This window comes from Callospermophilus lateralis, chromosome 12, assembly GCF_048772815.1.
Source record: "Callospermophilus lateralis isolate mCalLat2 chromosome 12, mCalLat2.hap1, whole genome shotgun sequence".
Taxonomy (NCBI): Eukaryota; Metazoa; Chordata; class Mammalia; order Rodentia; family Sciuridae; genus Callospermophilus; species Callospermophilus lateralis.
Window position 1 is genome coordinate 111,166,331 of NC_135316.1, and position 61,095 is coordinate 111,227,425.

Below are 61,095 nucleotides of genomic sequence, written 5' to 3' on the forward strand. Positions count from 1 at the left end.
GAGGGGCAAGGTCTGGAGGAGGAGTGACTGGGCCACAGCCTTAACCTGATCTGAGGATCGATCCCCGAGGGGGTCACTGAGTGGTGGCCGGAGGCAGGTGGGGTGTGGCTGGAGGGGCTGGCATGGGGTGTGTACATGGGGCATACACTTTGTATCCGGAGTCTCTCTGCGGCCCCTGATCACCAGGTGAGCTGCTTCCCTAGGCCACACCCCTCCTCCATGACGATCCGCCTCACCTCTAGCCCTGAGGGATGGGGCCGGCCTTCTACGGATTGAGACCACCAACCCTCCAATAAACTCTCCCTCCTCTGGAGTTGTGCTGGTTGGGTCTTTTAGTCACAGTGGCAAAAAAGCTAAAGCAAAACAGAAGCTGGAGAGCAGCTGGCTCAGCAGAACACCCCCAGTTCTGCCTGGTTCAGCCAGCACCAGTCACACAGTTGCTCTGGGTGGAGGAGCAACTGGAAGCCATTGAGGGAGGAGCACTGCAGAGAGGCAGCTCAGGGAGGTCCAAGAGCACCCGGACAGGAGGCAGCGGTGCCTGGGAGGCACCAGGATGGAGGAGCCTCCGGGCCCCAGGAGTGCTCTGCTGTAACAGCCAGTGGCTCTGATTATCACTCCACTCCATGTCTTTGTCTCTAAGAGGAGCAACAAAAACTTGGCTATGATAAGCTTTAAAAGGGCCAAACTAGTGGGGCACAGTCGTGCATCCCTGAAATCTCAGCAACTCGGGAGGCTGAGGCACGAGGATGGCAAGTTCCAGACCAACCCCAGCAATGTAGACCATATCTCAATATAAAATATGAAAGGGCTGTGGTATTAAAAAATTAAAGAAAAAGGGCCAACCAGGGCACTCTTAGCAAGGATCAAGCCCAACTCCTTGGTGTGGTCCCTGCACGCAGGCCTGGACACCAGCGGTCCACACACGCTGCTGCACACTGCAGTCCCTCCACTGCTCAGTGCAGCCGTGTTCACCTCCAACCATCAGTCCCTGGCTGGGGGTGTCACTGCTGCTCAGTGAGCCACCTTGAGAGCTGACAAGCCTTAGCCTTCTCCTGCTGTGAGCAGAATGAAATCCAGGGGTGTTCACAGACGTTCCAACAGGTTACCACGAGATCATCATTTTGATCAGAAGTTGCAGGATGCCCATGGCCCCTGCTCCCAGTGGGAGGACTAGATTTCCACAGGCAACTCTGCAAGAGAGCAGGCCTGGGAACATGCAGAGTCGGGGAGAAAGCTATGGGTCAGCCCAGGACTCACCAGCAAGAGGCCACACCCGGCCACAGCCTGGGCTCACCACAGCTCAATGGCAGGGAGAGCAGCTCTGTGGAGCAGGAATCTGCAGGCTCATACCCCCCCTGTACCCGCTGTCATGGGTGACACTCAGCTGGAAGCCAGCTTAGACTCAGCAGACAGGTCAAGCTGTGGTCTGGACATGAGCCCCTGCCTCTCAAAAAATAAAACAAAAATAGAACAAAATAAAACAAAAACTACCTCCTGTGATAATGCAGGAAGGTCCAGAGGTGAAATCAGACTGTGAGCTACGTGAGCCGTGACCCATCAGTACAGTGACCCTTTTGGGGGACTCATAATTTGGCCACTTGCAGCTCAGGAGGGGCTATGGCTGCTCTCGGGCTTCCTGCTACCAGAACCCAGGAAACAGCTCCTATCCCGGGGGCAGATCAGCCTATGGCATCTGAGCAGGCCCCCGCACAAGCTGTGAGAGCTGGAAAACAGTCAAACTAAACCCTGCTTCCAAAAAGACACCCTAAGTTAGCCAAGCATTTCAATCACATGAAAATTCAGATTTAATAAAAATAGACATATCTTAGAAGATAACAACTCAAAATATCCTTTTTTATAGAAAGAGCTACAAAAAGTCACAAAGATGGCCTCTGTGACAACACTGGGGAAGCAGAGCAAGCTGCGGGCCCCAGGCCTCCCTCAGGTGCCCCAACACTGCCACCGCTCACAGAGCGCCACGGGGTTCAGGATGCTCAGGGTGTGGGCAAACTGGTCTTAGCACCCTGGGAAGGCACCCAGAAGGTTCCAGCTGCAGAGAATGGTGCAGCCCAGAGCTGACTGCAGCCCAAGACAGCTGCAGATGAGAGCCACTCTCTGCCCAGAGGGTCCTGCAAGCCTCAGCACACGGTCGACAGTGGAGGGAATGGGTTTTGCTTGCTGACAACTAGCTTCTGATGCTGATGGGATATGTAGCCTTTAATGTGACCCTGGAGGAGAGAAAAGAGGACCTGGTTTGCACTTCCGAACCCAAATCACAGCCCAGACGCCGGGCATGAGCAGTCTGCAACAGTCCTGGCGCAGCTCAGCTGATGGGGGCAAGTACCACCCACCCTCCTGCCCAAGGGCCCTGTGGGTGGTATTTCTACGTCAAAATACCTTCGCAAAGGCAAAAGGCTGCTCACTAAATTCGCCACCACCACATGAAGGCTCTGAATTCCAGATCACCCTACTGGGAGCAGCTGCCTCCCAGAGTAAGGCCCACGCACCATGTATATCAGGTTGGCCAGGATGCACTGCACCTCGTCGATGTCCACGTCCTCCACGTGCATGAACTTCAGGGCGACCAGGAAGGCCTCCAGAGACAGCTGGTGTGTTCTGAGCAGCAGATACCTGCAAGAGGGAAGACAGGACACTGCAGCTCCCGACAGGGGGGCTACTTCAAAGGCCAGGAGGAGGCCTGGGAGCCAGACAGAGAGGCATTTTGCAATGAACCAGGGTTCAGAAGGAATAAAACATGTTTCCACTTACTAACTATATATATTCTGAAACATAATCTACAAATAAGACTATGAAATATAACCTGACTTTCCTATTTGAAGCCTGTAATCCCAGTGGCTTGGGAGGCTGAGGCAGGAGGATCTCAAGTTCAAAACCAGCCTCAGCAAAAGTGAGGCACTAGGCAACTCAGTGAGACCCTGTCTCTTAGTAAAATACAAGATAGGTCTGAGGGAGTGGCTCAGGGATCAAGTGCCCTTGAGTTCAATCCCTGGTACTCCTTGGGGAAAAAAAAAACCTGCTAGTACAAACAGAACATTCACACACTCGGTAACTATCTCGCTGAGGCTGAGGTTCTTACTGTCAGTGGCTCTGACACCAGGATGTGCCTGCCCAGTGTCCTGCAGGCTCAGGTGATGCCATTTTTGACAGCCTACCCACAGCTGGAGGAAGGTCTGCCTTGTCTGAAGTCTGACCTCGAGAGCCTATGGCTACAGGCCCCAGAAGAGCAGACCTGGTATCTCCCCTGTGACACACCAGTCACCACGAGGCTGGCTGGCTGCCCTCCAGGGACAGGAGCAGTGGGTGCCATGCTGCCCACAGGGCAAGGCTCTGCCACCACTCCCGAGCCAGGGCCTGAGCTGGTGTGGCAGTGAGCCACAGGTGTGTCCCGCCCTACCACCTGCCCAGGTGTGCACCCTGCTCACACTTTCTTGAAGAGGTTCCGGTAGGTGATGATCTTCAGCTTCTCGAGGATGAGGAAGATGCCACAGCGGATGAAGAAGGTCTCGTGCCTCGCCAGCGCCTCGTTGAGCAGCAGCAGGTTGCCCTCGCTGGTGGGGCAGGCCGGGAGAGAGTGCGTCAACGCCACCCTCACGGGCAGTGTGCAACCTCTGCCCACTGGCTCCTGCAGGAAGCGTGGGGACCTACCTCACAGCTCGGGTCACGTCGGCAAACTGCATGAGGTGGTACTTCCTCAAGAGCTCCACCGTCGGCATGTGGCCCTGGGACAGAGAGTTAGCTCCCTACAGGCGCTGTCACTCCAGCAGCCTGTCCTCAGGGACAGCTTATCAAAGAATCGAGCTGAGACAACCGCAAGCCCAGTTCCCTAGAATCCCTGAAGCAGCTGAAGGAGGATCAATGGACACCAGGAAACGCACTGGACTTAGGAAGGACACACCCCTGCTCTCCACAGGAGGGCGAGAATGGCGAGGGGCGGGACAGCACACCTGCTGTCACCAGCAAGCCACCCTGGGCGATGCGCGCTTTGGCCACCAGCAGGCGCCACTTTCGTCCAGATGTGGAAGGAGGCTCCCCACTCCGGGCAGTGCCACCTGACTCCTCAGGCGGGGCTCTTCTGTTGAGACCCCCAGGCAGACTGCAAGTACACTCTGCTTTCTTGGTCAACCCTCTGCTGTGCATCCAGGCCCTCGGGGAGAAATGAAAACAGCACACACTTGTTTCATGTCTAGTGGGAACGCTGGGCTTGGTCACTGCTGGGAGATACACACAGGCAAAGCTCGGCTGGAAGGGCCTGGAAGTGCTGGCTCGGCCCACCTGGCACCCTTGCAAGCCCACGGGGCTGCAGAGGAACAGCCGCTCACCAACAGCATCTTCACGGGGAGCAGGTAGATCAGGATCATCCTCTTGTTCTTCTGGCTGGAGCGATGGCAGTGTTCAAAGGCGAACGACAGGTACTCCTCAGCTGTGGAGAGCAGCCAGGTCAGTCCGGCAGGCCAGGCTGCCGTGGCACAGCACCTCCAGCTCCCACCCCCTGCGATGCTTGAAGCAAGGCGAGAGTTCTCATTTCAGTGCCGCGAAGCCCGTGGCCCAGCACAGCCTGGCTACACTCCTTCCCCAGCCCTTCTTCTCAAGCATGTCCGGTGACTCCAGAGCCCCAGGAAGGCTGGGCAGGCCTGTGGCATGGAGGGTAGTGCAGGAAGGGACTGGTGGGAGCCAACTCGCCTGCGGTCTGGGAGCCACACAGTCAGCACTTCAACCCGGAAAGCCCGACATGGGAAGACAGAGGTCTGAGGCAGACGAGCCACCCACGGCCCAACAGATGCTAGCACCACCCCTGAAGCTCGCATGCAGCTCAGAGCCCACGCGTGCGCCTTCCTGAAGACGACAGGTGCGTGAGCCACTGTGCCGTGAGCTGGTGAGGTGCTGGTCCTGGGTTTCATGGAAGTCAGAGCTGAACAGCTAGACATTGGGATACAAAGAAGCCTCTTCCACTGGGCTCACCTGCTGACTGCACAGCACTGAGTCCTCAGTGGGACTCGTCCAGACTCCTCCCAGGCCTGCAGCTAAGGTGGCAGGACAGGACCTGGGGGCCTATGATCTGAATGTGGCTCAGGAACTGGGGAGCCAGGGGTCCAGACAGAAGCACATGGCCTGCCACAGCAGTCTTTCCTGGACAGCACCAAGTCCCTACCCAATGGCCCAGAGACCCTCAGAACCAGGAGGACCCATCTGACACAGATCCCCTCGCTGGGCGGCAGACCCTGGCCCAGGAGGTCTGCACTGAGCACCTCTGCCTCCACTCGTGAGCAACACGCCACGCCTGGCAAAAGACTGTCATGGCCAGGAGCTGAGCCCACAGGGAGCCCTACAGGGTTATGAAGCCTGCACATCCCACAGCCTGACATCAGACTCTGGCAACTGCCCCAGAAATGTGCTACTCTACCAATGCCCAAGACAACCAAGTCCAAATCCCCAGGGCACAGTAACGCATTTCTAACAATCCACTGATTTTCTGCTGCCATCCAGGGCACTTCAGATGTTTTGCACGAAACCTCTATTTTACTTAGAGCCAAAAACACCTCAAGAGGTATGAGCACCTGAAATTACAATTGATGAAATGTGTGGCCAACAACCAAGACGCTCTGAATACTCCCTCTTTCCATAAGCAATGTGGTCACAAGAAGCTGTGAGAATGGTCTCACGCTTCAGACACTTTGTCCAGTTAAACGCACCAAGAGCAGCAGGAACTCCCAGCAGTGACATGGGAGCCAAGACCTCGAGAGCCACCAGGCACAAGGCAGGCTGGCACAGGCCTCTGGGGCACCCAGAGCAGCTCTGCATCCCAAACCCAGTCTCTAGGACGCTTGGGTCTTTACAGAAGACGAAGGAGTTGGGGAGAAGCTTGAGGAACGCTTCATCTGTCAAGGTTCTAGACACAAGGGCCACCTGGCATTGCTATCAATGATCATTGCTGGCTCCTGAGTATCCAAAACTGCTACTCAATGAGCCTCAGAGGAGACCCACGTGGCTACCCTGGTAGAACCCAATGCAATGTGACTTAAAAGTGCCTTCCCTAATGCTCCCATTTTAAGGGGAAAACAGAGACAAGGGAAGACCCCAGGAAGCCCTTCCTCAGAAGCCCACCGTCTACTAAAATGTGGAAAACTGAAAAGCTCATCCACAGAAGCCCAGGATTGATCCACAGACCATGGTATGAGAGTGCTGCTGGCTGCCTGTGGCCTGCAGGATGCTGTGCCCTGGACTCTCGGGTGTGAGAGGAAGTGGTTGACAGTTCCAAAGTGTGCCTTGGGCACACAGAAGACATGGTGGGCAGAAGACAGGCCAAGGGGCCTGAAGGGGACGACACCACGGTGCTTCTGTCCAAGAAGGCACTGGGGCGCGAGTGCCATCACACGCAGCCTCTGTGAGATCTGGCCTGTGCCCAGGGACCCCTGATGCTGACTGGGCTGGGCTGCGGCCAGGTGGAGTACCGCCCTGGTGGCCTCTGCCTGCAGGGCACAACCTGCACGCACTAGAGTCAAAGGCAAAGAGAGAAAACTGGAGAAAGTCACACTCAGCTGCCTCAGAAAGGACGTCCCCAAGGACGGAGAGACTAGGAGCCTTCTCTGAAGCAACCCCTGGCAGCCAGGCTGTGCCACTGCCCACCAGGGAGAGCAGAGCACACCTTGCTTAAAGTCACTGTCGAACATGGCCTTGCGTCCAACGTAGTACTTGTATGTCACCCTCTGGGCAGTGCTGTAATCATCTCTCAGGTTGGAGCTGTCGATGGCTCTGATCAGGGGTTTACACAAATGGAGTTTGTTGATCTATAACAAATAACAATCCATCACAAATGTCTGTTTAGAACAACAGCCACAGCAGGCAGGTGGGAGAACCAACCGCCTCCTGGAAGCCCTGAGGCCATGGCCACAGGGAGCTGCAGCTGCTGCAGCTGCCAAGGGAGGAAGGGCACACTGGCAGGAGCTTCCAGGTCAGACCTATGACCCCTGGAGTGGAGGAACAAGGCCCAGCCACGTGCACCCCGAGGGCCCTCACTGGCTGGCTCTGGGCAGTAAGAAATGCTTTAGCCTCCAGCCCACTCACACCCACGCCTATCTCAGAGCTGCCACCGCCCTGGAGGGCCCAGCGCTGCCAGGAGGGCCTCTGGCTGGGAGTACAGGCCTCACGGGGCTGTCTTAAGTCAGACACTGGAGAAGCACCCCTTGCAGGTGGGAGGCACTCGGCAAGGGCTGGCCAGGAGGACCACAGGTGTGGCCCCTCCCTTCCCATGCATGATAGGTGGGCTGGCTGATCACAGACAGCGATAGCGGCCTAACGGGGAAGACGGAAGGGAGTTCACAGAGACTCCAGCAGAAGCCTACCTTAAAGTAGATCTTAAACAACTGGTTCACCAGGAACAGCATCCCCCACTTCTTAGAGTCCTCTATGCCAGCACGACTGTAGGAAGATGAAGTTCTTAACGTCACAGAGGAGACAGACACAAGTCACAGAACCAGCTGCCTGATGGCTAACAGCGGTTGCGTTCACCAGACATCTAACAGGTGATGCTAAAAAGGCAGGCCTGCAGCACCACGTCAGAGCTTCTGCAGGGAGCTTTTCTAAAGGTGAGAAGCATCTTCTCTTGTCACCAGGACAGAATGAACTCCTGAAGGCACAGGGGTCTCCTGAGAGGTGTCTCAGCTGGCACAAAAGTTCCCCTGGGTCCCTGAGCAGGGGCACCAGGAGGCACAGGAGCTGCCTGCGCAGCAGTGGAGGCAGCACTGGGGGCACGGCAGCCTGGCCTGGGAGGGGCGCAGAGGGCTGCACGGGCACCATGCAGACCTGCCCTGCACACCCACCTCAAGGGACAAGGAGAAACCCAAGCCCCCGAGGCAACTGCACCATGTGCCAAGAGACTGTGAAACACAAAGACAGATGGAGACAGATCAAAAGAGGGTGTGTTAGACAAGAGCAGAGAGTTCCTAGAAGGCTGGCGTCCCTGAGGGTCCTTCCAGTGTCGTGGGTGTTTCAACATTCAGCCGTGCACCATCTCTGTGCAGTGCTTCCCCTGCCACACAGCTTGTCCAGGGGGTGCCAGAGCGAGGCCTGGTGGCGGGCTGCCGGAAATGCCAACCCAAGAGCGAGGCGTGGGGCAGACAACAAGGTGCCGGGCCAGAAGACACGCTGCTCGTGGGCAGGGGAACAGGCTGCCCCAGGACCTATGTGCCCACCAGCAACGTTGAGCGTACAAGCACCATCGGCCTGTGGGACGGCACCTGGTGGGCTGCTACGACAGCTCTCCAGGGGCTCTGACCATGACAGGGCTGTGGCCTGCAAAAGAGGTATTTGCTCTTTGGGTTTCCCTCCAAGTGTGACAGGAGAGAAGGGCAACACCATCACTTCAAAACCGTGGCCAGGCAGCGAGCAGAGTGTCCTGCGATGGCACCTAGTCAATGGCCTCTGGCCGCTGCCATCTTCTGGATGCAGCCAGGAGGAACTGCAGGGCCACTTGGTGAATCTGAGGTGCCACTGGCTCTCTGAGGAAGCTGAGGTCCCCAGAGTCCCGCCCACCAGGGACACAGCCTCTCCTAGCCTGTACTTGCCATCTCTGACCAGAGCCCCTGAGGATGGAGTGGCAGCTCGCTGGCCATTTGCAGATCTTCTTTGGAAGATTTTTCTAATATTTTATCCTTTAAACCCGTTTCTTTTCACGGTTCACTGTAGCAGTTCTCTGTGTGTGCCAGACACTAGACCCTCAGTAGACATCTGCAGATCCCCATGTTAAGGTGGCTTTTCACTGTTGGGACAGTGTCCTCTACAGCACCAGTTCTGATCCACGCCAGGCCCATCCACGGGAGGCCCTTTAGCTGCTGAGCTCTGGGCGTCCCACCTGAGAACCAGCCTTGAGGACCCCCGAGTGCTCGTGCAGCTCCATGCGCAAGGGGCCCTGGTGGGAGGCGCAGCACCTCCATTCACCATCAACCCAGAGCTGCCTCAATACAGGGAACGAAGAGCAGGGTGCCATGAGGGTTGTGAGCAGGCCTTGCCAGGGGCCCCAGGTGAGAGTCGTGCGGCCAGCCAGGACTGCAGCACCTGGAGACAGGAAGGTCCCCTGCCACCCAGCTGCCCTGGAATGGGCTGGAGGCTGGGCTGGGGAGGATGAGGAGAGGGAAACTGAAAGCTGGAAGACCTTCTGGGAACTATTTTCTTTGTTTATGTAACAATTTCCAAGCCAGCGCAGGGGCCATGCCTGTGATCCCGGCTACCCAGGAGGCTGAGGCAGAAGGATCGCAAGGTTAAGGCCAGGACAAGCTGGGCAACTGAGTGAGACCCTGCCTCAGTAAAAACAGGAAAAATATATATGTATACCTAAAACAGAGAAGACAGAGACACAGACGTGATTTCCTAAAACTCACAATCCAATAAATGTGGTAAGATGGATAAAGAGATGGAATTTTTGGAGAAAAATGGAAACTCTAAAATAGAATCCGCTAGAAAGTCCAGGTAAGTAATGGCAACTAAGAGCAGCCACCCTGCAGGCAGTCAACACAAATCGCCCAGAATGAAGGGACAATATTTTTTTTTAAAGTTGAAAAATAAAAGAATGCAAAAACTTAAAAATCTAATAAAAAATATAAACTTACTAAACAGGAGAAACTGAACCCAAGTGGGCAGAGCAGAGTCACCTCACTGAAAACCTGCCAGGGAGAGTGAGTGCTCAGCCGACTGAAGGCAGACCACAGCAGTTCATAGAAAGGAAAGCTCAGGGAAGCTCGGCCAGAGGGAGGCCTGCCTGGGCACCAGTGCAGAGGAGCGCTCAGAGAGGGGTGGCCTGCAGACAAGCCCCAGAGGAGCAGCAGGCCCCCTGGGAGGGCCTCTCCTTCAGAAAACCAAAGCTTCTCAAAGCCAAAGTCACGTGGGTGTGGGGGCCTAAGGCAGGTGCAAAGCCCACAGCAAGCTGTGATAGGGAGGGACAGGGAGGGCCTGTGGTGACCCAGGAGCGGTGGTGACGCCTCCAGCCCGGACTCACGTGTCACTGGCACAGACCCGAAAGCAGCTCATCAGTAGCTCAGCAGCTTTTTCCAACATATCCCCAACTTTGCTCTTTCCTTTCTTCACCAACTGCTGATCTGCCTAATGGAACACAAAAACACGTACAATTAAGAGCTAAATCCCACGACTGTGGTTTGAAACCTGAGGGGTCTTCGCATCACAACTGCCCCGCCCAGATTCCTGATCTGCGCTACAAGCTGGTCATGGCTGTACCATGGTGTCAGCTGTCACCAAGGGCCTCGCTCCCCAGTCTCCAGAGCAATCTCCTCTTCCTCTTGTGGAGGGTCTATGAGCTGAGAGCCATCCTCAGTAAGACACCAGGCCACAGTCCCTTCCTCCTGTCCTGACGTCTGTGTGGATGGTGCAGCAGGGTGGCAGGACAGGCTGAGCCGTCCCGCAGCTCACCAGCATCCCACACCCTCCACACCAGCACGTGCACGCAACCCGGCCAGCCAAGCCTGTTCCCCCTCAGAATGCTACCAACTTCACATTTTCACCACTCCCTGTGCTGTCTGGGAAGTGCAGCAAGCGCCCTGCCGCCCTGCCTTGACGGCTGTAATGGTACAGCACCAGATGCCGCAGTCTCTGGCTGGGCACAAATCACGAGTCTCCACACAGCTTGTAGATTCAAACAGCAATTCTTTATTCCCGAACTCACACCGGCCGTCTACAAACACGCTCTGGGGGAATCCACGTTCTCTGCCCAAATCCACTCCGCATGGGCTTCTGTCTCCCAAAATATACTGTCTGACCCTAAGCACTCAAGAGGAACTCAGCAGCAGGATACGCCCTATTCTAAAGGGGGAACACCCTAATCTCCTATTATGCTAAACTGCCCTATTCTAAAGGGGGATCACCCTAAACACGGATCCTGCCCTGGTCCTTGAGCAAGGTCACCTTTCAGAAGTCCTTCCACTAGACAGCATGGGAGTAAGCTGGCAAGGAATTTGTCATACCTACTTGGCTGATGGCTCCCAGCACGGCTGTCCCCAGGAGCAGTACTGGGAAGTGGCCAGATCTGCAGGCTGGGCCAGGAGTGGGCCCTGCACACCACGCTCTCAAAAGAGAACCAACAAGCCTGCCACTTGCAGGCAAACAAGTGATGGTGTCAGCAGCCAGCGACAACAGCTGTGCTTCTAGGGAAAAGCCAGAACTGCAGGAAGAGTTTTCAACCACTGAGCGAGGCAGCTTCCTACTCCCCAAGACTTCGCTGATGCACAAACAGGGCTATTTTGTTTCAGTTGTTTTTGTTTGTTTTACCTCACCAAATATCAACATTTGGATCTGCTGTACAACCACATCCAAAAGGGCTTGAGAGCAGGCCTTCGTGGTAGGTCAGTGCCCTTGTAAAAGAGACCCCAAGAGATCCCTTGACCCATCCACCACACAAGGACTTAGTAAGAAGACCTGGCTATGAACCAGACCAAGGCTCTTCACAGATACCCCACCTGCTGGCCCCTTGACCTAGGACTTCCCATCTCCAGGATGGTGAGAAATAAATGTCTGATGTTTATAAGCCACCCAGCCACATGATTTGTTATAGCAGCCTGCATGAACTAAGACACACTGAAGATGAAAATCGTCTAGGAGTATAAGATCTGTTCAAGCACAGGCCAGGCCAGTGGTTTTAATGCTCCAGTGGAAACAATTCAGGCCACACTGTAGCAAGCTTCACAAAGCTGGTCTCAAGAGTCTTGACACAGTGTCCTAACGTATGCCTCCCTTTTCTGTCAGGCCTCCCTTCCCCATGGATGCTCTGCAAATGCCTTTGCCGGCAGGGAGTGTGTGCCAGACAAGGATTCCAGGTGGCTTCTGTTGGAGCCAGGTGGTACGGGCTTAAGATGCGCAAGGTGCCACTCTGCTCAGTATGTTTGTTCCACTTGTCTGGAAAACAGAGTGCAGTTTTATTTTAAAAGTCAGTTATGTTAACATTAAAAAGACTGGCCCCCTCACTTGTTTCCGGTGTTCATAATAGTCCCCAGAGGCATTTCATACCTTGTTCTAAAATCGCCAGGGGCGGGCTGTGGTAGAGCACTTGCCTGGCACATCCACGGCCCTGCCTGCCATCCCTAGCACCAAAAACAGTGAAACAAACTTCATCAGATGATTCCAAATGTCGTTGTCATCTCAGTGCTGGGGACTGGCAAATGACCTTCCTCATCCAACATCCCGAGAAGCTGACATGTCCCTGATCCTTGATGTGATTAGCGATGTTCAGTCATACATACCACAGACCTCGGGGTATTATGCCGGACTTCAGGCCTTATCTACCTGTTTCTATAGGCCTTAGCTGACCCCACTGCCCTGCTGAGGGGGCAGGAGAGACGTGTAAACCTGTGCGTGGCGCACAGCACATGGTGCCAGGCGATCTGCCCTGTCCTAACTTTTGTGGGGCTTTTTTGTCTCTGTGGGCACTTCCAGGTTTGGGCTTCCCTGGAACTGTCCTGGACAGACAGGAGGTGAAAGGATGCTCCCCACCGTCAGTCCCAGCCCCTTCGCCTCTGCCGCTCAGAGCCACATGGGCTGAAAATTCCTAGGGTGACAACTGGCTTGAGCAGGAGGAGAGGGCAGAGTCTGAGCGAATCATCGGCTCTGCAGCTGGAAGCCGTCCACAAGACAAAGAATGGGCAGCTCTGGCTCACAGCCAGCTGTGCTGCCCCTTGAGAGGACGTCACCCCATGAAATCCAGGGCCTTTTCCTTCTGTGCCACAGGAGCCGGTAGCCGTTTAATCTACGTTCAGCTGGAGTGCCTTAAGACAGGCCACATCTTACAAGTAAAAGGATGCAGAACTGCTCATTGCTACTGCTCCACCCTAAGGAAAAGCAACCCACTTGACACATGGGCAGCCCCACAGACGGCACTTCCCTCCACACTAACAGGGAACATCCAGCAAATGACCAAAGCCTGTCGGCATAACCCCGAGAAGCAACCCTAACCCTAACCCTAACCCTAACCTAACCCTGCTGCCACCCATCTTGCTCCCCACCCCAATGCAACCCAACTCCCACTCATTCCTCAACACCGTGGGGAGACGCACGTGAAATGCAGTAGCAGTCACAGGGCTTTAGTTGTAAAACAGCAGGGACAGGGAGCTCACTCACGTTGTTGGCGAACACACGGAGGTCCAGGGCTACCGCATACATGACTGGTAGAGCCCTACAGAGGAAACAGCAGACGTATCTGAAGAGGCCACGAGTCCAGGCTTTCCTCAGAGGTGGGGGGACACTGGTGCCAGGCTGCCATGTGCCCCCAAAACTTGATGCCACTGTCTGCTTCCTCACCTGCCACCCAGACAGCTGCAGCCATGTTTGTGGCCGACCTAGAGGCCAAAGGCCCACTGCTAGCTCCAAACCACTGGCCAGCCCTAATCAGGGCCTGGACACTGCCCCGCAGGGAATCTCGGAACACCGCCCATCCCCTCCACTCCCCGCACTGGCAAACAGCACTGTTTAAAAAGAGGCAGCTCGGTAAGATTTCCTAAAAGACACTGATGGTGTGACATACACATCATCATCAACAGCTCTGCGCCCATCTTGGACAGTACTGACTTCCTTCCATGTGAAAGCAAGGCCCTCCCTTTAGAAAGGAAGGTTTGCTCGCTTTAAAGGCCTTCAGCCAGTCTAGTACAGAAGAATGTGTGCCACCCACAGATTCCTAAGGAGTCTTAACTAGATCTTGAAGTTAGAAATCAGTTTGTCAAGGAATTTAACCCAATTATTGTGTATATTGCCCCAATGAACTACATAGTTGGTCTATCTTTTTTAAGTTAAAAAACTAAAAGTAAGCTCAGAATGAACAACTTAAGGAAAAAATTAGTATTTAAAGAATTTGGGGGACAAGGAAGTGCTGAAATAAGATATACTGCAAGATAATGCCACTTTAGTTTGCACACATTGTTATAATTCTATTACCCATGTTGATACTATCATGTCAACTATCGTGAATTCTACAGAAAAACACAATAGTACTTTTAAGCAAATTCTTTAAAACTTTGCAAAAAAACAAAAATAAAAACAAAAGCCCAAACACCAAATGCCCTTTACTAATTTCCAACTGTTTCTGTCCATACTCACCAGTTTTCTTCTTTGTGGGCCTGAAATGCCCGCAGAAATGATGTACTAAGTTAAGGAAGGTCTGATGTGCAAACTGTAATGACACTACATATTGAAAACAGCTTCAACAAAAAAAGAATAGGATTCCAAATCCTAAATTATATCCCACCCTTTAAAAGAAAAAAAGACATGAGTGCACATTACAAATACCTGTGTATCATTAGGCCTAAGCATACTCAATGTTTATTTCATACATACTTGCTCCAAAATAAGAAAGACTTTTATCAGATTTTTTAAAAAAAAAATTTATTTGAGCCAGGCACAGTGGTGCACACTTGTAATCCCAGCAGCCAGGAGACTGGGATAGGAGGTTTGTGTAAAACCAGCCTCAGCAATTTAGAGAGGCCTTAATCAACTTAGTGAGACCCTGACTCAAAATAAAAAATAAAAAGGGCTGGGATGAGGCTCAGTGGTAGAGCCTCTGGGTTCAATCCATAGTACCCCCCACCACCAAAAAAGAAGGAAGGAAGGAAGGAAGGAAATGTGTTTGGTTTCTGAGCCCAGATGGTTACAAGCTAGATTTAAGTGCTTCAGAATCTACGATATAATTTATTTACCATTTCCAGGGAGACTTGGCTAGTAGCCCACTGTCTTCTAGCTATACTTAACAAGATGGTTTTCTAAAAGGCAAGCTAAACCTAGGTTGTACACCAGAACCCAGAACACAATCAGTACAGGACAGCACTCAAATGAGCTAAGCAAGACCACGACCTTTGGGACCACACACAGTAATGGGGGTGTGCATCCAATCCATGCTCATCCCTCTAGCCTGGATCTTGGACCTCTGGTATTTCACCAGGGGACCCAACCAGTCCCTGTAACCACACTTACCGTTTACCTACAAATGTGAGACTTCTCAACGTAATTAGATAAAACACTCCTCTCACTAGGCTCTTCTATTTTCTAGAGATAACTGGATGAGTCTTAACTCAGGTGCCAAGTGGAAGAGCTAAAATGAGTTTTCCCTGCAAAATGCTTCTATTCTGTCTAATTACAGGGGTGAGAACTGGCCCAGCATTTCAAGACCTAGAGCCCAGCAGTCACTGCACCTGTTCCAAGCTGCACAGTCTCACGCAGACAAAAGATATTGGACTATCACCGTCTGGCATTTATATGCCTCTATGAAGTCATGGTTCCCCACAGCATAGGTGCACCTGGAAGAGAGACATGCAGTCTGAGGACAGTGGCCCAGGAAAGACTCAGCCGGGGAAACCCAGATGCTAGGCACCAGGCCAGAGCTACCAGGCCTGGAAGGGAGGCTAGAGCTCCTGCTGGCAGGCCAGGCCAGGTGGACGGAGATGCCGATGACTTCCTGGCCCAGAGGAGCTGCTGCAAGGTGAGACCCCTTCGAGAGGACCCCCGCTGAGTCCCAGAGGCTCTGTGCAACAGCAGCTGAGTCGGTGAGCTCCACTGGGCTCCCTCCAGGCACGCGGTCTCTGTGTTACCACACCTGGGCCCATCACACATGCCACAGAGCCAGGAAACGTCAGAGTGCCTCACACAGCAAGGAACACAGTGGCACCCCAACCCTTCCAGAGACCCGGCAGGGTGCACAGGCTTCCAGCCCTCTGGCCCTGTCTTCCCAGCACTGCACTGCTCTGAGACACAAGAGCAGGCAAGTGGAGAACTGAGGACCATGTGCTGCCTGAACCGATGCTCCAGAGACAGAGAAGCAGCAGCACCTCTCCACAACTGGGACCTCAGGGACGCAGGAGGCAAAGGCAGGAAGGTGGCAAGTCCCAGGCCAGCCTGGGTAACCTGAGACCCTGTCCCACAATAAAAAAGCAGTATTTTGTTTGCTTTGCTCAAGTCCAGTTTTTTTCCCAGCAAGGCAAACAGGTTAAAAAGCAGACACATTTCCATGAAAAAAATCAAGTCCTGAGCCAGATTCCACCCCCCACCAATGAAAGACCCCGGTCAGTGTGACAGGTATCAGGTGACTCTTCACAGCAGGACCCACAGACACACCCAGTTTTCACAGGGTTTCCCAAAGTGAGATCACAAACGCACTCTTCTACCTTTTCAGTCAGTTATTCATGCTTCAAGCATGTGATGCAAGAGAATATGCCTAGTGAGTTCAGCAGTTTCTGGCTGTGTTTGCTTTTCTTCCTCAACAAAAATTACCTCAAATGACTGGCCAGCCTGACGTAGTGAGGGTTCCAGAAAAATCTTATAAAAAAAAAATTAAATTAAAAAATAAAATAAAAAAAATTAATAAAAATTACCTCAAATGAGCTGCAAACATTTCATCATAAGGGGGTTCCAAAACTTGTTGACATTTCTCTTCTGGAGAAGCCATCTGATTTATATGAAAAATGACAAAAATAAAGTTAATGAGCACAGAAAGAGCACAATGTATAGAAAGACACTAAGATTTACAAAAACTTGTTTCAGAATCTCAGCATCCACAGTAGTAATACTTTAGGTTTTAGCACTTCTAAATAAGGATTCATTAACTCAACAATATTCATCTGTGCTTCAAGGGACCAAGACGCCACGGATACCACTCAGCTTTGCCTACTACAGGCCAGGAAATGTTCTAGGCACTTTCACACGCATTTTAGCATCTGACAGCCAGCCAGTCAAGAAACGGTTATTAAGCAACTGCCACAGGTTTAACAGCAAAGTATATCACAAACAAGTCCTCACTGGCCAGAAACGCTGCCTGTGAGGGCTCATTCCGTGGCTTCCTGGAGGGAGCAGGGCATCCCAGCCAGTGGCCAGTGAGAATTTCTACCTTTCCCTTCCTTCCAACAGCCAGATTTTAGATACATGGAGCACCACAATGTGTGAAGGTCAATTTTACACATCTACTCGACGGCCCCAGTGTTCACGCTGGCACTGGAGCAGTGGCACCTCCTGTGTGGTGAGCAGCAGCTATGCTGCTGGGCCTGAACAGAGAGGGACGGGGCAGGAGCTGGCCTCAGGGTTCCTGACGGCCCGGCCCTCTGCTGGATCGACACCATCAAGCCCTGGTCCTCCAGCCTCTGGACGTGGACTGAGCCACACCACTGGCTTTCCTGGGCCTCCAGCTTGAAGACACAGATCGTGGGACTCCTCAGGCTCCACAGTGGTGTGCCCCAATTCCTTCTGACAATCTCTCTTCTTCCATATATATATATGGGGGGAAAATGTACAGATTTCTACTGGTTCTGTTTCTCTGCAGGGTTTGACAGACAGATCTGAGTCCCTCAGTGTGCCACCTGGAAGGGGGCACACCACCAAGCCAGGTCTCCAGCACTGAGTCCACCTAGAGCAACAGTTCCCAATGCCTTCCACCCACCAGAACCACCCAGGGAGCTCTGTAATACAGAACCTGCTGTTACCCTAGAGACCCACTTACTGGGTCTGAGATGCTGTCTATACGTGGCTAATATCATCACTGGTAGGTGGCCCCATGTTTCTTCCAAAAGAAACTTTGTTCTCTAATTTTATAATAGAATCAGTGAAGAAACGGAGCTTTACGCAATGATGATAATATTTTCTACAGATAATGCTTGGATATCATTTAAACTCTTAAGTTAAGGGTTCTGGTATTTTCAGAGGTGGGCAAGTGCTTGCTGTAAAAGGTCAGATAAATGTCCAGGCTCTGCAGCCCCAGGGCTCAGTGTGACTTGGGGAGGAGAGCAGCTGAAACCACACTCCAGGCAGCCTGGCTCTGCTGTACAAGGCTATGCCACGTCCCCAGGCCAAGCCTGGGTGTGAGCCCACCTCTGCAGGGAGCCCAAGAGGCAGACACCTGTGGGGCATCAGCACATGGACTCTGGGGACCCAGGTCTGTACTGAGTCCGAGCTCCATTGCCTTCTGCTAAATGACGCTGATTGAAAAAGCACTGCTCCAGGCCCCAGAGAGCTACATGGGGATCACACGCAGGACTGTAGTGAATGGAGTGGAAGGACATCGGTGGTAAGGGAACCATGAAGTCTTCAGACAAGAACGGCAGCATCCCTTCTCTTCTGCTTGCACTCTGAACTCTCGGGCACTGCCCCCTTCTCTAGGAGGCCATGTGTACAGCCCTGTACTCACCTGTAGCCGTGGGTTTGCAACATGAGGGTGCTTGAAAGATACCAGCTCTGCACAGGATGCTCCATCTCTGGTGTCAATCGCTTCATACACCTGAAACATGTGGGAGGGGCCTCAGCAGACAGGAAGTATTCTGTTCTACCAGAACCTCAACATCACACTGCACACCCCAAACTCAACCCCTACTTTGAAAGGGGTCAGAAAAATAAAAAATGTAAAAAGTCAGCACTTTTTACCAGGATATAGTAACTTCATCTCAAAATGGGATTTTCCAGAGGCAAGAAAACAGGAGAAGCAGAATGAATCAGTGATTTAGTATTTAGTCACCACGAAGGTGAATTATTCTAGTTTTACCTGGTCATACTAACAATACATCTGAAAATTCACGAGTGCAGTGGTATGCACCTGTTTCAGTACTCAGGAAGATCACTTGAGCCAAGGAGTTCAGGTTGGCCTAGGCAAACAGCAAGACCTTATCTCCAAAAAAAGCTTAAAATCCACAGGAGTAGTGGCTCACACTGCAATCCCAGTTACTCAGGAATCCGAGGCAGAAGAATCACAAGTCAAGGCCAGCGTGGGCAACTCAGAGAGATCCTGTCTCAAAATGAATTTTTACAACTGTTACAAATATTTTTTAGTGGCAGAGGTCTTGACTAGCTTGTACAAGGCCCTGGGTTTGATACTCAGCACTCAAAAAACCCACACGTATCCAAAACTCAGAAGGTTTCTACTCAACCTAGATATAAAATAAAAAGGAAATGGAAATGGCTGAACAATGATGTTGCATTCATACAACAGCATACTCACCTGCTGTCTAAAAGAACAAAACAGACACACATGCAACAATGGAGAGTTCTACAACATGCTTGTTGTTAAATGGGGAAAAACATGCTGCAGGAAAACTGCACAGACTGGCTTGGGAGGGCAGAGCAGACACCATGCAGGCAAAGGGTGCACTACAGGACACATGATGCCAGCTGACCCTGCTTGCCGCACACACCTCTATCTGCTGTTGGAGGCCTGTGGCACTACATTTTATACCAGAAGACCCAGTGCACTTAAGTTGTGCTTACAAAACATTCTCATCATACAGGCGAAAGAGCAAAGAATAAAGCCGTATGGTAGTAGGATCTAATGAAAATAAAATTTGATATGTACACTTCATGTTCACATGACTTTTTCTGAGGTATGGTCTCACTGTGTTGCCCAAGCTGGCTTACTCTCCTGAATAGCCAGGACTGTGGATGCGTGCCATCAGGCTCAGCTTGTGCACATGACTCACCAGGGGCAGCATGAGGGTATGCAAGTAAGCAAGAGGCACATGGGAAAGTCCTGGATAGGGCTCCCACACCCACAGAACTCAGGTGCTCCTAGGTCAACCACTGTAGGTGGAAATGCATTTAGCACATGACTTATGGCACATCATGCTGGAGTGCTGGGTGTCCCTTGGAGTTTGGACTGGCAGGCTACCCAGCGTCACAAGAGGACTGTACTTCAAGGCATACGCTGCCAGCATGGGAGGAGGTCCAAGCTCAGATCTGCAGTATAGTTCCTCCTGAATGCAGGCCGCCCACCACAGTGGGGCAGGCGACAGGGCCTTGGTCCGGGCTGTCGTGGTTAAATCACACTGCTGTGGGGACGTGAAGTGGGCTGCATGTCACACTGGTGGGAGGGCAAGTTGGCACAGCCCCGACAGAAGGCTGGCATCTCTACACAGCAGGCAAACACCCTCTGTGACCCAGCACTGCCGCATCAGCGTCCACATCCAGGAGGAGCAATGGCACACATCACCAGGCCGCGCGCAGGATCTGAGGCAAGAGTGGGGCTGACTGGGAAGCACACGATAAGGAACCTGCACCTGATACTCAACAAAGTGCATCAAACAGTGAACCTGCTTCTAGGGACTTATGCCACAGCTAGAAGCAAAAGGTGGACTGCGTGTCATCCAAGACACTGGAAACAGTCTGACATCCACCACAGGAGACTGGGTGAATAAACCACAAGATGTCCACAGACATGCCATGTCATCACAGAGGGAGGAGCGATTCCCAGGACCCACAGTCCAGCGGAGGTGAAAAAGGAAATAGCATTGCCGCTGGTCCAAGAACAAGGGAAACAGAAGAACCCTGTGTGTCTCTGTGCATCCTGTTCACCTCTCCAAGAAGACCAGAGGGAAGCAGTAGGCAGAATCTAGTGAAAATGGTTCTCCATCTCAATAAAGGGGTGGGAAAGTGGTGTAAGTGATGCGGTGTGGGGGAGGGGGGTGTTTCTGAGCACGCTTTCTAATACAGTGTTCATTTATGAAAACTTCCAAGAAATGCAGGGGAAGGAAAAGCCAACCTTCTACACAAGCACAAACAGAAGCCAGACAGACACTGAATGATGCCACAACCACACAGAAAGAGGACTCAACGACCTTGAAGACACCTTCTGTGGAGTCTGCTCTGAAGATAGAGATCTGCGAGAGCAACCCTGACTTCACTTAGAGACAGTGCAGTGTGACGTCGTCCTAATGCCGGTGTCCCTCAGGCACAGTGCTTATGCCAATGCAGACAGAACCAAACCAAGACCCTGTGGGTGGGGGTGCTGAACTCAGAATGGAAAGGAGGCCCTGGGACCAGGGCTGCAGGAAAGTGAGCTTGGAGACTTGCTATCCTCAGCCACAGCCACCTGAAGCCGAGCAGGCTGGGCCACAGATCCAAGCCTTCAGAGGACAAGCCCAGCTGCAAGCCAGCCCTTGCAAGGCCCAGACTGCAGCTCCAGGCCACACACATCCTGCCCGTCACTGCCCTTTGGAAAGTCACCTGTGGGCACAGCAGGGTTGGCTGTGAAGGAACCCAAGCACTAATCAAGTGCTCTTTGCAGGCCTGCCCTAAGTCTGGGGGTCTCATCTGAAGGCAGGGAGACGGGCACTGAGAGCCTCCACTGGGTCATGGGAAGGGGCAGGGCCCTCCTTAAAGCTGCCACGCTGGAGTCTGGTGGTGGAAATCAAGTGCACCTGCAAGCATCCAGGTAAGGCAGCCTGAAGTCAGCACTGGGCACTGGCTTCTCTACACAGAGGGCTTCCAGGCTCCCGTGCCCACCCCAGGGGAAGGGCACTGGGCTCAGCAGAAAGGAGCCTCAAAGATTACCTGACTGGGGTTGGGGCAGGGAGGGGGAAAGAGTACTCGCTGGGCATAAGGTCAAGCGGGCAAGAGGGATGGCCCTATTCCAGGGTCAGAACAGGCCCAAGGGACCTTCTCTTCTCTGCCCACCATCTCAGCAGGAGCTGAGCCTGGACAGCAAAGTGGAACGACCATCAAGCCTGCTGATGCTGGTCTGTGGGTCCCAGAAACCAGTTCTCACCAGTTCAGTCCCAGGAGGATGAGCATTCAGAAGTACTGCCCTCCACTGGCCCCCTGGGGAGGCTGGGCACACAGAGCAAGGGACCTGGTGTACACCTAGTGAGGTGTCAAGTAAAGAGCTGTTGGGCTGGCCTGCAGCCTGTGCCCTCCAGTGGTCACCTCCCCTCAGCCAACAGGACCTCCAGCCAAGAGCCCCAGGCTATCCCTCCCTGCAGTCCTGAGGCACACTGGCCTCTCAGGAGGCTCTGCTTTTCTAGCACACATGCCCTCCCAGTCCAGGCACAATCTAAGGACCTCGGAGATCCTCACTCTGGTTAACTTCTGGTCATGCCCGTTACCATGACATTCAGCCTGTGGGCAGCTAAAAGTCACAGAGGAGAATTAAGCATGATGAAATGGAAGTGTGCCTCCAGTGGCTGAAGGTACCAGAAGCACAGTGGTCCCCAAAACCCAGACACTAGGTCCCTCCAACGAGCAGAACAGATGGTCCTGTGCCCCCTGGTCCTCCTTTGCCAGTGACCTCCCAGGTAGTCTCTGGAGATGGTAGGACACAGTGGTCCTGACTCCCTCCCAGGTGGCTACAAAGCTGGGGGTGTGTGAAAGGAAAGAAGGGATGCAGCAGAGCACATTAACAACCTTGACAATGCTGGCTGCTCAGCGCACGCGGGCACCTCAGGGGCACCAGGAAGTCTCAGAACCCACGACTGCTTAGAACTGGGCTCCTCTGCTCTGCCCACTGAAAGCCTCCAGCACAGCCAGCACACCCGACACCCAGGTCTCTGCCTTCCGGATCCCAGAGCTCCTCGGAGAAAGGCCTGGCTCCAGGCTAGGTGAGCCTGAAGAACGCACCCCAGGAAGGACTAGGGTCAAACGCCACAGAATTCAGCTGGAGAGGCTCCAAGGCAATCGGAGCTTCAAAAAAATAACAATAATAGGGCTGCGGTTGTAGCTCAGTGGTAAAGCGCTTGCCTAGAAAGGATATAGGGGAAATACTTTTTTAACTGATAAAAAAAAATTAGTTAATAACATAAAAAGAGGGCTGAGAATGTGTCTCAGTGGCAGAGCACTTGCCTAGCAAGTGTGAGCCCTGCATTTTGTCCCTAGTACAGGAGGGAGGCAGGAAGGAAAGAGAAGCAATGCTTGCTCAGTCAGTGCTAACACAGTGGCTGACCTGGGAAAGGACCTTCAGTGTCAGCCCTGCGAGGCTATGGGGCACAGGAACAGTCCTCACCCCATCATCCAACAGATGACGTGTGCCCTGCAATGGGGAAAGGCACCATAATGAGAGAGGAGTCTGAGGGGACACCTCTTACCCCAATGAGGTGCCTCCAGAGAAGCAGTGGGCGCCCACACATCTAACCTGTGGCAGTCCAGGAGAAGAACACCCAAATCCAAATGCTGACACAATCAAACCTGGATGGAAGACAGCTGTCAGAAAGGCAGGAGGACTCACCCAGATTAAAGGGGACTTAAGGAGCCAGAAGGCCACATGCAGCCCAAGACATGACCGTGCCCTGGGTTCAGCAGTAGAAGTCCCAGGGAACACCTGGGGCAACTATGGCGTCAAGTTGTGTTTAGAGGGAATGTCCTTGTTCTCAGAGCCACACTGTCTGCAGCTGACTTTCACATGCTCAGGGAGAAAGCACGTGTTCCCACAGAAAGAAGGCAAGCGTGAAAGGTCTGTGAGCTGTCACTGTATATCTTTCCACTTCCCTGTACGTTTGCAATTTTTCAGAATACACAATTGCAAGAAAATAAAATTTTAAGCACAGAGACACTTTTTTAAAAAAATTTGCCATTACATAATTCTGTCATGAACAGAAAAATCAAGAACACAAAGGAAAGAATAACAGCCCACAGAGACATGCTGGAAGGGATGAAGAAGCCCCTGTGGGAATAATGCCAGCCCTTGGAGAGTGGTGAAGGGGATGCCCACAGTGGGAAGAATGGTATGCAAGCTGACCCAAGAAGAACAGCAGTTCCAGAAAGCAGAGGCATGGGAAAGAACGGCATATAAGTCCATCCAATTCATCCTCCGCCAACGTAAACTAAGTTGGGTAGTACCTGCTAAAGTCCAAGCACAGAACAAAACAGGTCTGAATGTGGCCCTCACCTCTGTTGGGAGACACCTCCTGAGGCCTCTAGGCTCTGACACTTGCAGACAGTTGAGGGATGCAAGGCAGTGATCAGCTATTCTTCCTTTGGACCCTTTCCCAGGGCTGTTTTTACAGCTGGTTACCTTGAGAAATGGAGTAATGTCTTCTCTGTTTGACCGTGGACAAAAGCAGACTTGCTCACGGCTTGCTGTGGATTATCCACGCTCAGTGCCTCCCTCTCTGAAGCATCTGTAGGCACCCTTCCAGGCCCCATCACCCCATGGGACAAAGCTCTGAAAACCAGCACAAATATGCCTTCCCCATGCTGAGGAAGGAAGCCCTCGGTCGTGCTCAAGCATCCACGAAGGAAGATGAGATCCAACCCATCCAAGCTGCTACTAGGAATTTATCTCAGCAAACACAGGAAACAAAGACATTCTGCTATTCCATGTAGTTGCTGCCCAAGGCTACTGTCAAGGTGCTGAAATGAGGAAAGGTCACAAGGCCAAAATGGTTATTGAGATTCAAGTACAACTCTCCAGGAAGCAGCATCCTTCAGAAAAGTTGAGTGTCAAGAACATGGACTCTGGCTGGGTGCAGTGGCGCACATCTGTGATCCCAGCAGCCCAGGAGGCTGAGGCAGGAAGACTGTGAGTTCAAAGCCAGCCTCAGCAACTTAGCAAGACCCTGCCTCTAAATAAAATATAAAGAAGGGCTGGGGATGTGGCTCAGTGGTTAAATGCCCCTGGGTTCAATCCTCAGTATAAAACAAAAATAAATACGGACTCTGGAGCCAGAAACTGTGTCACAGTCCCAGTTGTGCAGCTTCAAGTCCTCTTGGGTGGACAACTTAACCCACTCTGTAAAATGGGCTTGTGATGGACTCACTCATAAAAAAAAAAAAAACAAAACACTGAACATGCATAAAAGTGCTCATGGCAGACTCTGCTACTTAGGAAACGGCTGACAAGCACTAATCATTGCTTCTTTTTCTTATTCTCATCATCAGCCCAAACTATTCTCACTGGACAAGAGAGGCAAAGGATGGGTTTTTCAGAGTGCTCCTCTAAAAACACACTGCCAAGAAGAGAGGTGCTTTGATGAGACAATGAAAATGAGATTGTCACCAAGAAGAGGTGTGAGCATTGAAAATCATCCAACCCTCCTGCCCACCCTCTGGCTGGGCTTTCCCATTTCTGTCAGCTTCCAACACACTTCCTGAGCCAGAGTGCAGAGGTAAGAAATAACAAAGTCACTAGTCTTATGTAGCTCAAGTTTTAAAGAGGAAAGATACACACACATAAATAAGTGTTAAAAGGATCAATATAACGTCTTGTAAAAAAAAAATACAAAAAAGCAAAATACCACACAAGGTAAATTAGGCTTCTCCTTAGTGGGCCATCCTGGAGGGCCTCTGTGGACATGACACTTGAGCTGTGACCTAACTGGCAATCAGGAGACAGAAGCAGTGAGCACTAACTGTTCCCTTTCCTCTTTTTAAGCTGGGAGAGCTCAACTCCAGAGACACATATTCAACATGGCAGTAAGTGAATTCCCAACTTCTCTTGCAGCAAGGGGACCCAGTGAGTCTAGCCAGTGAGATGTTTAGGGTGGAACAGGGTTTCTGCAAGTGTTCTCTCCCATCCCCAGGGAAAGAGGCGTGCTGCAGATGCTCCTCCCTCATAGTCTTCAGATGCAGGCCGCGGGAAGGGGCCTGGAATTGCTGCAGCTAAGCAATGGCTGACGGGAAATGTGGCCGAAAGGCCAGGTGGCACCCGAGTGGGAAGGGCCTGCGTCCTCGAGACACGACCGACGGCGGCACCAGGAAGGGGTGTAAAAATCGGAAAGGTCATCGAGATGCCCTTCGCACCAGCTCCCCAGAGGGGCTTAGCCACCCGCTTCCCGGCCTAGTTTAGCGGCCACAAGGACAGCTTCGGACCCCCAAACCGTTTGGCTGTGACTCTGCCACTTAGCGCCTTCGGGCACAAGCCCCGCAGACACAGCTGCCCCAATGCGCAGCGTGTCCGCGCCAACGGGATTCGCTCGCGGCGGCGACACCGACGCGACGGGCCCCAGGCAAGCCTCGCGTCGCCACCGCGACCGCGGTCCCCCTCCCTCTCCGCCAGCGTCCGTTCCCGCCGCTGGCGCGGCCAGGTCCCTCCGGCGCGGACTGGAGGGAGCGGCCGAGGAACCCACCTGCTGCAGGTACTGGTTGATCGTGATGTGCGCCATGGCCGCGGCCGCGGACCGTCCACCGCGTCACTTCCGGTGCGGTCCGTCCGCGCGCGGCGCCCCCGCGGCTCGGCGCCGCGCTCGTCGGTTCCGGAGGGGCGGCGCGGCGCCAGGGACTTGAGCGCCCCGCGCGCGGTGCGTGATAGGCCCGCAGGCAGCTGCCGTTCGCTCCGCCGGACCCGAGCCCTTAGGACTGCGAGCCCAGAGGGGGAAGGCAGGCCGCCCAGGGACGGGTCCCTGCGCTCCCAGGTCCTGGGAGGTCCCCAACCCACCCGAGAGCGTCCTTCCCGCGCACGGGAGCCCTCGGTGTGGGTGTCCCCGCGCGTTCCCTGAGACAATGTGGGGAAGTCCCCGACCCATTTGGGAACAAGCTCCCCGCGCGCCCGGCCTCGGGACACAGGGTGTCCCCGCGCGCCCGGGCCCCCAGCGTGGCTGTCCCCGCGCGCCCCAGCCCTCAATGGGAAGGTCCGCGCGCCCCAGCAGGGGCGGGCGCGGTGGCGGTTGAGCCCGGGCGGCGCGGGCGCAGTGGCGGGGGCCGCGGCGCAGGAGGAAGAGCCGGGCGCGCAGGGACGGGGCGCCGGGGCGGAGGAGGAGCCGGCGCGCACGGACTGAGCGCCCGGGCGGAGGAGGAGCCGGCGCGCACGGGGCGGGGCGGCGTCCGGCCCAGCCATGGCGGACGAGGGCCCGCGGAAGGGCAGCGTCTCGGCGCTCGTGGGCCGCACCAACGGCCTCACCAAGCCGGCGGCGCTGGCCGGCGGCCCCGCCAAGCCGGGGGGCGCGGGCGGCTCCAGGAAGCTGGTCATCAAGAACTTCCGAGGTGGGTGCGCGGCGGGCGAGGGCGGCGGCGCGCGCGCGGACGCGGCCTCGGCCTCGGCCTCGGCCTCGGTCGCGGCCTCGGCCTCCCGGGCCGCCAGCCCGGCCCGGGCCGGCCCGCCGCGGCTCCCCGGCGCCGCCGTCCGCTGACCCCCTCTTCCACAGACAGGCCGCGGCTGCCGGACAACTACACGCAGGACACGTGGCGGAAGCTGCACGAGGCCGTGAGGGCCATCCAGGGCAGCACGTCCATCAGGTACAACCTGGAGGAGCTGTACCAGGTGAGGCCGGCGGGGCGCCGCGGGGGGTCGGGTGGCGGGCCCTGCGGGGACCAGGCGGGCGGGCGGCGGGTGTGGCCGCCCCGGTCCCCGCGCTGCGAGTGGAGTGTCCCTCGCCTCCTCCCCAGCGCTTGGTGCTTAACGGTTGGAAATAAGGTTTGCGAACTTACTTTGTTACACTTAAAGTATGACCTCCCATTTCTAAGTAGGGAAAAATGGCCAGAGGCACATTTTGCCTTTGGATGTTTCACACAAATCACGATTTTTTGATGACATGATTTTACAGAATGAGGATCAAGCAGCCTAATGTCTACTTTTTATGTAACAATAGAACATGCAACTATTTCTATTAAGAGCCTTGAGTTTTAACATTTTTTTGTATTAGTTATTACCAGTGAGGACATCATAAAAATCATAGAGTACAAAAAAGAAAAGTTTCATCCCCTATCCCACCACCCAAAGAAAATTATAGGTTGAGCATCTCTAATCCAAAAATCTGAAAGTTTCCAAGATCCAAAATTGTTTGAGTACCTGCATGATGCCAGAAGTGAACATTCCACACCTGCCCACATGTTAACGGACTGCAGTCAAAACAGGTTCAGCTGAGCATGGTGGCCCAAGCGGGTACTCCCAGCGGCTTGGGAGGCTGAGGCAGGAGGATCACAAATTGGAGGCCAGCCTGGAGAACATGGCAAGACCCTCAGCAACTTAGAAACCCTTGGCAGTCACTGATTGGCTCTCTCTCCAGGTGGACAGGAAGTACATGTCTGTCAGAAACCTGCTTTTCAGGTGTCTGCACCCGTGCTCTCCCGCAGCCTGTGAGTTCTAGGTGTACATGGAACAACTCTGGTCTCAGTGTTCTCAGAGGTGCAGTAGGTTTCCAGTGGTTCTGATTTGCATTTCCCTACTCATATAATCATCTTTCTGTGTTTTGGGTTTTTTTTTTTTTTTTGCCATTGCTTATATCATCTTTCATAGTGTCTCCTCATGTTTTGCTGGGATGTTTTTCTTATTGAGTGTGCGGGCTCAGTGTCACTCAGAATAAAAGTCCTGCGTCAGCCTTGCACAGGCTTCTTCCCAGCATGTGGCTTGCCCCATCCCCTTGCCATGCTCCCTGAAGAGCAGGGGTTGTCGAGTTTGAGCCCGTCATGCCTGCTTGTCCTTGTCCTCGTTTGTGATGGGCTCCTGGGTCTGAGGACTCTGTCTAGTGTAACACCACAGAGGTGTTCTCCTGTGACACTTCAGTGCTGGGGTGTACGTCTGGGCTCACGATTTTCTGTGTGTATGTGAGGCTAAAGCCAGGCGTGGCATGCCCTGCAGACGTCTGCTCCTCCTGGCACTGCCCGTAGAGAGCTTGCCCTTGCCCCCAGTTGCTGTGAGTGCCTTGTCAGATGCCTTTGTCTGGGATCGGGCATGATGAGTGGGAAGAGGTGGCTGCTCTGGGTCCTTTGCATTTCATGAATTGTAGTTTTCTATTTTCCAATTTCTACCAACAAGTCTGCTAAGATTTTGGTTGAGTTAACAAGTAATCTGTAGATCAATGTGGAGAGAATTGGCGTCTTAACTGTCAATCGTAGGGATGGTGCTTCGTGTATTTATAAGGTCTTTTTTCATTTCTCAGTATTTCCTAGATGCAGTGCAGGACTTCCATCTTTTGTGAAATTTGTTCCTAACTGTTTCACATTTTGATGGCATTATAATAGCATTTTAAATGTCGGCTTCAGGTTCTCACTGTGATGTAGAAGTACCAGTGGTTTTTGGATCTGGTCTTGCTTTTCGCCAACATTGTGTGCTTCTGTGGGTTTTCTGTACCTTCTGTTCTGCACACACGGTGTCTTGTCTGAGTGGAGCTGGTTTTGCTTTCCTTTGTCATCTGTATGCCTGTTACATCCTCTCCTTACCTCACTGTCCTGTTGGAACCTGCACAGGAGGGGAGTGGCCTGGGGACAGGCAGTCTCCTGGTCTTGGGAAGCTTTCCCCCTTTGCCTGTGAGGGCCAGGCTCCGAGATGAGGAGGTTCCCTTCTCTCCTAGTTTCCTGGGAGTTTTTTCCACATCTCTAGAGGGATGGTAGAATTTCTGTTTCTTAGTACATTAGTTAATGTTTTTCCTAATATACAGCCAGTCTTGTTTTCGGGTTGCATATGTGGACCTGATGTGTTATCTGTTTCTGCGTGATGATGGGTTTGCTCTGCTAACGTTTTGTTGACTTTTGTGTCTGTGTTCGCAGGGACCCACTGATGTGTTGTTTTCTTCTTGCATCTTTGTCCAGTTTTGGTGTGAAGAGTAATGCTGGCCTCAGCAGTTAAATGTTCTCTCCACTCTGCCTCCTGGGCATTTGTGCAGAAGGGTCATTTCTTCCCTGGGTGTCAGAGAGGACTCCTGGTGGGGGGTCTGGCTCTCATTGCAATCAGTGCCTGGGTTCACTGCTGCGCTTGCTGCCTCTTCTTCAGGGTCCTGGTCTTCTGCCGCACCTCCTTTGCTGGTACCCCACATTTCCACTCCCTACTCAGTTTGAACCTTCTTGCATCTGCTGTGTTTCTGCTCAACCTGGGACACGTGGGGTTTAGTTGTAGTGGCCATTTCATTGGCCTCACTGCCCGTTCTGTCTTCCGGTCTGTTCTGAGCTGGGTGGACTGGCTGGTTTTCCCCCACTAGCTTACTTTCCTACTTCTTTCACATCTGGTCATCTTTGATTGGATATCAGACATGAGTTGTAACTGGTGCCCTGGATTAGTTTTATATTCCTAAAAATATTTTTGACCTTTGTTCTGACACAGTTAAGTTATTTGGAAGCCGATCTTTGTGAGTCTGACTTCCAGGATTTGTCAGGCCTGGCCAGAGCAGTGTTGTGTTCTCCTGATGCACCGCTGAGGCCAGGTGGCTTCACTCCGGCTGGTGGGAAGCTGCTCCCAGGGCTGCTGCTTGCATCTTCTAGAGGTCTTTCCTGGGCTGGGTAGTTTCCTCACCCAGGGCCAGACCCTGGCCAACATTTGGGACCCTGGAGCTCTCCTTGCTCATCTCCAGAGCCTCTGGCCACAGCTCTCTTCTCAGGGCCCTCATCTGGGAACTCCCGACAGGAAGCAGAGCAGTTGGGGCCTGACTCCACCTCTCGGAGGTCACTGTGTTTCATGGCCCAGAATCCAGCGCTTTGTATTCTGTTTCATTCATTTCAGCAGAAGTGTTGGTCCAGTCCCTTGATTCTGGCCAAGTGACTGCTTTCACTTACTGCCCTTGGCCAGAAGCAAGAATCCCACCAAGTATCTGAGCACACACAGGCTCTGGTTTAATAGATACCATAGCTTCTAGCCGAGGCTGCCGCTCTCTAGGGCAGCCACCTGGTGCGGGCTGCCCGGTGTCTTCTCCTCACATGAAAGTCCTTTGCCACGCCTCCTGAGCAGTGATAGAACAGTATCACAGACATCGTCATGAGCATCGTCTCCAGGTGTCCTGAGTTTCAGTTTGAAGTTCTGAGGGCTGGGAATGCATACCCCAAAACGTCATCACAGACTCCCCCACTGAGGCAGGTTGTCACACTCCAGGGTGTGTGCAGTCCAGGCTCACATGGGACTTGTGGTCACATGGTGGCGGTCATCCCTGCAGAGAAGCACTAGTGAGTCTGAGGTCAGCCCACAAGCCACCTCTGGTGCTCTGAAATAAAGTCCCAGCTTTGGCTCCGGTGGCATAGTCTCTCCCTTGCCAGGAAACCTCGTGTGTGAGCGCCAATTCTCACCAAAGTTGAAAAGATCTTGGTTTTGTGCGTGGCTGGGTCTCCCTGCAGAAGTTTCTCATCTATGCTGGCCCGGCAGAGATAAGCCTGCAGCTGAGACCCTGTCCTCTGGGGCCCTTTCTGATGCTGGAGGAAGGAGAGGAGACAGGCCCTCACCACCCATCCATCCACCCATCCTTCTGAGGTTCTTTGAAGGCCTGGATCTTCTACCTTTGCTCCTGAAGACCCGGTGGGATCCACAACTCCCTGCTGAAGAAGGCCTATGGGAAATGCAGGCTGTGCTCCCCAGAGCTGAGAAGGGAGGCCTCGGGCTGGCTCTGACTGGACAGGAGCCCTGGCGGCAGCTCTGAGGGAGCTGGCCCCATCTCCTGGGCAGGGCAGGAATTGGGAAGTGCTGGCATGGACAGCTCTCAGTGAAGGATTGCAAAGACTGAGGTGGAAAGCCATAGCGTGGAGGACAGATGGGCACATGACTGGATGGGCTGGTTGGAAACAGAAACACGTTAATCAAGAGTGGATTCAATTGTAAGTTGATAAAAAACAAGGGAGAATGGACCGTCTCCAGTACCTCAGGCCTAACAGAAAGGATGTCACCACCAGCCACTCTGCACTGGGGCACTGTGTGCCTCCTCAACTGGGGCCGTGAAGGCGCCACGCTGGCAGGCGCACTGGGAGACTCCGGAGTCTAGTCCTTACTGCGCTCTGGCTTGTCCTCCTGCCCCTCCAGGCAGGAACCTGCAGGGATGACATGCTGGGAGCAGCCGTCCCTCCAAGGTGTGACGGGGCCTGTTTGTCATTGTGCTTACTTCCCAGACACTTGGGGGCTGTGGTGGTGTCCTGCCTGCCCTCACCTTAGCCCCTGAGGGTTCACACACAAGCCCGTGTCCTCCCACACTGGGTGCCCAGGTGAGATGGGTGCAGGGAGCCCTGCCCACAGCTCCCTCCCACACTGGGTGCCCAGGTGAGATGGGTGCAGGGAGCCCTGCCCACAGCTCCCTCCCACCACTGGGTGCCCAGGTGAGATGGATGCAGGGGGCCCTGCCCACAGCTCCCTCCCACCACTGGGTGCCCAGGTGAGATGGATGCAGGGAGCCCTGCCCACAGCTCCCTCCCACCACTGGGTGCCCAGGTGAGATGGGTGCAGGGGGCCCTGCCCACAGCTCCCTCCCACACTGGGTGCCCAGGTGAGATGGGTGCAGGGAGCCCTGCCCACAGCTCCCTCCCACCACTGGGTGCCCAGGTGAGATGGATGCAGGGGGCCCTGCCCACAGCTCCCTCCCACCACTGGGTGCCCAGGTGAGATGGATGCAGGGGGCCCTGCCCACAGCTCCCTCCCACCACTGGGTGCCCAGGTGAGATGGGTGCAGGGGGCCCTGCCCACAGCTCCCTCCCACACTGGGTGCCCAGGTGAGATGGGTGCAGGGGGCCCTGCCCACAGCTCCCTCCCACCACTGGGTGCCCAGGTGAGATGGGTGCAGGGGGCCCTGCCCACAGCTCCCTCCCACCACTGGGTGCCCAGGTGAGATGGGTGCAGGGGGCCCTGCCCACAGCTCCCTCCCACCACTGGGTGCCCAGGTGAGATGGGTGCAGGGGGCCCTGCCCACAGCTCCCTCCCACCACTGGGTGCCCAGGTGAGATGGGTGCAGGGGGCCCTGCCCACAGCTCCCTCCCACCACTGGGTGCCCAGGTGAGATGGGTGCAGGGGGCCCTGCCCACAGCTCCCTCCCACACTGGGTGCCCAGGTGTGATGGATGCAGGGGGCCCTGCCCACAGCTCCCTCCCACCACTGGGTGCCCAGGTGAGATGGGTGCAGGGGGCCCTGCCCACAGCTCCCTCCCACCACTGGGTGCCCAGGTGTGATGGATGCAGGGGGCTCTGCCCACAGCTTGCCATTCTCTCTCGGGGCCCTGCCTGGGCTGAGTGCTGGTTCAGGGAGGTGCTCCGCTTCTGTGGCAGTGGACACTTGAGCGACGTCTGGGCAGCAGGAAGGCAGTGTGTGGGGCCATGTCTGTGCTTGCCAGCGTGTGCCGTGGCCCTGGCACAGCCTGCTGCACAGCCAGTGCTTGATGGGAGAGGGTCTTCCTGCTGGGCAGAGAGGAGAGGAGAGCCGCTGGGTGCTTCAAGATGCCAACCCAAAGCCTCGTCAGAGCAGGGGCCACCTGCATCCCAAGAAGCCCTTGGAAATCACTGTTTGAGAAAATGAAGAGAACTCCTGTGGAGGGCAGACTCCTGCACTGTGCTGCCCAGGAGTATAGCGCAGGAGCTTCCAGGACCCCTGCCAGGGCGGCACTGATGAGCAGGAGGAGACCCAGGAAGACTGGGTCATGACTCGGCTCCCCTACAGGGTCCGACTGCCTCCCTTGAGAGGTCCCCAAATCCTCGGTAGTAAAACCAAGGTATATCCAGGGTGCTTCCTGTGAATAGTGTGGGTTGAGTCAGCCTTCAGTCTGCAGTGACAGCCTGCCGCCATGGGGACCGGTGTGGGGAAGCGGGCTCCAGCTCAGGAGGGGCATTCAGAAGACATCCTGGCCAGGAGCTGTCTGTGAAGGACAGTCATGCAGCCTGTCTTGGTCGTTGCAGTTTGTGGCAGCTGTGTCTGTGGGAACCACTGGTGACTGACACTAGAGCAGAGCTTGCCTGCAGCCATGGGGGTTCTCAGGAAGAAGGTCCCAGGAGACCTTGGACTGGGTCACAGACACGGCAGGAGGAGTGGGGAAAGCTGGGGACAGCGAGTTGCAATGGGGGTGGGAACCCTTACTTCTACACTAAGACAGATCGTAGGGGAAGTGTACCAACTCCTTGTTCTGCAAATGGTAAATCTGCTTCAAAGAAGAGATTCCGACGTTTAGCCATTGGCACCCTAGAGCAGTTGTGAATGTTCCTGTCCTGCACGGTGGTGATCAATGCCCTCGATGTGGTTAGTACAGTGTCTGGCAGTGCTGATGTTAAGTGTTGGAGTTAGCACTACTACTTTGAGTGTTTTGATGGCACTTTACGTTTTTTCCCTAGGAAAACATTATGTTTTAGTTAAATTCAGATTCTTTTTCTGCTATATCTCAATTCTTTATATCCTATCCTTTCAAATGATTCAAAACTAGTTGGTTAAAAACACATATTTCTGTGTATCATCTTTCACATTTGAATTAAATGAGATTCTGGATTTGTACGTAAGATTTGAAAGGAGGCTTTGTTAGAACCAGTAAGAATGCACAAATGTTAGCCAGGTATGGTGGTGCTCATCTGTAATCCCAGTGCTTTGGGAGTTGAGGCAGGAGGATTATAAATTCAACACCAGCCTCAGCAATGTAGTGAGATCCTCAGTGACTTAGCAAGACCCTGTCTCAAATTTTAAAAAAAATCCAAAGGGCTAGGGATGTGGCTCAGTGCTTAAGCGCTCATGTGTTCAACCCTCAGTGTCAAGAAAAAAACAAACAAAAAAAGTACAAACATTACTTGAAGTGAATAGAAATATTTTAAGAAAAAAAATTTGTCTCAAAAAGTTGCCTGTTTCTTCACTAAGACAGAACTTGGTGAAGAGCACATGGAGCCACAGAGGGCGAAGGAGGGCTGCTGGCCTGGCCCACATGGCTCAGGAGTCCTCTGGGAGCTCCTCCGGGGGAGGGGACGGCCCCTCTGCTGCGGTCCCTGGGCAGGGCACACACTGCAGGCCCAGGGAGCAGAGCCTCCAGGATGGGGCTGTGGCACCACGCCTGCCCCGGGCTCCCTGGGGACCGACTGCAGCCAGGCTCAGCAGATACAACAGGAGCAGCAAGGCCCCTGCTGGGCACAAGGGGTGACTGCTATAGCGTCTCAGCCAAGCCGCTGTTCCTGCCACTGACGACTGCTCCCTCCTGCAGGCTGTGGAGAACCTCTGCTCCCACAAAGTCTCCGCCACGCTCTACAAGCAGCTGCGCCAGGTCTGCGAGGACCACGTCCAGGCTCAGATCCTCCCCTTCAGAGAATATCCTTTTGTGGCTCGTGAGGCGGCTGTCCATTTCCTAAGTCTTTAAGACTGGATTGATGGGATAGAGAACTGGTGCGTGTCCTTAAGGTCAGAACCACAGCACTCAAGGGCCCTTCATGCAGAAAGCAGAAAGCTGACATTTGTTTTAGCTTCTGCTTTGCTGGCAGGAGTGGAAAGCAGCCTGTCCATTGTGCCTATGCCTGGTTGAAGTGTTTAGGGAAAGTTCTGGAAGCGTCTCAGTGTTGATTCTGTTCCTGGCTCTGTAAAAGCCACCTGTCCTGGTTTCATGGGATGTGCAGCGAATCCCAGGACAGATGACAGCTCAGACTCCGGCTCCTATGCTCAGTCTTGACCCAAAGCCCAGGAATCAGTGAGGCTGGTCCAGGGGTTGAGGGGCACTCAGCCCTGTCTGACCAAGGCCCAGCTTTCCTGCTGGTGTGGGCTGGGCACTCCCAGCTGCAGGTGGCTTCTCACAGGGTGGTCATGTGCTGCCTCTGTCCCACCAGGGCTACACCTCATACAGTGGAGGCCGTGCAGGGTGATGTCCATGGGTCTCGAGTCAAGGGGACGGTGTCACCAGGCATGTGCTGCAGACCGGGAGGGCCTCTGAGGAGATCCCAGCCACTCCCTCTGCTGTGGCTGCCCCGCCCTGCTGGGCCACGTTGGCACGCAGGTTCCGTCACCGCACAGGCTGTGTCTTCATGTTCCTGGGCCCCGTCTCCACCTGTAGAAGGAGGGTCTGGGACCCCCGCTTTTCAGTTCTTCTGGCTCAGAGAATCCTTGGCCCTTTCCCCTTTGCCCTCATCTTGGGTGGGTCGGGGCGACCTCAGGGCAGCCTCAGTTGGTTGGATGTTGAGGCCCTGGCATCCAGGACCAGGTTCCCCCACTTAGGCAGGGACTGTCTGGCTGCCGGCGTGGGTGTTGAGCTCTCCTGCAGCTGTTGTGTACGCCTCCACCAAACTTTGACAGGGCTCCGTGCTGCTGACTGTGAGCATGTGCAGGATAAGGCAACCGTGCATTTGGGAACCTGCCAGTGCCCAGGCATCTCAGGACACACCTGTGGGTGCAGAGCACCCCCTGCTCAAGCCCTGCCCTTAGGGGTATCTGCCTTAGGAGCCAACACATCATCTCCTGGGTTTCTCTCCCCCACTCCCAGTTTGCTTGAAAACTCCTTCTTGATTACCTGCTCAGATCACCCCCTGCCAGCGAATCCTGCCCTGTGATTGACTGAAGTGTCCGTTCATTCAGTTACTCAACAAGTGCTTGCTTCCGGCTTCATGTACTCATACTGGAAAGCAGAAAAGTGACTGCCCTGCCTAATGCCCACTGACGGTGCGTGGGCTGCAGACCTGTGGTAGAGCCAGGGGCCCAGTGTTTCCTCTGGTGCTATGACAAAACTGTGGTGTGAGACTCCCCACTGTTTCCATAGAAGAGGACAGAAGACACTCCACATGCAGTATCCTCCTAGCTGTGTGGTGCCTTGGGGTCAGACACGGTCAGTCCTGGGTGTCAGGACAGCACGGCGCTCGGCAGCACCCTGGACAGCAGGATGGAGCAGAAGGCAGAGTGTGGAGGGCGTTCTGGGAACCTTGAACAGTCTGCATGCCTAGTGCTTTGGGGCTGTGATAGAGGTTATGGGTGGGACCAACCAGGAGTGCACTGGAGGAGTCGGACTGAAATCCATGACATGAGTAGCTGACAGAGAGCCAGGCCTGATGGTGCACACCTGCAGTACTGGCACCTTGGGCGGCCAAGGCAGGAGGATCACAAGTTCAAGGGCTGGGGATGCAGCTCAGTGGTAAAGTGCCCCCGTCTAATCCCTAGGACCACACACACACAAATGGGATCAGACTGTCCTGTGAGGATCGCTTTGCAGAACAAAGACAAACGAGAATTAGGGGCCAGTCACAGGCCCGGAGCACCAAGCCCGCCATTTCTGAAAGGGCCATCACCTGCCAGCGTCTGGCAAGGCCCTGGGAAAGGTCTGAGTGGAGTGGATTCTGTCCCTTGAGGTGACAGATGCATGACAATAGGCATTCGTGCCACAGAAGTCCTTGTGAGCTCTGCAGCCAGAGTGCCTGGTGGCCGCGCTGAGGGTGGGTGACATTGGACCCCTGTGAGAGAGGAGAGGGAGGTCCCAGGCACCTGTGCAGAGGCCTGCCCAGGAGACAGGAGCCCCCAGCAGAGGTCAGGAGTGGCTGCTGCTGGTCTTTTCCAGAAGTGCGAGCCATAGAAGGTGACACCAAGGTAGGGGCCCTGAAAGCCAGGGCTCTGACCTGTGCAGAGGGTCAGCCTTTGAGTGCAGACAGCACAGGGAGGGCCTTTTCGGCAGGACGGCAAAGTGCCTGGGCTGTGTGCTGGGCTGCTCCTGGACAGGAGTGGGTGGCAAGACCGTGTGACCATCCTGTTGCTATGGAGAGACCAAGAACACTTTGGAGAGGTTCCCAGTTCAGAGGGAGGAGCCGGCTGCCGAGAGGAGAGAACCAGAGAGGGCCGGGGCTCTTGGTATGGAGCTCAGCGCAGTGTAGACCCGGGTCGCATGGGATCTCCCCCTGAGGCCTGGGCTCTTGGTATGGAGCTCAGCGCAGTGTAGACCCGGGTTGCACGGGATCTCCGCCTGAGACTGGGGCCTTTGATGGTCCTATAGAAAGACAGTGTGTTTGCAGGCTGTAAGGGGCCCACCAATGTCTCCTCAGCTGCCAGCTCCTTCCAGCCGTGCATGGGCACCCTCGCAGCCAGCCCCCAGAGCCTTCAGCAGGGCTGCCTCCAGCAAGTGCCCTTTGCTGGTTGAGGCTGTGGTCCAGCCTCCTGCCTGTGCCCTGGTTCCCCTGGCAGGTCCTGGACACACCAGCAAGGCCGTGCAGGAAGCAATGAGAGACGGGAGAGCAGGGGAGCGGAGGGGTGAGGACGGCTGTGGCCAAGGGTTTGCAGGGTGTGCCTGGGTTGATGTGGGTGAATGAGCCACACTTGTGGCTTGGGGGTGGTGCCCTCAGTTCCTTGGGGCTGCTGTCACACAGTCCCTGGAACTAGGTGACTGTAAATCACAGATGCAAGGCTAGAGGTCAAGGTCAGGCACCCAGGTCAGTGTCTGGTCAGGGCATCTCCTCCTGGCATGCCCATGCAGAGGAGCGGGCAGCTCTTGGAGTCTCGTGGACTTTTGGACACGGGGAGGAGCGCCAGAGCGTGGCTGGGGCGGCAGATGTGGGTATGGAAGGTCCAGGTGGCGCTGTGCCCGGGAGGTTTCCTTAGCACCTCTGCACAGACGCACTGGACAGCCTTGTGTTCCTGAAGAAGATGGACACCTGCTGGCAGGACCACTGCAGACAGATGGTGAGTGTGGGCCCCCTGACGCAGCCCTGGGGGAGCACCAGTGAGCAGGACCCTGCCCTCCCCCAGGAGGGGGAAGCCGGGTGGCTCCTGGGGTTCCCCCAGGGGCTGCAGTCTCCTCTCTCCGGAGCTGGAGGAAGTCTGAGGTATACCGACTAGTGTGACTTAGTGTGGCCTGACTGTTGGGACCTGGTGAGGGACCAGGGTCTTCGAGGGTTAGTGCAGACTGAGTACCTGCTCCCTGGGGTGCTGCTCTGGGCTGGAGCTGGGGGACATGAGGAAGCCTGCTGGTGGACCTGGGCACCCTTCTCACCTGATTCAGGAGTCAGGTTGCACAGGTGCCCAGAGCCTTGCCGCAGTGGGATAGGAACTAGGCTGGAAAGCTGGGGGCCTCCAGCAGTCTAAGGCGCTGTGACACGCTAGGCGGGAGATGACCAGGCGTAAGGCCACTTCACAATTCCACAGTCAGGGTTGTCGTATTAAGAGCCCAAGGTCAAGCACAGCAGAAGAGTCAACTTCAGCAAGTAAGGCCTGGGGGGGGGGGGGCGTCATCTTTCCATCAAGAAGCAATTGAGCTCCACAGTGGCGCACGTGGCGGTGCCCAAGAGGTCTGCTCTGGAAGGACAATTGCTCTTCTGGTCCCCAGATCATGGTCAGAGGCATCTTCCTGTTCCTGGACCGCACCTACGTCCTGCAGAACTCCCTGCTGCCCTCCATCTGGTGAGTGCACTGCCCTAGAGCATACCTTGGCTTTAGCTGCCTGGTCAGCCGTGGTCACAAATGCAAACACAGTCCAGCTGGGTCTTCACCAGTAGAGAGGGCGAGGTGGACCTGGACTTCCTCGTGCCTGCCTTGGGCTCCGTGGCCCACCGCTGGCCTGCTGTGGGGTGAAGACTCAGGGGCGTGGCTTCTCCCTCCGGTGGCCTGAGCTTGAGCCTGGAGCAGTTTTGCAGCTAAAACTGAAGGCTGCTAGCACTTGCCCGGGCATGATACCCAAGGGCCCCGTGGGCCTGCCCCACCGCCGACAGGGTCTGGCCTCCTGGCACAGATGTGGCTGCTCGTGTGTAGGCCTGTCCTTCCTGCCTTTGCTGCTTGTCCTCTCCCTCCTGCAGGGGCTGTGCAGGGTGGGAGCCCCCCCACGGCTTCCCTAACTGTGACGAGCTTGAAGCAGAGGCCTGTCTAACCAAGCCCTGCCTCCAAGTCACCTTGTTCTCTGTTGATGTAGTCCACTGCTTTCCCACTTAACAATAAAGTGACGTTGCACTCTGCTGTCCTTTGCCCCGGGGCCGCTCGCTCTGCCGCCGCGTCCAGGTGGTGTGGCCGCACTGCTGCTTTCCCCCGCAAGCCTGCTGATGTGTTTCAGGTACTGGGAGGCTCTGTGGGTCTGGGCCTTCCTTCGGAGGCACTCCCCTTCCTTAGCCCCATTCCCGTTGCTGCTTGACTCCTCTGACCTCTTCTGCCCCCACATCTCGTACTAGGTGTCCACGTGAGCCATGAGATGGTGGGCCCTGTACAGAAGGAAGCCGGGTGCACAGCAGGGATGGGGGTGGCAGCAGTGATCAGGGCACTCCGGGCAGCGTTTCCTCTGTGCAGGGTGTCACTGCTCCTGCAGCCAGCAGCGGGGTGCCCAGCACCACCAGGCATAACCATTACCACCCCTGTTCTATGGAAACTAAGGCACAGGGGATTGGAGTTACCTGCCCTGAGTTGCCAGGATCCCTGGCTGAACTCTTGATTTGTGGGTAATTCATACCGTCGCTCGTCACATGAGCATGTCTGTAGTGTAAAGCAGGCTAACAACCTCCAGTCCATCATACGGGCCAGCAGAGGCCCCGTGCCTGGGTGCCTGAGGGCAGCTACAGCAGGAGGGCCAGCTGAGGATGGCCTGGGCCTGAGCTTTGAAGAAAGAGCCAGGGTGAAGAGCCTGCAACTGAGACGGTGGCAGAGCAGAGCAACAAGCCCAGCAGAACAGGCCTGGGCGGAGCCTGGTGGCGTCCAGCCCGGGTGACTTGCGCAGGCTCTGCACAGGGCCTGTCAGGAGGAGTGTGCTTGGGCTGCAGTGCAGTCTCTAGTGAGGAGCATTGGCCCCCTGTCTGGTACCACCTCCCATGGCACAACTCACACATCAACTCCCCTTTCCACAGTGAAGGAGAAAGGTGCAGAGAGGTTGAGTTCCCTGCCATACAGCCAAGAGCAGAGCTCAGAGTCAAACCACGTAGCTGTTGGCCGCCCATGGCCCTTGGCTGCTCCAGCCAACGCAGGCAGTTTCTCTCCAGTGCACAAAAGACCCCGGTGTGTAGCACACTGCACAGGAGAGTTCTCTGGTGTGCTGTGCAGTGGTGGGAGGGGGCTCTGGCCCGATGTGGCTCACGACCTTGTCCACTGTAGCACTACACACCACCCCTGTGCTCACACACAGCCCCATTGCTGCCCTTGAAGTAGGTTGTGTGGTTGGAGCCCAGTAGCTGAGTTTGTCCACCTTCTTCGGTGGGGTTCAGCAGTTAGGGACCCGCAGGAATTCTGAAACAGTTCAGAGTTTGTGTCAGACAAGTCTGGATGGTCACCCTAGCAGCTGCATCACCTCCCCCAGATTCCAGGCTGTGAGTTGAGGACTTAGGACTTTAAGGTCTGTTGTTGGAAGGGACCCACCCCAGGTACCAGGGCTCTGGTGCCTGGAGAGGGAGCTCTGGGGTCAGCAGCGGGAAGAGGACAGGTCCGATGCCAAGGCTCCCCAGGAGGAGCAGCTGAGCTGGGCTTGGGCCAGGAGTTGTGCCCAGCAGTGATTGGACTGTCGGCTACAGACGCGAGCTGAGACCATACCTCTGCTTGGGATGGTCAGCTTGACCTTTCCAGGAAATGAGCATCCTGTAGGGAAGGAGACAAGGCATCCTGGACTGGCCAGAAATAGTTGCTTTTAATGTCAGGGTCCATGAAGAGCAGCCCCTGATAGGGCTTATGGACAGCTGGAGTCTGTTGTATCTTCACCATTATCCAGGGACATGGGGTTGGAGCTGTTCAGAAACCACATCATCAGTGACAAGATGGTTCAGAGCAAGACCATCGATGGGATCCTTCTGCTGATCCAACGGGAGCGCAGCGGTGAGGCCGTGGACAGGAGCCTACTGCGCAGCCTGCTGGGCATGCTCTCGGACCTTCAGGTGAGCTTCCCTGTGCAGGAAGAGGGAGGCCATTAACTTTTAAGGAGGGCGTGGTACTCGGGCTGACCGTGTACCAGGAGCCACTGGAGAAAGACTGACAGATGTGAATACGTTAAAAACGATAGTTATCTTTTATAGCAAATGTATCGTAAAATCAGGTGACAGAAGTGGAAATAAATACCAATACACTATAAAGGACAAAGCTACACCCTTTAATGGGCTAGCGCCCGCAGGGGAAAACCCAGGACAGTACTTGGGGAGCCCTGCGCAGGTGGAGTGGGCAGCTGGGCCCGGGGCTGCCGCAGGAGGCGGTCCCTACCCCTTGAGGCTTCGTCACTGAAATTGGTCACTGACCTCTTGTTTCTTAGGTGTATAAAGACTCGTTTGAGCTGAAATTTTTAGAAGAAACGAATTGTTTATATGCTGCAGAAGGCCAAAGATTAATGCAAGAGAGAGAGGTGAGACCCTGAGGTGCTTCTGAATCTCCTGTCCTGTCTCTTTAGCTGTGCTCTGGTGCAGCGCCTCAGGGTCACCTCCCCCTGCCCCAGGGCCTTCTCCTGGGGAGGAGCTGGGTTGGCCAGAGTGCCCAGTGGTGAGCTTATTCCCATCCTGGTAAGGATCTGCTTTCCTTCCCTTCTCTCAGAAACTGCATTTCTGTCTTCCCCCTACAGATAAAACCCACAAGACATTTCCCAAAATAGTAAAGGATCTCAAGTTTAATCAGGGAAAATGAGTAAATCCTAAACAGGAAAGAAAATCCAAAGTTTTTCATCTCTAGGAAGCATTGGGGAAAAATTTCCCCAAATCCTTACTTAGCCAGGCACAGTGGCACATGCCTATAACTACAGTGGCTTAATTTTTAGGCTGAGGAGGAGGGTCCCAAACTGAAAACCAGCCTCAGCAACTTAGCGAGGCCCTAAGCAACTCATTGAGACCCTGTCTTTACTTATTTATTTATTTTTAAATGTTTATTTTTTAGTTCATTAGGTGAACACAACATCTTTATTTTATTTTTATGTGGTGCTGAGGATCAAACCCAGTGCCTCACGCATGCCAGGCGAGCACGCTACCAGTTGAGCCACATCCCAAGCCCCAAGACCCTGTTTTCAAATAAAGTCTTTTAAAAGGACTGGGATGTGGCTCAGTGATGAAACACCCCAGGGTTCAGTCCCTGGTACCAAAAAAAAAAAAAAAGAACTAGTACCAGCTTCCCAGATACGTGAGCACAGCCCTAAGGGACCCCACTGGGCTGACCACCCTGTGTCACCTGCAGAGCACAGCGCGGACCCTGGCTGGTCCCAGGCCTGTTTTGGAAGGGAGCTTCGCGTGAGACACAGCCTGGCAGCAGGTTTGGGGTCACGTACGGCATCCTCTGAGACTCTGCGTGATGTAGGGTGTCAGCTGCCTACTGGCTGCTGTGCCTGGGTGCAGGGTTGTGGCAGGCCCAGTACCCTCCTTCCAGATGACACTGCAGGCCATGGGCCTCAGGGAGGGAGTGACGCTGGGCAGGGGCAACATCAGCGCAGCCTGGGCCTCCTGAGGTGATGGTTCACCTCCCAGCTGACTTTCACGCCCCCGGCCCCTGTAGTCGTCAATGTTTGTCTTGAACGTACTCTTCTTAATTTACAAGGAAAGCAGGGTTTGGGTTCTTGGGTAAAAGCAAGGATCTTTGTGCTACTGATGTGTTCGGTGTTCCTTCGGAAGGTCCCTGAGTACCTTAACCACGTGAGTAAGCGCCTGGAGGAAGAGGGAGACCGCGTGATCACGTACCTGGACCACAGCACACAGTGAGTTGCTCACGGGCCCTGTGCACGGAAATCAGGTGCTTTCCTGCCTGGTGTTGGCTCCCCGCAAGTGTCCCCACGAGTGTCCCCACTCCTGGCACACTTCTGCTTCTGCTGTCCATGCTGTGCTGTCACTATTGAGCGCCACGGGGAGCGATTCCAGCTGAGGACTTGGCTTCCTGTGGAGGGAGAGGCGCCTCGGGGGCCCATGGCGGAACACACCCTTGCCCTGAACTTTTTGGCACACATCATACGTGGCTGCAGTGCACTATGGAACAGTCACCTTGTTTTCTCTTTCCATGGTCTCTTTCTTGAGGCCAAGGAGTAACGAGGGAAGGGGGAGTGGCCTGAGTGTCCATTTCAGGGAAACCGAGCCCAGGACTGGACAGGAAGGGGCAGAGGTGAACATGGTCACGTGTGCAAAACTCAGCTCCAGGGTGGAGGGCCAGGCAGGAGGAGAGAGGAGCAAGGTCTCCAGCAGACAGGGCGCAGGGAAGTGCCCATGAGCCAGTGCAGCCTGTTCAGAGGACACATGGGGGAGCCCACGGCCGCGTCTGCCAGAGCCGAGCTGCGCGAGCATGGGCAGGGACGGGGGCAGCGCCGGAGGCCGGCAGAGGGCAGCAGGCTCCACGAGTCTTCACTGCCCTGCCCCCTCCCAGGCAAGGTGTGGAGGAAGAACGCTGCCCAGCCAGTCTCCGTCCTCCATGGGCTGCCGCGGTCTTACACAGGTGGCACGTGGCAAAGTTTCCTGCCAACTCTCAAGTGAACAGACCTAAGGTTGGCAGCCTCAGGATCAGATCAGACCCTGTGATGTGAAGAGAACCAAAATGGGGTTGAGCCATGGATAATGGACAAGCACTAGGAGATGACCTGTGTGTCCTGTGGGCGTGGTGTTTCGCCTGCCGAGTTCCAGACCCTCAGGCGCCCACTCTGTGTGGCCCTTGTGCACTGCAGGTGGGGGTGGGGACATCCAGGAGATGCAGAATCCTGTCTAGTGGAAACAAGAGGCAGAAGTGGGTGTGGGTCTTGGGGCTGCCACAGGAGTGAGGGCGAGGAGCCTGGGCCCGGTCAGCGAGGTGTGGGGAGAAGGCCGTCAGCACAGCAGGGTCGCAGCCTAGGCTGCCACTCGTCAGGAACAGCAGCGTGCCCCAGGCTGGCCCAGAGCAGACCAGCCTGCCTAGGGCCCCACTTGCTGCTCAGGAAGCAGCTCCAGGGCACAGCCAGGGCGCTAGCTGCCAGCCAGCGTGGCCGTCACCCTGGGCACCTGCTCTCTGCCGGGCCCCACCGTGCCGTTGAGCAGGTTGCATTTAGAATATTGAGAAGGGCCAGCAAGAAGCTGGGCTGTGGGCACCTTGCCTCGTGGCTGACCAGTCCTGTTCCTGACCTGGCTCTCTGCGGTTTTACAGGAGACCACTGATCGCCTGTGTAGAGAAGCAGCTGCTGGGAGAACACTTGACCGCGATTCTGCAGAAAGGTCAGTCCCTGTGTGAGTGGACATGAGTGCTGGCCTCCCCACGAGCAGGCAGGGTCAGCCTGGGGGGCCGGGCACGGCTTCTCACAGGCGTCGGGAATCTGCAGCGAGCACCCAGCCGGCGGTGGAAATGTGGGTGGTTGGGAGGAGCGGCTGGGCTAGCCAGCCCTCCAGCCCAGCAGCCGTGCAGGGAGCTCGCGGGGGCCATCTGGGAGCAGAGGGACTCCCTGTGCAGACACCTGTGCTCCTGGGTATCCTGCACATGTTGAGCCGGTGGCCATCGAGAGCCTCAACAGGTGTGCGTGGCCCATCGTTGAGTGGACGGCCAGAACCGTGACCCACCACACATAGGCACATTCCTCTTGGTCTCCTGAGGAAGAGAACAGGCTCCGCACCTTGCATGTTGCTTCCCTTCCTGAAGTGGCCCTGACCAGCAGCCTGGCCTTTCAGAGCCCCTGGCACTTGGTCATTCTGTGACTTCCAGGTGTTCAGGGCCGTTCAAAACCCATCTTAGATGCATTTGGGGCTGCAGCTCTCCCAGGCCACTGGTACCTGGGGTCCTGTCTGGGTGGTTCCACGTCATGACCACACGTGTTCTGGCTTGAGCTCTGCTCCGTGGATAGTAGCCCTGTCCCCAGCGAGACCCATGAGCAGAGGACCTCCAGGTGCCAGCTGGGGAAAGCTGAAAGGGGAAGCTAGGTGTCCCTGAGCATCAGTGGTCAGAGAAGACCCTCGGCACCATCAGGGCCTGCTCCATGGCTGACACTCATGCCTGAGCCACGGTTCCAGTCCCAGGGGTTCCCACCTGCACCCCAGGAAACCAGCACAGCTGCCTGAGGACCTCATGCATCATCCACCCAAAATCTATGTCTTGTAAAAAAGGAATCTGTCTGTGAGAAAGGAAGACCCCACGGAGGGCAGAGGTTGTGTGCATTTGTTTACTGCATACTTCGAGCAAAATAGTTGTAAGAAAATGGCAAATTTTATGTGTAAAAGCTTATTCTGGATTTTGTTAGAAGCTTTTAAAACGTATAAGATTTTAAATTCTTAAAATTTTTTAAAAATTTTTCAACAAGACACTGTTTAGGGTTTCAGGAAAATAAACTAGAAAACTAAAAAGCAAAGGTCTTGTTTGCATGAGTAGACAAGGAGTGACATGAGATGTGGCAGGCGCTGGGGACTCTGGCTGCAGCTCAGCAGCTCTCTCACTGCCTGTGTTATGCAGGCCGCCTCATGCCCAGGTGTTGGGCTAGGTGCTGGGTGTCTGAGAGCTCCCGGCCTCCCCAGCCCAGCTGCCTCTCCAGGTTTAGAACATGGCTGCAAACACTGAAAATCTAAAAATGCCACATTGGTCCTCAGAGTGTCTGAGAAGTTTCTGTCTCAACTTATTATGCATGAGTAGACCAGTCCACTAAAGATCAGATCTGAGTTGATCTATGCAAACGTTTTTACTAATGGGTCAAACCGGAGATCAGATAGCCTGCATGGTGGGTCTCCAGGTGAGTATCTGGAGTGCTTCTCTGGCTGTCGCCCCAGTACTGGAACAGGAGCGCCGGTGGCATGAAGAAGTCAATGACACATCTCCCAACCTGGGAAACCAGGCCCACCTACCAAGGCCTACCTCAGTGTCCACCTGGGCCAGATCACCACACAGAGACAAGCAGCGCGCTGTGTGCTTCTTGGGGTACTGCCATAACCCCCGCGTTTCTGCATGTAGGGCTTGACCACCTGCTAGACGAGAACAGAGTGCCTGACCTCACGCAGATGTACCAGCTGTTCAGCCGTGTGAAGGGCGGGCAGCATGCGCTGCTGCAGCACTGGAGCGAGTACATCAAGGTGCGTGGGAGGGTTGCGAGTGCCGGGCAGCAACTGCCTATTCCTCCAGGTCCCCGCGCAGGGAGGCTCATGCAGCCTGCTGGGTCACTGGCATGGACACTAGCTCAATCCCACTGTGCCTTGGGATGGCAGGACACAGGGCCTCGCCTGCTTGGGCAGCACTTTGCAGCAGCTCCCTGCGTGTCCTACTCCTCAGGGGCACTGCCAGGTGCCAGCTCAGGACCCCTCAGCCCACCCCAGAGCCTGCCCACCCCAGGATGGTGGTTAGCATCTGCAGGCAGTTCTGGTGGCCCTAGGGGGCACTGCCTGACTCTGGCATGGCACCTGGTTGTCTTTGCAGACTTTTGGGACAGCAATTGTCATCAACCCTGAGAAGGACAAGGACATGGTGCAGGACCTGCTGGAGTTCAAGGACAGGGTGGACCACGTGGTGGAGGTGTGCTTCCAAAGGAATGAGCGCTTCGTCAACCTGATGAAGGAGTCCTTCGAGGCCTTCATCAACCGAAGGCCCAACAAGCCCGCCGAGCTCATCGGTACGCGTGAGAAGGGAGCCAAGCAGACCAGGTTCCCAAACGTTGGGCTCCTTGTTGGGGGCTCGTCGTGCCCTGCGGGTACACAGCATGTAGAGGCTGCACCTACGTGTGTGCCGTTCCACGAGGGTGAACGTAGCCTCCCCAGACAGGTCTGTACTGCCAGGCTGGGCGCCAGTGTGCTCTGGAAGGGTGGGCGGGTGCTTGGCCTGCGTGTGTGACTCAGTCTTTCCTAGCCCTTTACCTTCACAACTCGGCATGGAATAGGATGGGATTGGGGAGACTTCAGAGGGGACAGCATGTGGCTGTTTGAATAATCACCTTTGTATAATTATTTCAACAGTATGAAAATAGTATTTTAGAACTCAAATTTTACTAGCCAGTAAAAGTGTTTTGAATCTGCAGTAGTAAAGGTCAAGGGGTCCTGAAACACAGGGGTTCGGAGTCTGTTGACTCTTGGTGTAAAGCGGAGCAGTGTTCACCAGATGGTTGTGTGCTTGTCTGCACACTCAGAATGCCCCACACTGAGGAGTCCTCATACGCCCATACTGACACTTGGATTTAGCCTCTTGAAGCCCTAAGAATTCTTCTGTGAGAAGGTCACCTCTGGGCTTATTTCTTGGCCCTTGAAGTTGGACTTTCCAGCCTCTGTGCAGTAGCAAGTCGGGAACCCAAGTGGTTAAACTGGAGTCAGTTTCCTTCTTGATTTGGGTTAGAAGAGAGAGTTCAAGCCCCTTTGTGACTTTGTTCAGGCTCTGGGGGGTGTTCGTTTTTGCGGAACTGAAGATTGCAGATACTTACCCTTCAGTGCATGGGTGTCATTGTGGAGAGGTGCTGTTCAGGGATTGCCTGAGGAAGAGAGGCAGGCCCGCCGCCCCTTCTCCCTCTCCCTGTCCCTTCTGTGTGAGACACAGGGCCTGGGCGTGTGAGGCAAGCACTCTGCCACTGAGCCACAGCCACACGCTGTCCCAGCTCACTCTTGCTCGCACAGCCAAGCACGTGGATTCAAAGCTTCGGGCAGGCAACAAGGAGGCAACAGACGAGGAGCTGGAGAGGATTCTGGACAAGATCATGATCCTCTTCAGGTTCATCCATGGTGAGCACGGGGTGCTGGGGGCCCAGGCTATCCAGGGGGTCTTCTGGACAAAGGCCCTGAGACAGGACAGCACTGGCCTCTGTGGCCATGGTGCATCCTCAGCCTGGACGTCTGTGTGCTCTCCCTGCTTTCACACAGGCAAAGATGTCTTTGAAGCATTTTATAAGAAAGATTTGGCAAAGAGACTGCTCGTTGGGAAAAGTGCCTCTGTTGATGCTGAAAAGTCGATGCTGTCCAAGCTCAAGCATGGTGAGCCTTGGGGGCAGAGGGGGGCTCCTGGCCCTGGGGCAGCGGGGCAGGCTCCTGTGTCTCTGCTGGGACACACTGCTTGATCTCTCCTGTGTCACAGAGTGCGGGGCTGCATTCACCAGCAAGCTGGAGGGGATGTTCAAGGACATGGAGCTTTCCAAGGACATCATGGTCCACTTCAAGCAGGTGAGCAGAGTGGCTTCAGTCAACACTGGTTGACTGGGTCTAGCAATGTGTCCCATGGGCCATGGTCAGAAGAAGAACAATTCTAGTGTTGCTGGGACCTGGCATTGGCCTGAGTGGTCTGTGTTTTGGGCACTGGCACGCCTGCTGACACTTTATCTTGAAAACCACCCATTTCCTCACCGGTCCACCAAGTGTCTCTGATGACCTTCTAAGCTCACTGTTTTGGACCCTGTGTTTTCAGCACATGCAGAACCAGAGTGCCCCAGGCCCTATCGACCTTACCGTGAACATCCTCACCATGGGGTACTGGCCCACCTACACACCCATGGAAGTGCACCTGCCTCCGGAGGTAAGCACGGCCCTCACGTCAGATCCACTGTGCTCCCACGCTGCCCTGGAGCGGGGTGTGCATCAAGACGTGCTCTGTGGTCTCTGAAGAGCGGGGCTTGGAATCGACCCCGGTGGCCACAGTGGATCCACCTGCCTCAGAGCGTTTGCTTCCTAAGTGGCTGCTGGTCCACTCACCCTTCAGTCTGCTGGGGAATGGGGAAGCCTTCGGCCTTGACGTGCAGGTGGCAGGCAGAGTCCCATCCCGCTGGAGGAGACCCTGGCAGTGGGAGTTCCGAGTGATGGGGAAGGTGGCTCCAGTGGGCCAGGAGGCTTCCTAGACAGTGCCCACGACTGTAGTGAATGATGAGGGGGCTCCCAGCTGGGGGCTGGGGTCCTCTCACCCGTGCCTGCCGGGCCCAGTGCACCCTGCATTGGAGGCCCCCGCCGTCCCTCAGGAGCCTCTCTGCAGCAGCTGTGCTGGCTCCTCCCGAGACGGCCTGTCGTGGCTAGAAACCCTGCAGGCCGCTCCCAGCAGGCCTCCTGTGGCCACCCGTTTCTTACTCTGAAGGAGCAGGTGCAAGCCAGGTCCAGGAGCGCCCACGTGAGCGCTGCCGCGTGGCGAGTCTCTCCTATGCCTTGCTCCTGGTCCGTGGGGACAGGTGTGCTGTCCCCTCACCCTGAAGGCTTCTGTGGTCTCTCCCAAGAGCACCAGAGCCCCTGTCAAGCCAGGCAGGCCCAACAGAATGCCTGTCCCAGCCGCCTGAGAATGTCCTTTACAGCATCTTTCTGGTGCCCCAGTGTAGCCCAGGGTGCAGGCACAGGCAGCACCACGTCGTCCTCCTGACAAGGAGTGGGCATCGTGCTACCCACCCAACACCGAGGGAGTGGCGGTGGGTCCAGCCCTTTCTCTTGGTGGTAGTGATAGGTGGCGGGTGTCTTTGCTCTCCAGCTGTGTCCTGCACGGCTCTGCCTGGGCTCATCCACCTGAGGGACAGGGCTGGATTCCCAGCTCCGTCCTGCTGCTGAGGAGCAGCTTCCGTTGGAACCAGTTTTCTTCATTTCTCTCACTGCTAGGAATCCACGGGTCCTTGGTGCTCCCTGGTGTCTGCTCACACCACCCCAGGCTTGCTGGACAGGGCTCCTCTTGGTTACCACCCTCATCCCAGGTGCTCCCTGCCATGCTTTGCAAGCTCTGAACTGTAGTGAAGTGCGCCCTGACAGGCAGGCCTCCCTCCTCCAGGCCCTTCCTGGCCAGTCTGCACCAGAGGCCTCACGTCACTGCAGCCGCAGCCACCCCACTGGTGCTGACTCTGGCTCTGGGCCCTGTACGGCTTTCCACTGTAGCCCTTCTGTAGCCACCAGGTCACCACCTCTCGCAGTTGGGTGAGGACATTGCACTTTTCCACTCAATGACGGGCATTTGGGTTGTTTCTGCCCAGGGGTTATTAGGAATAATGCATCTAAGAAGATGGGGTGCAGATTTTTATTTGAACATCTGTGGTCACTCCTGGGGAAGTTCCTCCATTAGCATCATGGGCTCATCTGGAGCCCCTCCAGACCGTCCCCACATAGTGCTCCACTCCACCTTCCCTTCAGCAGTCACGGCCTTCTACATCCACCACTTCCTCACCAGCACTCTTCGCCTGTCCCCAGACAAGTGCATGCCCTATACCCAGCAGCCGGTCACTTTGAGAATATTTGTCTTGGTCTGTTTTCTGTTGCTGTGACAGAATGCATAAGACCAAGTTCTTCATAAAGACATTTCTTTCTTTTGGTTCTGGGAAGAGGCCAGGAAGCCCAAGGTCAGCGGCTGTGTCTGCTGAGGGCCTTCTTGCCGGGCAGCATAAGGTGTCAGGTGGCGGGGGGCTGGCAAGAGTGACTTGCAGTGCTCACCTGCTGCCAGCCCACTGAGGCACTTGTGCCCTGTGGGCAGGCTCGCTGTGTCAGACACCACTCTCACCACAGTGCAGCGCAGCTTGTCACCGTCCTCTGCCCAGGTGTCAGGTGTGGGGAGGGAAAGCTGGGACCTGAGCAGGTCAGGGCATCTGGCTGCGGGCACCATCTCTCTGTCCAAGCAGGAGCCAGGTGTGACAAGAAACCCCAAGGTTGGGATGAAGGGCATGTTCACAGGTGATGGAATCACGAAAATAACTTTGAGAACACAGGGCCGCACTCTGATTGAGCTGCCGGAGACTGCAGAGGCACCGCAGTGGCCGGTTGTCAGCCAGTGTGCTCAGGCTGCCCATGTCTCCGTGCCCTCAGATGGTCAGGCTCCAGGAGGTGTTCAAGGCCTTCTACCTGGGCAAGCACAGCGGACGGAAGCTGCAGTGGCAGACCACCCTGGGGCACGCCGTTTTAAAAGCAGAGTTTAAGGAGGTAAGTTCTTCTCTACCTCACGGCGTTTCACTTTGCATTGTTCGTGCAGTGTTGGGGATGGAACCCAGGGCCTAGCACATGCTAGGCAAGCGCTACCACGGAGCCACATTCTCGAGCCTTTTATTATAGTTTATTTAGAGACAGGTTCATGCTAAGTTGCCGAGGCTGGCCTGGAACTTGTGATCCTCCTGCCTTGGCCTCCCTAGTCACTGGGGTAATAGGCGTGCACCACCACGCCTGGCTGTTCATGGAACTTTTTAAATTGTCATTGAACCTTGATAGCAAAGAAGGAGATGTTGTTCGGCACAATTGAGCCCTGGGTTTTCTAGGTCTGTGAGCTGAACTGTAGTTAAGGGTTGGTATGATGTTCCAGTCCGTCAAGGGCAGCGTTGGTGTAACTGGAACAGGCAGAGACTGGGAGGTGCGTTCTGCTTCTCGGCTGGCCAAAGGGTTGCAATTCAAACACAGGAAGGAGGGCTAGGCGCAGTGCAGAGGCAGAGCATCGCCTAGCACGTGTGAGGCACTGGGTTCCATCCTTTGCACCACATAAAATAGATAAAAATTTTAAAAAATTAAAAATACAGTAAGATGTCACTTCTGACCAAGGGACTGACTGAAACAAGGGGAGAGGCCTCATGGGGCATCATCTAGAGTGAGAGTGCCTACTGTGGTAAGAGTGGTCAGCGGAAGGGAGGGCACAGAGAAGGCAGGCTGGTGAGGTGGAGTCCCTGTGTGTGCAAATGACGCTGGGTCACCTACACTATGCAAAATAGTCCCAACCTTCTATTCTGCACAGCTGATACAACATGCCTGTCTGTGTGTGGTCGCATAGGTTTCAGTCCATCTGCGCATGTCCTTGCACATGCTCCTGAGGGCGACGTGTTCATCTGCCATCCAGCCTCTGCCTTGCTAGTGTGCTGCAGTTAGGGCACGGCCTCTGCCAGCTGCACAGCTGTGGCCACCACGCCACTGCACACAGCCAAGCTGGTCCACCAGGTGGCCCTACAGCCCCTGGATGGGCTGTCCCCGTCCCCTCAGTACAGAAGTGCAGCCTCTCTCGGCGGGGACAGGCTCAGCTATTAGCGCTTTGGGCTGTTGGGGACAAGCCCAGTGGGATGGCCTGGCCGACCCAGGCAGGGCCATCCCTGTGCTCCTGTAGGAGGAGCTCTGCCTGCTCACCCTCCCTGGCCACCTCCCAGGGAGCCTCCCTCCTCTGGCCTCAGGTACTCCTGCTGCCACCAGAGGCCCCATAGCTAGAGAAGGTTGGATGGCAGAGTAGCTGCTGGACATCAGTCAGCAGTGTGTCTAGCCATAGATGGGACTTAGGGGAGAATGGACGTGTCCTTCCGCTCAGTGGGCCTTAGGGGAGAATGGACGTGTCCTTCCGCTCAGTGGGACTTAGGGCAGAACTTTCTCACTGCTTCAGAAAACATTTTAAGAGAAGAATTGTAAACTGCAATACCAAATAGTGGTTTTACGCTTTTACAATCCATGACCTAATTCCTTCGTACTTGGTGGTATTAGTGAGTTCTTCGTCCCTCACAAAAAGTTTGAGAGCAAAATGCTTCTTCTGTGGTCTGCCTGGGTGCCCGTGTGCAGCTCTTGCAGCAGCGATTCTGTTTTCTTACAGGGGAAGAAAGAGTTCCAGGTGTCCCTCTTCCAGACGTTGGTGCTGCTCATGTTCAATGAGGGAGATGGATTCAGCTTTGAGGAGATAAAAATGGCCACCGGGATAGGTAGGCAGGCTTGTCAGGACGTCCCAAAGCCTGTGCTCCTCCGGGAGTGGTGGCGGCCTGCCTTTGCCTCGTCTTCGAGGCTCTCATTGGTTCGTGCCGACCTGTGCTTGCTTTTGCTTTGCCTCCCATGCAGAGGACAGTGAACTGAGAAGAACGCTGCAGTCCCTGGCCTGTGGCAAGGCGCGTGTCCTGATCAAAAGTCCCAAAGGAAAGGAGGTGGAGGATGGGGACAAATTCCTCTTCAATGCAGAGTTCAAGCACAAGCTGTTTAGAATAAAGATCAACCAGATCCAGATGAAGGAAACCGTATGTACAACACTCTCTTTTTACTTGGTACTCAGCAAGAGATCATTGGTTTTCATAGTGATTCTAGACAGAGGTCCAAAGCATTTTCTAAAACTAATTTGAATGCCTGTGTTTATAAAAGCACTTATTTTCACGTAGCTTTTATGAGCTTTATAGTCTCCATGAGAAGGAAACTTGGGAATCTGTTCAACAGCAGCTCTTCCCACTCACACAGTGATGTGCTGGGTCAGCTCTGTGGCAGCAGATTCTCCTGGCACAAAAAGCAGGTGGCGTTTCAGAACTGGGTACCTGGGCCTGGGGCAGGAGCCTGCTTCAGTGTCTGTGTGGCAGCTTGAGCAGGGAGCAGACCCTCGGGTGTCTGGTGTGGACGGACTCGAGACCCCAGCTCTCGGACTGCTGCTGTAGTGCCCCACAGCCCGCACGTGGGGCAGCTCCACCACTGCCTGCCCTGTAACTGCCAAACCTGCATGGCGTGTGCCAGGGCTCATGAAGGGCTGGGGCCACTCGCGAGGACAGAGGACACCTGATTAACCCAGGTACCCACAGGTACCTCTCCAGCTCTGGCTTTGACAGTGGGAGGCTTCAGGAAGCCAGACAGGAAGCACATTCAGATCATTCACAAGGAAACACCCGAGACCAGCCACAGTGTTAAATGATGTTGACTCACATCAATAATCCTCTGAGATTAAAGTAGTATTCCATTTTTCATGTGAGTGGAAAAATGTTAAGGAGTCTGGTGATCTCCAGGGTGGCAAGTGTAGGGAAGTAGACGTCCTTTTTGGAAAGGTGTTGAATTGGTGCAGGCTTTGTGTGCTCGTGTGCATTTACTTTCCTGAAAGACTATTTTCTTAGCATCGTTCTAGATTCATAGCAAAATTGACAGGCAAGTGTAGAAGTTTCACACATGTGCCCTTCCCTGCCCCACGTGGCCTCCCCACCATCCACACCCCAGTTGGCACAGTGACTGAGCTACAGTCCCTCGATACCACGTGCACAGCCTCTGTGGGGTTTGCCCTCAGTGCTGTGCCTTTGGTGGGTTTGCACTGACCCCTACCTTGGGTCCACCTTCGCAGTATTGTGTCAAGTGGTATCACTCCCCGCCTGCCCCTGCCCTGTCCGCTCCTCCCTGCCCTGGCAACTCCTGGTCTTCCGCATCTCTGTGGGCTCACTTCCTGTGGAACCTTATATGGGAACCTACCTGGGCCTCTCAGGAGGGCTCCCTCTCTCGGCAGCGTGCTCCAAGATGTCCATCCCTGCTGCCCATCTTTTCCAGACACTTTCTGTGTTTGTATGCCCTCCAAGGGTGCAGTGAGCATCCTGGCCTAGATTTTGTGGGGTGGTTTCCACCTCTAAGGGCAGGTTGGCATCTGTTACAGATTTGGGTGCACATACCCCCCGCCTGCTCTGGATTACAAATGTCGAGTCGCCCTGTTGCCACGTGTGTGATCCCACGGTGGCTTCTGTGACATGCCTGTCACACACTGTTCTTACTGTGGGAACGTTGCATGCGTACCATTTCTGTGCACTGACCCCTACCACTGGTCCCTTCTGATGTCACCCTGGGATGGCTTCCTTGAATCATCACCTTTGTTATGTATCAGATTCCTGCATTTGGGTCAGTTTGTCGATCCTGTCTCCAGATTCTGCTCATCTGTTTTCATAGCCAGCACCTAATTCCTTTTATTTTTTTCCCCAGTGCTAGGAATTGAACCCAGGGCACTTCACAAGCTAGGCAAGTGCTCTACCAGAGCCACACCCTGACCCCCAAAGCATTTTAGGTAATATACTTACTCCTCTGACTCCGACCCTCCCAGTAGCTTTGAGAGCCACGATGTCAGCCTGCATTCGCCAGCTTTCAGCTCCCCTCTCGGGGTTCTCGTGTGTACAGGCCTCAACTTCCTGGTTCATGCTGATCAGTAGTTGCAAACGTGTGCTCGTTCAGCAGACCACAGCTCGCACCTCCTGTTGGCGCTGGGAGCTCTTGTGACCACAGAGGTCCGGCCGTCCTGTCCAGCACATAGATGATTCATTCAGCCAAGGGCACTGTGGTAGTAGAGAAGTACAGGGAGCAAAGCCCTTCCTAAAGAAGTGATGGCGGCTTTCTGCAGGATGTGACTAAGTGTAGGCCGTAAAGCATTTGCAAGCCGCCAGAGAGCTGAGGCAGGATGGCCAGCTTTTTAATATTTTTTTAGTTGCAAGAGGCAGGGTGGTCTTCATTTTTTAATATTTTTTAGTTGCAAGTGGACACAATACCTTTATTTTATTTTATTTTTTAATATTTATGTTTTAGTTTTAGGTGAACACAATATCTTTATTTTGTTTCTATGTGGTGCTGAGAATCAGACCCAGTGCCTCATGCATGCTAGGCGACCGGTTACCACTTGAGCCAAATCCCCAGCCCTATTTTATTTATTGATTTTTATGTGGTGCCGAGGATGGAACCCAGTGCCTCATGGGTGCGAGGCAAGCGCTCCACCACTGAGCCGTAACCCTCCCGGGGTCTCTGTTCTTTACATTTCTGACGGTGTTATTAGTGTGTGTAGATCAGCACTGTTTACCTTTGTGCATTTTTCTTACTTTAGCCCCTTTATAAAATTCTCATCAGCTTTGATGGTTTTTCAGTTGATTTTCTTAGATTTTTCTAGCTCATCTAAAAATAATGATCATTTTATCTGTTGCTTCTTAGTATACCTTTTTAGTTTGTTCTCAGTTTCATAGGTAGACCCTTTTAAGTATAGTGTTTTGTTTTTGTTTGTCTGGTACTGGGGATTGAGCACGGGTGTGCAACCACTGAGCTACATCTCCAGCTCTTTTTTATTTTTTTAATTTTGAGACAGGATCTTGCTAAGTTGCCCAGGCTAGCCTCAAACTTGGCGATCCTCCTGCCTCAACCTCCTGAACAGCAGAAGTCACAGGCATACGCCAGGGTGTTCCACTTAAGTAATGTTTTTAATTTTTGTTTGTGGAATTTACTATTTGTTTCTAGTAATTGTTCTTTATCATTTTCAAATTCTCCCCCCCCACACACACTCATTTTAAAAATCAATCCTTACTTGTTAAAGCTTGCTTTAAATCAAGAATCAGTCTTCCGACCTGCCATGCCTCTTCACGTTTCCAGGTGGCCACGCAGCCTGCCGTGGGCAGCCGTCTGGCTCCTGGTGTCAGGCAAAGCTCGTTGTGTAATAAGTCCTGGTGCTTTGTTCACTGCTGATTGAACATTCTGATAAGGAAAATATGACTTTTAAAATTAGTTTCAACTTTTGTTTTTGAGTGTGCCATTCTAAGAAGCTGATTTCCTAGAACAAATGAAAACACCTAATAAAAGAGGGTCTCTCCAAGGTCTGGCCTTGATTTACAACAGAATAAAACTTGTCAAACTCAACACCATGAAACAACACAGAGAACGTTTTTACACTCTGTTCCTGTCTTTGCACAGGTTGAAGAACAAGTGAGCACGACCGAGAGAGTGTTTCAGGACAGGCAATACCAGATTGATGCTGCTATAGTCAGAATCATGAAGATGAGAAAGACTCTTGGTCACAATCTTCTAGTTTCTGAGCTGTATAACCAGCTGAAGTTTCCAGTCAAGGTAAATGTCTCCGTGGCTTTAGTGGCTGGGTGCAGCTCCGTGGTGCAGCTCTTGCCTAGCATGTACAAGGGCCTGGGGCTCCCCCAGCACAGAAAACCACAACAGAACCCTGCTAGCATGGATGAGTGTGTGGCATTGTGTTGCCCCATGTCCAGGCCCTGACCAGCCTCTACTGGGGTGGTGCACAAGGAGGCCCTGAGCAGGGACACTGGACAGTATGGTGTGAGGGCTTGCTGCACACCTGCCACCCCGTGGGGAGGAAGAGGCAGAAGGCCCTGTCCGCAGTGGAGGGGATCCTATAGGAATCATGATAGTGGCTCACTCGGCACGTAGGAACTGCCTTGGTGATAGCTCATGCTGTTGTGTGTACAAGTCACCTTGGGCTGTGCCCCTGCACTGTGCACGCTCCAGACCTGAGCTGCTCCTCCCTGTTCAGCACCCCGGAAGGTGTCAACTCTGGACCTGGGCCTGCCAGAGGGTCAAAGTCCCCTGCTTCTGTGATGCAGGTTTACCCTCCCTCCTCACCAGGCGGGTCCCAGAGGGAGCTGAGGTGCCGCTCAGCTGATGTGCAGAGCCCATGGAACTGTTTTCTGCCCCCGCCCCCCCCCCCCCCCCCCCCCCCCCGCCAGGCCAGTGCTTCTCCCTGGGCCCACAGACCGCCTGTGGGGAGGCAGCAGGTGTGGGTGTGTGGCCTGCTGCTGAATGGAACGGCCCGCTGTTTGGCAAACAAGAGTGGCGCCCTGAGCGGGCCGGTGCTCAGAGACACAAGCACAGATCCCCCTCGAGGGGTGGGGAGGTGTGGTGGCACCCTCCCTGGCGCTGGCTCACTGCGGTGGTCACCGTCTGCTGGCGGAGGAACACTGGATTCTGTGTCTGCCCTCGCTGTAGGGACAGCCCGCGGTGAGCACACAGTGACCAAGTGGAGTGCCCAGGAGAGGTGCCCTCCCAGAGCCACCGGGTCTCCTTCCCTGTGGGCGCCATGCAGCTGGCCTGCTTGTAGCTGGCGATGCATGAGGGTGCCGTGGGTCCTGTGACTGTCGGTGACTTAGGGATAGGTGTCCCCTGGGGATCACGAGCATGTGCTTCCTGGGGCACGACCCGGGTGGGTGCTGCTGTTCTGAGGAGCCCTCTTGTCTTCTCTTCAAGCCTGGAGACCTGAAGAAGAGAATCGAGTCTCTGATAGACAGAGACTACATGGAGCGTGACAAGGACAGTCCCAACCAGTACCACTACGTGGCCTGACACACCTGCAGGGTGGCGAAGCCCACTCGCTCCAGGAGCCTGCCGCTGGACACGGGAGACCCTCGGCTCACCAGGCGGGAGACGACAGACCATCTCGCCCAGGGTGCAGGGTCTTCACGTGACACATCCTTCCCCTCCAGTTCTCTCTCTAGTTCTCTTAGGCTTTTAGATGTTCGTTGCTCTGTGTGGAATGACTTTGAGGTTGGACGCAGGTGGTAGTTGACAGGAGTCCTCCACAAGGTCCTGCCGCTCTGTGGAGGGAGCCGCCAGTGGGTTGGTGTGTGTGTGTGTGCGCGCGTGTGCTTGTGTGTGTGTGTGGTCCCGAGTGCACGATGAAGAGACCCTCCATGCTGCATCGAAGTCCCAGAGTGCTCCGGTTGACAAGCCTCAGAGTGAGAACAGGAGCCTCCACGGCGACGCTGGGAAGAGAGCAGGTCCCATCAGGCAGCTCAGCAATGCAGCCAGAACCCTGCGTCCGTGTTCGGGGGTCCCAGAGAGGTCTAACCTGTGGCAACGGATTTCTGTCAATAGGGCTTTCAAGCGAGGTCCTGCGTGCCCTCTGCTGAGGCCTGGCCTGGGCCCCTGTTTTCCTTCTGAGGGCGGCACCTGCCTTTGGTTTCTTAACTTGCAGTATTTGTGTGATTACCGTGATAGATACAGTTTGGTTTGTTTGGTTTCCCAGTCCTGAGCTGGGACTGCCCTGTTCTCTGCCCCACCCTGCAGGAAGTTCCTAGCAGGCTTGACAGTCCTGACCTTGTGACACAGTGGTCATTTTGTCAAAAGATTAAAGGGTTTTGTTGGTTCCTGGTTACATGTGAACACACACGGGAGGTGGATTGAGAGTTGAGTGGAGGTGTTACTATGGTGACAGTGACAAAGATGCTCTTGTGAGAACATTGGAAAGTACTTTCCATTTTACAGAGTACCATGTTTCATTTTGATTAAAAGCTACCAAAGGAATTTTGATCATGGTATCGTGTTTGAAGCAATATTTTCTGGAATATACCGAGTTTATATAATTTGATTTTATGCTAAATTTATTAAAGGATTCTCCCTTTTTGAGACATGCGTGTTTAAAATATGACATCTTTTGGGTTCCCATGTTAAAATCCTTACTCTTTAAATATCATTTCTATATTTGTAAATTTTCATTTATGAGTTCTATATGAGGTCTATGAAAGACCAGATAGATTTCTATTCTTATATTTTAGGGTTCATTGTGTCTAGAGATTGTTAATATTGTAATTTAATATAGACTTTGAATAAAATTAGTTTAATTGGCCTTAAAATTACATTAATAAAACTTTTTGGTATGCAAACTACACATTCCTCATAACTGTTGAGCAATTTCAATTATTAACATGCCAGTAAAGGGAAGCCCTTAGTGCTCTCCAGTGGCTGTCCCTTCCTGGTCCCCTGTCAGCAGCAACAGGAGAGGCAGAACCTCACAGACACAGCGCTGGGCTGGGCCGGGCCTCTCCTCCCACTAACAGCTGTCCTTTCCCATATTTTCAGCATCAGCCAGTGATTTAATAAAGTTAATGTGGTTAACTCATTGCACAGAGGAAATAATTGAAAAGGAACAGTCAAGAAAAAAGTTGTGAAGTTAGAAAAGTGAAATTATTTGCAGACTAGAAAACTATGCCCAGAAAATCCAAGAGAAGCACACAGAAAGCTATGACCCCAATTAACAGGAAAGTCAGCAGCCTTCCTGCAGACTCAGACCATGGAAAATTTGGGCTTTCATTAGCAACAAAAGAAGATAAAACTCCTAGTAACGGAAGGAAATATCTGTGTGAAAAGCAAGAAGTGAAATGTGCTGTTCCCACACCACACCCCGCAGCAATTCGGAAGGCTGAGGCTGGAGGATGGCAAGCTCAAGCCAGCCTCAACAGCTCTGCAAGACTATCAAATAAAGACAGTCCCTGGGTTCAGTCCCCACTATGAAAAGAAGAAAACAGGCTGATTCTAAAAGTAAAAAGCAAGCAGCAGGAATAGCCAGACATTATCCTAAGACGACTTGACACGGTGCAGCTGCAGGCCACTGGCTCGGAGAGGACATGGGCAGAGCCTGGAGAGCTGGCCTGGGCTCTGGGGAGGGGTCAGCCTGTCACCCCCTGACCAGCTCTTCATAACCTCATCCCTCAGGAAAGAGAGGAGATTTGGGTCAAAGCCGATTTTTATACTCAAGTCAAACATGGTTGGACACTTAAATGTAAAAAACAAAACCATAAACAGAGGAAGGAATATGAGATACTCTGTTGTGGTTGTCCACTAAGATGGTGAATTGAGATCCGCTCTCTCAGGGGAGAGAGTGCTTTGTTGGCGGGCTGGGTGTGCATATGGGCTGAGCAAGTGTCCTACCCTGAGCTGCATCCCTGCCGCAGTCTGGCTGGGCACAAATCACAAGCCACTCACAGCTTTGTAGATTCCAACAGCAATCTTGATTCCCGATCTCACACCGGCCCTCTACACACACGTTCTGAGGCAAACACGTTCTGGGGGAAAATCCCAAATACTCTCTGAATCCCGGGAGAACTCAACGGGAACTACAGGAGTGGGCACGCCTGAGGCAGCAGGATAAGCCCTATTCCCAGCAGGGTACACCTTAAACCTGGAACCGCCCTAAACCCGGATCCGCCCTGGTCCTTGAGCAAGGTCACCTTACATGCAATGTCGCTGCAAAATGTCCAAGGCAAGTCAATTTCCACGAGTCCTTCCTCTAAGCAACATGGGGTACGCTGGCAAGGAAATTGTCATACCTACTTGGCTAATGGCTCTCAGCACACCCCAGTCAAAGGTTAGATTTTCACTTGAATGTCTTCCCACTGGTGTGTTCTCGTTTTTAAGTTTCGTAGTTATTTTATTTGCGGTGCTAGAGATTGAACCTATGGCTTCTTGCTTGCTAAGTGCATGCTTTACTGCTGAGCTACAACCTAGTCAAGTGAATTTCAGGAGTGGCACAGGGGGTTGAATCCAGAAGCATGTACCACTGAGCTACATGCCCAGCCCTTTAATTTTCTACACTACAGCCCTTTTTAATTTTGAGACAGGGCCTCACTAAGTTGCTGAGGCTGGCCTTGAACTTGTGATACTCCTTGCCTCAGTCTCCCAAGGGCTGGGGGTTACAGGCATGTAACATCTTGCGCAGCTTTGAATGACATTTTTAAAGTTTACTTGGGGGGAGGGTGTTAAAAATAAGATGACAAACTACAAGGCGTGGTGAGGCACACCATAATCCCAGCGACTCAGGAG

At 54.2% G+C, this 61,095-nt stretch overlaps 2 protein-coding genes across 4 annotated transcripts; one reads left to right on the forward strand and one right to left on the reverse strand.

The window, feature by feature from the left end:
- Nucleotides 1-2,044: 2,044 nt before the first annotated feature.
- Nucleotides 2,045-26,403, reverse strand: Pcid2 (PCI domain containing 2). Of its 3 annotated transcripts, XM_076872141.2 has the most exons (14): nucleotides 25,806-26,403; nucleotides 18,173-18,262; nucleotides 16,371-16,444; nucleotides 15,232-15,299; nucleotides 14,107-14,146; nucleotides 13,135-13,189; nucleotides 10,010-10,113; nucleotides 7,362-7,437; nucleotides 6,665-6,806; nucleotides 4,341-4,441; nucleotides 3,667-3,740; nucleotides 3,444-3,569; nucleotides 2,508-2,631; nucleotides 2,045-2,228 (listed from the first exon to the last, which is right to left on the reverse strand). In XM_076872141.2, exons 1-14 carry the CDS (start codon nucleotides 25,839-25,841, stop codon nucleotides 2,139-2,141), a joined length of 1,200 nt encoding a protein of 399 aa, XP_076728256.1. In that variant the 5' UTR covers nucleotides 25,842-26,403; the 3' UTR covers nucleotides 2,045-2,138. The 3 variants fall into 3 exon arrangements, with proteins under 3 accessions (XP_076728256.1, XP_076728258.1, XP_076966791.1); XM_076872143.2 differs by lacking the exons at nucleotides 13,135-13,189; nucleotides 14,107-14,146; nucleotides 15,232-15,299; nucleotides 18,173-18,262; nucleotides 25,806-26,403 and having other exon boundaries at nucleotides 16,371-16,388; XM_077110676.1 differs by lacking the exons at nucleotides 13,135-13,189; nucleotides 14,107-14,146; nucleotides 15,232-15,299; ... (1 more) ...; nucleotides 18,173-18,262; nucleotides 25,806-26,403 and adding an exon at nucleotides 10,989-11,969.
- Nucleotides 26,404-26,475: 72 nt separating this feature from the next.
- Cul4a (cullin 4A) lies at nucleotides 26,476-59,159 on the forward strand. Its single transcript, XM_076872140.2, has 20 exons — nucleotides 26,476-26,658; nucleotides 26,820-26,935; nucleotides 34,518-34,621; nucleotides 37,885-37,954; nucleotides 38,598-38,671; nucleotides 40,947-41,109; nucleotides 41,478-41,567; nucleotides 42,814-42,896; nucleotides 44,300-44,367; nucleotides 46,082-46,200; nucleotides 46,541-46,733; nucleotides 47,722-47,826; nucleotides 47,965-48,075; nucleotides 48,176-48,261; nucleotides 48,503-48,610; nucleotides 50,854-50,967; nucleotides 52,598-52,703; nucleotides 52,837-53,009; nucleotides 56,446-56,598; nucleotides 57,745-59,159. The coding sequence occupies exons 1-20, from the start codon at nucleotides 26,511-26,513 to the stop codon at nucleotides 57,838-57,840; spliced, it is 2,280 nt and encodes a 759-aa protein (XP_076728255.1). The 5' UTR covers nucleotides 26,476-26,510; the 3' UTR covers nucleotides 57,841-59,159.
- The last annotated feature ends 1,936 nt before the right edge of the window (nucleotides 59,160-61,095 follow it).

What these genes read in the sequence shown, in the direction of transcription:
- Pcid2 (XM_076872141.2), bottom strand. Translation starts at nt 25,841, where the DNA reads ATGGCGCACATCACGATCAACCAGTACCTGCAGCAG. An exon ending in TCAACCAGTACCTGCAGCAG is followed by an intron (nt 18,263 to 25,805) that starts GTGGGTTCCTCG and finishes CACATGTTTCAG; the next exon opens with GTGTATGAAGCGATTGACAC. An exon ending in CGGAACCTCTTCAAGAAAGT is followed by an intron (nt 2,632 to 3,443) that starts GTGAGCAGGGTG and finishes TCCCTCTTGCAG; the next exon opens with GTATCTGCTGCTCAGAACAC.
- Cul4a (XM_076872140.2), top strand. Translation starts at nt 26,511, where the DNA reads ATGGCGGACGAGGGCCCGCGGAAGGGCAGCGTCTCGGCGCTCGTGGGC. An exon ending in GGTCATCAAGAACTTCCGAG is followed by an intron (nt 26,659 to 26,819) that starts GTGGGTGCGCGG and finishes CCTCTTCCACAG; the next exon opens with ACAGGCCGCGGCTGCCGGAC. An exon ending in TACCTGGACCACAGCACACA is followed by an intron (nt 42,897 to 44,299) that starts GTGAGTTGCTCA and finishes GCGGTTTTACAG; the next exon opens with GAGACCACTGATCGCCTGTG.